The sequence below is a fragment of the Nothobranchius furzeri genome, chromosome 2 (genome assembly GCF_043380555.1).
Source record: "Nothobranchius furzeri strain GRZ-AD chromosome 2, NfurGRZ-RIMD1, whole genome shotgun sequence".
Lineage (NCBI taxonomy): Eukaryota > Metazoa > Chordata > Actinopteri > Cyprinodontiformes > Nothobranchiidae > Nothobranchius > Nothobranchius furzeri.
In genome coordinates, this window is record NC_091742.1 from 51692062 (window position 1) to 51764150 (window position 72089).

The following is a 72089-nucleotide window of genomic DNA, read 5'->3' on the forward strand; positions in this document are numbered from 1 at the left end:
ACATTAGCCTATGACGTGGGGGATCATGGACATCTGGACGCTCAACAATACGCCATTGATGATGCGGCGTGGGGGGTCTAGGCCATCTGGACGATCAACAATACACATGTCCATTTGATTAATGATACGGAAGGGGGGGGCATGGATTGAACAATACACCTGTCCATTTGATTAATGATAGGAAAGGGGGGCAAGGTCAAGGGTCAAAATGAACAATAGGACTGAAAGGTCAAAAAGGTCAAAGAACAATAGACCTGTCAAAATGTTTGACGAAAGGTATCTTATTATGTCTCTCTATCCATTTTTAGTCACACTATACACTTAGTTCTTAAATAAGCCTAGTTTAATTGTTAGTAATAAAATCCTTAACTTCTAAACTTGACTCTCTTTATTCTGTTGTCTCTGAGTGAATACGTAACGGCTACATAATCTCTGCATTAAAAAGATCCGATCTTCTGGTTTAAATAACCCCCGATCCGTGAGGCGGATTTCATATTTCCTATGGAATCCCACGCCTTATGGTTCATTAAATAAATTGTAAGAACCTCTCAATTTTCCCTTACATAAGGTTGATGGAACAAGTTTATTTATCCCCCTTACTCATCTGTAACTGTATCCCTGTTGTGGATAATCAAGCTGAAGATTATGAAAAAGAAAATGATCAAAAAGAATATCATTTCCATATGTTTTATTTTTGTTTGATTTGGTTGTTTTAACCCTTTGATGCATAATGGTCACTACAGTGGACAGGTACTCACAATAGTTTATTTTTATTTTTTATTTTTATTTTTTGCTATTAAGCACAGCTGTTGAAGACTTTATTGCATGTGAGCCCCTCCATTTGGACTTCAGTAAGTCCAGCCAACACATTTCATGTTCAGAATGCACGCTGTCCACTGAGGTGGACATGTAGTAAATTATTTGTAAATTATTAAATGTTACAAAAAATATTTGCTGAAATTTGTTTCATTCACACCTAAAGATGAATGAAAAAAATTGTTACAAAAATCATGGTAGAAGATTTCATAATTCATGCATCAAAGGGTTCAGATTGTTTTGGTTGATAATAATGTAAAATGTAAAAGCTTTTGATTAACATTAAAACCTTGAGTATGTGTGATATCCAAAGCAAAAATGTAAACCAGAAAACTTTATATAGTAAAAAATGTAAAATAGTAAGTGATTGAAAGTAAAATGCTAATACCAAATCCTGGAAGACTGACGTCTTTTGATTGAACAGCTGGAAAGCTGCAAGAGAAATCTGGTTAGTTTTAAAATCCCTTCTTTCCCTTTCGTATCTAGAACTCCAGTGAGTTTTGTTGTTTTGGGATCGGTGAGAACTCCTATTACAGGAGAACCTGTGTTAGTAGGTCAGTGACCACAGTCGTGGATTCCATAGGTACCAGTGTGGACCTAGATCCCTCTGTATTGGGTAGAAGACCCTCCGGCCACTGGGAGGCGCTAAACGCAAACCAAATCTGCAAAGTTTCAGGATGAGAAACAATGGAGCCAATTGTGGCATTTTTTTCTTAAACAGAGACGTGATTATAAACATGAAACTTGAGTCACGTTTTCACATCAAGTGAACAAGCTCTGTGACCCTGAAAACAGTTTAGGACAAACTTATTAGCCTTCCTACGGAAACATGTGTTTTATAGGTGCTGTTGTGCAGGGCAAAGCATTTTAAAGGTGTGGTTTACTCTGTAAATTATTACTAGGGGTGGGACTTTAACGCGTCAATTATGATTCATTAATTAGAAAAAAATGGCGCATTTAATTTCATCACAGCTTTCATTTCAAGCAAGGCAGAACCTTTATCATTGCACGATTTCCTCATAGGCCGAATATCACTGACGCACACAACAATGCAGTGCTCTGTTGATGGCTACTAAAACACAATAAAAACAGAAAGAAACTGCCTTGCTTGGACCGATGCAGTATTTGGAAAACACGTCAGCCTCTTCTCCCAACTTGTTATAAAACACTTCCTGAAAACTATGGAGTCTGTGTCACGGACGTTTTTCAGAGATCGTCTCTGATCTCTGCTGCTGCCTCGTGGCACTGGAAACTTTACACAAGTGGAGGTAAGCTACATTTTTAACATTTATGGAACATTTGTGATGTGCTGAAAGCTCCAGACAGAATAATTTTACCCTAACAGTAGTTTATGAAAGTAGTCAGCCAAACGAGAGGCGCCTGGCTGCAGCTGGGAAGATGCTCTGTGTCCTCACTACTCTGTAAACAGTCACAAACAACGTGTCTTAAAGTAAAAGAAACACTCTAAAATCTACAGATGAGTAAGGGGGATAAATAAACTTATTCCATCAACCTTATCAAACTTTTACTCATCTCTTATCTGCTTGGAGTGAATTTACTATATTTGTAACTTTTCATTCATTAAAAGATACAAAGATATTTGAACCCAAAAAGAGAACATGGTCTCTGGTTCTTTACTTTTAACCTAGATAAGTCTCTAGGTCTACTCATAAACCAAACTCTGTTCTCATAACGGGAGTTTTGGTCTAGGATAACAAAACTTCCCCCCTTCTAGAGACCCCGACCCCGGACGAGTTACGAGTGAAAGCAGCATTGCCTGGAGCTGGTGTGACCCGTCTACAGGGCTTTGCATCCGTATCCCTGGTTACCCTCACCTCGGCCACAGACGAGTGGATACCTTTAATCGTAGAGGGAGATTAATAACCTCTCTAAAAGTTAACCTACTTCTTTCACCACAGTTTCTGCTCGTTAAACAACAACAGACAGCTACAGCTTATAAACTTGACTCTCCCATATTCCAGTTAGAGCTGACAAAGCTCCTCAGATTAAAAGCCAAACTTCTTCAAGGAACCAAAGAAGTCTAGTTGCCTTCATTTGAACCCCTTTGGAGTACCATGACCTGGATGACTGACATCCTTCAACATCAAATTGAAACATTAGCTTCTATTTTGGGTTAACGTATGAAAGTCTGCTCTGCAGCAGCCTCTTCATCAGCTCACCACAACTCATGTTAATGCAGAAGCATTTGTTATTCCAGTCCCTGTGGCAGCGGATTGCGGATTCAGCCAGAACATAAAACAGCAAAATGTCTGTCTGAGGCAAAGTGAACCTCACGGCTGTAGATATTTCAGTTTTTCTGGAGACATATGATTACGCACAAGCAGATGACCAGTTCAGGTTTTCCTGGAGCAGAAGGATGGTGAGAGAGCGTTCTGGCCTCAAGTGGAAGTATTACATTGCATTGTTTACCAGGGCACTTTAAATATCCATGACAGTTAAATTAAAACAGAAATGTAATGGTGTTGAATGTTAATTATTATTATTTAAAAATAAAAGTAACGGAAAGAAGCTTATCATGACGTATTCTTAACCCTGCGATCAGAACGATGATGATGCTCTAGCTTATATATATATATATATATATATATATATATATATATATATATATATATATGTGTGTGTGTGTGTGTGTGTGTGTGTGTGTGTGTGTGTATCAGAAATACTGTTAATTTAAATTTACTTCTGTTTCATTTCATTGTATGATGGCCTGTGTAAGGAAAAATAATGTTTAATCACCTATGTGACAATCATATATTCATTTTTATGGTTAATCATCAGTATGCTTTGTGAAAATAAGGTTTGATCACACATGTATTTATATGCTTAGAATTAATCACCTGTATGTTAATCCCCATATTTATCATTTCAATGTTTGGGTGTTACTCACGTCCCTTTGAACTGAATGATGCATATACCAAATGGATGACTCACCTGTGACTGGTGCAGCCTAGCACTGAGTTAGACCTATATCTGATTTATGCAGGCTGATACTGTTAGAAGTTTCAGCTTGTGCTGAAGGAGATTCTCAACAGGCGAAGGCCAGGTGCAGACTAGACCATCTAAAAGCTGTTCAAAGGGAAAAAGCCAGGGCGTAGGTCATTGCAGCCTTAGCAAAGGAAGATAGGGTAGGAAGCAGATGGGGCATTGTGTCTCCCATCTTATCTGGAGGAGGGAGTGAAAGCAGAGAGGGATGTCTGTTACCAAGGCAACAGGTGATGGCCTTCAATAAAGTTAGGGAGGGGTCAGCATGAAACTTTGCAGCATGAGACGAAGAATCAAAAGGAGTACATCTTGTAAAATCTTCAGATTTGTCACAGGGGCTGGGGTGGCAGAATCTCTCCTAATGCATGTGGAAAATAAAGTGTGATGATTGCAACATAAGGCAACTTGTGGCTTACTTCTTGCCCCACGCCCCTGGTTGTAACTGCCTTCTATAATTTTGTACATAACTGTAACAGAAATGTTGTGATTGTATCTTTTACTGCCTCTTGGCCAGGGCTCCCTCAAAAATGAGAACTTTAATCTCAATGGAACCTTCCTGGTTAAATAAAGAATATAAAAATAAGTAAATAAAATGTATTTGGATAATGAAACGTCAAAAAGGAAATTTATTTTACTTGTTTGTCAGTGCATTTGAAGAAACAACTTAAAATGTTATTTATTTAACCAGATGAGTCGATAGAGAACTCATTCTCGTTTACAACAACGATGTGGCCAAGAGGCAGCAGCAACAGACACATAATTAGCTTTAAATCAAAGAAAAACAGATGAGATTAAAACAAACAAGATTAAAATAAGAATAAGGTAAATAACAAAATTATTATAACAGGTGTAAAACTAACTTGCCTTTACTTTAAGTAATTGTTTGAGGAAGATATCACATGTTATGTGTTTATTAGTCCCATTCTGATCACACAGGTGTGTTTTATTCTGCTCCAGCAGGTGGCGCCAGTGCACCTTCACGCTAGTCACCGACCACCGGAAGAAGCAGAAACAGGAAGCTGCTAGCAGAGCTAGCTTGTTGTTGTTCTGGTGTGTGGAGAGAATATTTGAGGCTCTGCAGTAAAAAAAATGTCTTCACTTCAGTCTCTGGGAGAGTTGATCAGCTAAAGCGATTAACTGCTAGTGCTGCAGAACTCTTCTCACCAGGCTGTGGAACTTTCTTCTCCTCCTCAACAACTTGGTGGAGTTCTTTCCGGAACCAGAGAAGTTATTCTGCGGTCTTCGTGACAATCGGAGCTCCAGAATCAGGTTGTGGGTGTGAAAAGCTTTTCTCTATAGACTTCCTGTCCTCTGGATCTGCTGCTGTTCCGTTGGCCGCTCTGAGAAACGCGCTCGTTTTGCTGCTTTCATCAGATTGAAGAGGTTCCCTCTATCAGACTCGCTCATCTGAGTTGGTCATGATGCAGGATCGCTGCTCGCTCTCTGATCCATCCTGCTCACACTCTCCGGAAAAGCCCCGAATCTGAATGTAACTCTGGAGGAAAAAGCGGTTAGCTCTACTCCGTGAACTCTGGTGAGCAAAGGTCCTCTTTTCCAGACTGGATCTGTCCCCAGCTGATCAGAACCAAAGCGTTGGATCTTTAATCTCCTGCGTTGTTCTGAAGCAGCATCTTAATCGGCTCTCCTGCTTTGTTTCTATTGCAGCTGTTAGCTAAACACGGCTAAAGAAAACCTGCTACCACTTCAGGATCATCCATCAGCTGGGACTGATTCATCGTGTGTTCTTCACCACCTGGACCCGGACAGCATGGACACAGGTACTGGTGGATGCATGAATGTATTATCATTGCATGGTGGGACATTACAGTACCTCTCCCATGAGGTGTTATCTTTAAAAAAATGTCCATGGTGGTTTTCAGTCTGCTGCAGCAGCTCGGTCCGAACCTCTCTGGTTCTTTCTTCACAGAGGAGAGAAGCTCCAGAGCTTTTGAACTATTGAACTAACTTTGATTTTAACACAGCAGGACTTCCAAGACGGAGGCAGTGATTGAATTTTACCTTTTGTTTACTAAAATGATCATACAAATGGTAAAAGACAGCTCAATTAAACCTAAATAGAATTAAAAACCTGAATTAAAAAAAAAGAAATGTGCAAAACAATTAAAACACCTTGGTTAGTATGTCATTAAGTTTTTCTCTTGGCAAGATGGATCTAGTTTGTGAGTGGTTGAAATCACCCTGGTTGCTAGTTTGACGTCCACAATGAGATGAACTGTGTTTCGGGTCCTTATACTAAATGGGTTGTCTCTACCAGACTCGGTAGCTGACATGTCAGCAGGTTTGTCCTCACAACGTGGTGAAAAGAGAGCTGAGTCGGAAGGCGAAGCTCTTGATTTACCAGTTTGATGTTCCCACCCTCGTCTATGGTCACGAGCTTGGGTAGTGTCTGAAAGAACTAGATCGTGGAAACAATGTCCAAAATTAGTTTTCTCCGCAGGGTGTCTGGGCTCTCCCTTAGAGATAGGATGAGAAAATCCATCATCTAGGAGGGGCTTGTAGTAGATCTGTTGCTCCTCCACATCGAGAGGAGCCGTTGAGGTGGCTCAGGCATCTGAATATGATGCCTTGTGAGGTTTTCCGGGCGCGTTCACCCAGGACGATACCTAAAGGAAGACTCAGGACACGCTGGAGAGACTGTCTCAGCTGGCCAAGGAACGCCTTGGGAGACCCCCCTGTTGGAGCTGGCCCAAGTAGGTGGGGAGGGGGACATCTAGGCCTTCCTGCTTAGGCTGCTGCCCCCGCGGCCCAACCCCGGATAAGCGGCTGAACATGGACAGATGGATTGACATTCCATATTTTAACGAGGGACCCTGGGCCTGAACAGGTTGATCCCATCAACATATATACTGGACAATTCATGTCCGTAGGCTCCAATTATAAGTTTTTGTGCCAAAATGGGAGGTGGCCACCACCGCCATTTTGACCGTGTCACAGGTTCCGTCAAGCCCAGACAATTCCAAAAAAGGGAAAAGAGGTGGAGCTGAAGGTGGGTCTGTAAGGCTGGGATCAAATGACAACACCCGTCGAACTTGAGCGATGTAGCTACAAACTAACCCAAAGGTAACGTGGAGGTGGGAGCTAAGCTAACAGAGGTAGCTACCTAGCTACAACTGAAGTTACCTGTGCACAACACCGGAGCTTCTGAGTCAGAGAGACGCCGAGCTGACTGCTGCGGGGAGGGGACCATACCGATAGTCGGAACCCAGCTCCACCAACAAGTTATATTTCAACCCATTTTCTAAAGTGCAGCATTATGATAAATGCACTGGGTTTTACCCTATTACATTTACATTTCATGGTTAAACAGTACATGTTAAAATCTAAGCTCAGCTCGGCAGTGACCTTAAATACATAAATATAATTTTACTTACAGAAAAAAATGAAGTGGAGACTCCTTGGATGCTCTATTAGTGCAATTAATGCCACAGCAAGTCATTTTGTCCAACAATTGCACAAAAAATATCCAAAAAGAATACACAAACACTACAACTAATGGTCTAAGTTGAGAGACTGAAAATGGCAGAACAGTTTTCAGGCGAGGCTGAGGCCTTTCCCCGGAGCTAGCTCTGTGGTCACGTGGGTCTGATGCTCATTAATTATACAGAATTTTAGGCTTTTAATACACTTAAACAGAAGAGTGATAAAAACATTCACCCCCCTCAGAGTTGTCAGGAGTGTAAACTAGATCATTTAAACCAAAAACATGTTTTGGTACCAGGCTGTAAACATGTTTATTTCTGCTGTGAAATTGGTATTTTTAACATGGGAGTCAATGAGGATTTGCTCGCATCTGACACCAGCCCCCAGTGGATGAGGGTGGATCTGCAATTTATTTCACTTCCGCATTGGACTCAATTTCATTCCAGTATTATGGGGGCTTGGTCGATCCACAAAGTAAACCATTGAGTGTTTATAACAGTCAAGTAAAGGAACAAATACAAATAAAAGTGCTAAAATAACAGCATGAATGTGTTGTGCACAGTGATGAATATCAGAAAGTCTAATTTTGTTTTCATTTAATTTTTTTGAGTTAAATTTCAAATCTACACTTTGTGTTTGTGCTACGCTGAGAATTCCTCTTAATCTTCAAACTGTGTTTTCTATTTTTGTATACATTTGCAGGGGTGGACCGTTAAAGTGCCCGAGCGCCAATGGCGCTAAATTTTCTCGTCGGGCGGTAAATACTTGACGACTTACCGCCCGGGTGGCACCCAAGCCTTGTTTGTCATTTACACACCGGCTTTCACCTACATCATGGCCCCGCCCTGTATGAAGCCGCCTTTTTCGTTTCACGCGCGTGAACCTGCGTGCCTCTAGCCACGTACTGCACTTGTACGATTCGTGCACGTAGTGCACGATTCTAGTTATAGTCACGTGAACTATTAAAGACGAAGTGGAACCACGCTAGAAACACACAAGCACGCAGGAAGATCGCGCCACCACAGGGATGGGATTTCTTGATGGAATCTCCGGCAAAACGCTTTAAAACTGTTGAGGAGAAGCGAGACAGTTCGAAACGGTATGAAGCAGAGAAGCGTGTGCGTAGGTGGAATGATTCTTGGCGGTTTAAAGAAGACGGGAGGCGCAGAGAATGGCCGTGTTCGAGTTGAGCAGCGCCTCGCCTGGAACACAGACGAGAGCAGACGGAAGCAGCTGGGGGAGTGGCTGAAAGCCGGCGTTTAATGCTGGGGACACACCGGCCGCGGAAGCGCCGAGAAGCAAATCGCTCACGAAATCCGGCCGCTGCTCGCTGCTCCTCAGTTCAGATCAGACGCTCCCCAGTCGAGGCGCGCCTCGGCTCAGCTGTAGTTTTTCTTTTAACTACTTGGTGTCCTCCATTTCCCCTCTGCCTTTTCTCAGCTCTTTTCCTCTACGTGTGTGTGTGTGTGTGTGTGTGTGTGTGTGTGTGTGTGTGTGTGAGAACCTATGGTATGAACCAGTTGTTTCTGCCAGTTGAATCTCTTGGAACCCGCTCCAATTCTGCAGCTGTATCCTAGCAGTTTCTTCCGAAATGGGTACGTAAATAACCACGTTTTTCGGGGGGCGTACAGCTCCTTGTGTTTCTCAACTTCCATAATTAATTTAAAGTCATCCATCTTAATTTCTTGCCTCAGACTTTCTGCCTCTCTGCCCTGTTTGCTCCGGTAAAAAGACACCCAAAACCACACCCCCTTCACGTGGTCACACACGCACGCAAGTTCGATGTGTGTGTGTGTTCGTGTGGTTTTTCTGCAGTGTCTGATTACGAAAACATTTGACTACTGCGGAATTTTATTTTGAAATGCTTTATTTTGTTAAATTTCCCGGCCTTCCTCTTATGTCTAGGTTTGACTTCCTGCCAGAATTGACGCGATTCACCCGCGGCTCGCGAAAAAAAGAGCAGAAGCTGAAATGGTCGCTGCACGGCACGGGCTGGAGCGCCGGCGCGAGGCGATTCGCGACGCTTCAGCGGCCCATGTGGTCTATAGAATAGCTTAACAAGGGCGCCGAATGAAGGCGGTCCCATTTTCGCGGCGCTTCTGCGGCCTGTGTATCCCCGGCGTAAGTAGGACAGATTTCCCTACATGTGTAGCTCGGGGGTGACGATGGCTGAAGATATCACGTTAACATTCACACTTGTTCAATTTTCAGTTTTAATTCTGGTGCCTGTTAGCAGCTGAAACACATCCTCACGTGCTTGTGGATATCATATATTCTATATGAAAACATGACTAATAATAAGTAAAGGTTAGCAGCTGTAGCTTCAGTGTGCTTATAGGAAATGTGACAAAAGAAAACAAAACACATTTCTCTTTATGGCCTATATAGTTGTCATCATCAACATAACATGATTTACAGAATACATGTGACCAACAAACATTTCATGTTCTACCACCGGATGTTTGGATCAAAATATGAACCAATCAGATCTTAGATCAGGTGAGAGCCAGGCATTTCCCGTCATCCCCTAGGTTTTGCAGCCGGTAGAGAGCAACTGCAGCGCCTTGCTCCAAAATCTGCGGCCGCCTTGATCTCACGAGGTTATCGTTGCCTACGTATGCATGACGTTAGAGCAAGTCGGCGTCAAGTCGGACACAAATCTAACCGGCATGCGCTGCTCGCCAATCACTGCTGGTCTAATCTGCGCAGAACTGGCTCATCTCGAACACAGCCAATGGCTCGAGTACAGCAAAGCGGAGTTGGTGATGTACTGCGTTGTATGCCGTAAGTATGTGACGACAAAATCGAGTTTTGTTGAGGCAACAAACAAATTCAAACTTGAATACATTATTATGTTTGTGAATGTGTACAAAATAAAGGTTTATTACATTTAAAACGGTTCAGTTGTTATTTTGACTCGTTTTGGCAGCTGACCAGCGGGGCCGGTAGATTCTTGGCGGGGCCGGTAAATGTTCAGAGTTACCGGCCCGGCTGGCCGGTTGGTTTTGAAGTTAATGTCCACCCCTGATTTGTAAGTCTATGTCTGTCTATTTTTGTCAATAACATAACCTGAACCTAGGGCTGGGCGATATGGCAAAAATAGAATATCACGATTTTTCCAATATTTTATCACGATTTCGATTTTATCACGATTTTTTATCCATGAATAGCATAACGTCAATTGCGTATTAAAGAAGAGAAACATTGAATAAATAAACATGTATTCATATTAGGGATAATCAACACAGTGCTAACACACTTATATTTTAAACTCACACCAGAGATGATAAAAGCCCTGAGAGAAACAATTACAACAATCAGTTTTTCACGTTTTTCAAGTAACTTAACATAAATTTAAATCGTAAACATATTTAAAGTGCAAACATGTAAATTGCAAACGTATTGTGCAAACATTAACTTGTTCAAAATACTATGTAGCTCCCAGTTGCTCATGTAGTGGATAGTTAAGCTCAAATACGGCTCTGACTTGCGGCTGGACCAGAGATCGCTTGTGGTAGCAAATAACTGCGCATTCTGAATATTTTCTGCAACTCACTTTGCATTCAGCGTACATGCGTGGAATGGCGATGTTCGAAAAATACTTGCGGCTGGAAAACTCGTAGCGCGGATCCAATGTTTTTATCATGTTCTTAAATCCCACTCCTACTGTTCGCATGGGACACAAATCTTTAACCAAGTGGTACGTCACTGCATCTGTCACGCTGTTCCATCGTCTGCTGTCTCTGTCGTAAGGAGTGAGTTTTGTGAGTATTTGTTAGCGTTTGCTGCCAGCTGGCTCTCATTGTATTGTTTGGGATGCCTTCTTTTCAAGTGATTAAACAAGTTTGTGGTGTTGCCATCACTTGCCTTGACGCTCTGCTTGCAAACTTTGCAAATGACGTTTCGCTGCTCTTTGTCATCTGGTGAAAAACCAAACTAGTTCCATATAACGGGCGAGGCGTTCTTCTTCGGAACGAAAACCTTGTTGTCGCTCTCAGCCGTGGCCGAAGCCATGTTTGTTCACACAGAGGTGAAAACAAGCGGGGCACTAATATATTACTATGACTCACTCTGATTGGTTAAGGGCCAAACAAAGGCGTGTCATTCGCCTGAGGTAAGTTCCCTTTTCATTCAGAGGCAGAAATTCAACAGCAGAGCTGTGAATCGTGATAAAAAGGTCAGATGTGTATGTAACCCTGGTCCCACATAGCTATGGTAAAGCTAGAGTATATAGTACAATGAGACTGGGCCTAGGTTCGTAGTGCTATAAATAATGGTATCTGATACCCTCTAAAATTAGTTAATAAGGACCACCACACTGTATTTTACCCAAATTCAAATCTCTCACTGGGTATTTATTTAAACAACAAAGAAACAAATAAATTAAACACTTACTTTTATAAAATGAAATGAATTGAATTTAAATAAACAAACAAAACCACTGTAAAGGTGACGGCATGGGTTATAATAAAAGATTTTCAAAACAAAATATAGCTTTCTTAGGTGCCTAATGTTATTTCGGTTACAACCGTTCACACCTTTAAACGAAAATGAATTTCAACCTTTGTAAATACCTTTGATGACAAATACACACTTACTCAATTTAATCAAACTTGTAACAGTGGGCCCACACACACACACACAGCCCTTTACCCTATCCAAACTACACCTATAGCACAGTGCTTGTTGCAGGCCTGATTCGAAGCTCGGGTGCGGTGAGGCCTAAAACTGATGGCCGCTTCACCCAAACGGAGCAATAAACAAAATACGTGCACGTTAGTTCCAGTTAGTACTCACAAGTCCAATGAGTCCGTTAGTGGGCAAATCAGAAACGGGCCGTTAGGAGCTTGTTCAACCGTAGCGATGACAAATCAGGGGCCAGAAAACAGCAGGGTCCATCCAGGCAGAAACCTCTCTCTCCCTTGACTTTCAGAGCGTCCTTCGGCTTCTCTTGCAGATCACAAATAAGTCACATCAGGACCACGGGTATTCGACCTCAATGATATACTTAGATGCAAAAATCCACACCACGTTCGCATTACCACATCTCTCTCTTTGGACTTAACGTCTGTGCCCGCTCTGCCAATTCACACAAACTTCACTACTAGTCCCACCCCCATAACAGAGAAGAGTGACATTGACTGGCTCGTCAGCACAACAACCAATGGCAATACAACATTAAGATGACTGACAACTTAAACATATTGCTTCTGCACAGTAAATGAACTCTAAATCATGAAAACCTTTTATTTCTTGGACTCTAACTGTAAATGAAATACATGGGTACCCAAGCATACGATTTTTAAACCTTTTATCAACTATTTATATTTTACCCCCCCCCCCTTTTTTTATTATTATTTTATATAACCGTAAACTTTTTTTCTTTATACTGCAAACCCGAATAATTGCAGACAGTGCTACACCCTCCCCCTTCTAACCGTGTAGATGTCCTCATCACACCTCTGACTTCTCTTTAGCTTTACATGTAGATGGTCTTCATTCTTCCTAAGAATTCTCTTTGATGTCTTGGAACGTCCCTTTGGTTCACTGATGTCTGGAGGGTTTAATTTTAGTTGAATGACCATACCATGATGCATGATGGTAACAGGCTCACAAGATGGGTGATCTGGCTTTTCATAGGTCAATCTCATTGGTGGTTTTGGTTTTCTCAGGGATTTTCAGCGTGTGGAAAACTGTTCACTCCCATTTCTTTTGCTTCTATGAGAACTGCCACTTCGTGTTCTGTTTGAAACAGGTGAACTTGTTTCCTGTTCCTCTTCTTGCTCTCCCATAGACTCGTTTGTCTCTTGAGCATCATATTCCAGCATAGGTGTATCCTCTCCTGATGAGTTTTCACTCTCACTTTCTCCTACTGGTTGGTTTTCTGCTACTTCAAAATGTTCCTCCTCAGCACTGTCCTCCTCCTCCGAAGTCTGATGTGGCGTGGCCAGTTGTCTCCTGACCTCTTGCATACTAAAACTTTGCGGATTATGGACAGTTTCAAAATTTTCGTCTGATGATGTTGTGTCACTTTCTTCCACTGAATCAGGCGGTTTAACTGCTTGTCGACTTTCTGGGCACGATGTGCTCTGGTTACAGGTCTTCTAAGGTGCCCTGTGTCATCCACTGGATTAGGCATCCTGACCATATAACCAATGGGCAACAGGTGGTCTCTATGGAGAGTTTTGGCTATACTTGGACCATGTTCTGGTTTTACCTTATAAACGGGCAGGTTAGGTAACTTCTCTACTACCACATATGGTGTCGACTTCCAACGATTCTGCAGTTTATGCATGCCTTTTATTCCAACATTCTGAATGAGAACTATGTCTCCCTTCTCCAAAGGCAGATCTCTCACACGTTGGTCATAGTGTGCCTTGTTCTTCAGATGGTTTTTTGTAGCTGCATCTGATGCAAGTTTGTATGCGTCCTGCAACTCTTTCCTCATCCGTGAAACATACTGTTGGTAAGAGGACTCACTTTCACCATTAGGCGAGATTCCAAAGCAGACATCCATGGGCAGTCTAGCTTCTCTCCCGAACATGAGATAATAAGGTCAGTATCCCGTGGCATCATTCCTTGTACAATTGTACGCATGTACCAGGTAGGAGATATGCTGGCTCCAGCACTGTTTCTTTACAGTGTCCATGGTACCAAGCATTGCTAGAAGGGTTCTGTTGAATCTCTCCGGTTTCGCATCACCTTGCGGGTGGTAGGGAGAAGTTTGTGACTTCCGAATCCCCAACATGGACAACAGCTCCTTGATCAGTCGACTCTCAAAATCTCTGCCCTGATCAGAGTGTATTCGTGCAGGTAGACCGTAGTGCACGAAGTACTTCTCCCACAGGACTCTTGCAACAGTACTGGCTCTTTGATCTTTGGTAGGAAATGCTTGTGCATAACGGGTATAGTGATCGGTCACAACTAACACTTTTGCAATACCCGTAGAATCAGGCTCTATCTGTAAGAAATCAATGCAGACCAAATCTAGAGGGCCATTGCTGGTTATCTGATTCAAGAGCGAGACACGCTGAGGGAGTGTCTTCCTGGTGATACACCTCCCACAAGTGCGAATGTACTGCTCAATCTCAGCTGCCATACGAGGCCAGTAAAACCTCTCTTTAATCAGTTCTGTTGTTCGCTCTACTCCCATGTGCCCACACTCATCATACAGAGACCTTAACACCATAGACCTGTATCTTGCTGGCAAGACTAGCTGCAGGCTGTGTTGTCCACACATTTTTTCTTTTACTCTGTAGAGTAATCCATCTCTCAACTCCAATTTGCGAATTTCACGGAGGAGCATCACAATCTCTGGCGAGTCAGTTTTAGAGCGAGCAAACCCTTTATTGCTCTTGATTGCTCTCTTCACCGGCCCAATTGTAGGGTCCATATCTTGTGATGTTTGAATGTCTTTTGGACTCAGCTGATCGAGGATGTTTACGCTGAGATTCACAGGAAATGCATAGGCTTCTGGTACTGCAGAGGCCGGCGCACCAAGTTGATCCACCAATCTGTCAGTTACAACTGCTCCTTCCCTAATGCAGGCCCGTTTACAGAGAGCTTTAATGTCAGCAGGCGGGATGGAAGTCCATTCTCCAAATTCTTCTTTGGCATACTGTCGGGACAGCAAGTCAGCATCAATGTTGTGGCACCCAGGGCGGTACTGTATGGTGAAGTCATACGTGGCGAGGGCAGCGAGCCATCGATGCCCTACAGCACTGAGCTTAGCCGAAGTCGATACATACGTTAAGGGGTTATTGTCAGTCCTGACAATAAATTTTACACCATACAAGTAGTCGTGAAATTTATCCACTACAGCCCACTTTAATGCCAAGAATTCCAGTTGATGAACTGGATAGTTACGTTCTGAGTCTTTGAGCTTTCGACTTGCGAAAGCCACCGGCCATAGGCCCTCAGGGTGTTCTTGGTTCAAGACAGCGCCTAAACCATTCATGCTGGCGTCCACATGCAATATGTATGTCTTGGTGGGATCAGCGAACACTAATACGGGAGCATTGATCAGACCTTCACGGATCTGTTCAAAGGCAACTTGGCAGTCTGGAGTCCATCGTTCAGCAAACGGCTCAGATGCTTTAAAATAGTTTTGGTTTGGGTCTACGCTCTTCTTGGTTTTAGGGTCCTTCCAAGTGGGTGCATAACCCTTGGTGAGCTCTGACAAAGGACGGATAATGGCGGAGTAGTTGGCAATGAACCTCCGATAGTAACTACAAAATCCGAGGAAAGACTTGAGAGGTTTCAAGTGAGTGGGCACTTTCCAGTGTTTCACCACCTCAACCTTCTCTGGATCGGTGGCTATTCCATTGGTGGATACAATGTGACCCACATACTTAACTTGAGGACGACAGAATTGGCATTTGTCAATGGATACTTTCAAACCAACCTCCTCTAGTCTGTCCAACACCTTAAAGAGACGTTGGTCATGCTCTTCAAGCGTTCTACCAAAACAATGATGTCGTCCAAGTACACAAGGGCTTCTAGAAGATTCATGTCCCCAACAGCCTTTTCCATTAAGCGTTGGAACGTTGCAGGTGCTCCAGTGATCCCTTGTGGCATGCGCTCAAATTGATAGAAGCCCAGGGGGCAAATAAATGCCGTCTTTTCCTTGTCCTCCTCAGCCATTTCTATCTGATAGTAGCCACTATGCAGATCTAGTACTGAGAACCATTGGCTGCCTGACAAGGAGTCCAAGGCATCATCAATGCGTGGCATTGTATACTGATCAGGTGTAGTGCGGTTGTTCAGTGTTCTGTAATGGATACAGATTTGTATCGCCCCGTTCTTTTTCCGCACCACAACAATTGGGGAAGCATATGGGCTACGGGCTTCTGTTATAATTCCAGCAGCCAACAGCTGCTGTATGTGTCGCCTCACATCATCAATGTCGGCTGGGGCTAGTCTCCTTGACCTCTCCCGGAAAGGTCTAGGGTCATGTAGACGAATGTGGTGTTCCACCCCTTTAGCCAAACCAACGTCCCACTCATGCATTGAGAAGACATTTCTCCTCTCAGCTAACTTTTGCTGAAGTCTACTCTTCCACTCCTCGGGGATAGGGGAGTCCCCAAAATCGAAGAGGTTTGGATCTATTTCCTCAGTGGCAAGGTCAGAGGGTTGGACTGGGGTGACTGTATCCACGGCAAACATTCAGCGATGACAGATCCCACTGGTATGGAGACTGTCTTTGTGGACTCATTTTGGAGTAACACATCCAAGCTATTGCTGTCTATACCAGCATCTGAGAGCACACCTGGCTGTACCAGCACGCCGGCAGGGAGTAACTGGGTAAAGGGTGCATCGATCAAGATAAGGTCTTTGGAGGGAGCACTGTGCCTATCTACTTTGCAAGTGGCATAGCAATTTGCTCCTGGGGCGATAGTAAGTGGGCGGGGCCCTTTCCATTTTATCTGTCCCAGCACATCATTTTAGTGCCAACCAACACAGGGGTTTGTTGCTGTTTTTTCGGGTCAGGACAAATCAATGCAAGCACTTCTACTCGCCCGGCGACACCAGTGATTTCTTTGGTAAATTCCATCTCTACAACAACATAACCTTTGTAGGGATACTCTGTGTCAGCTAGTCCCCAGTGTCCCAAGTGAGAGAGAGGTTTTATGGGGACATCTGCCAAGTGTTGGTTATACCAGCTTTCAAAGACAATAGTCACGTTAGGCCCACTATCGATAACAGTATCACAGGCCACATCATTGACTTTGACTTTGTGAATAAATGATGGGCCTACGAGACCCTCAGGCAGGCCTGTGTCAGTTTCTTGGACTTCAACCTTGTTGGTTCGAGCAAGGCATTGCTCTTCTCCTGTGGGATTTGGGTCCTCCTTGTTAAGACCAACTACTCCTCGTATTAATCGTATAAGTTTTCTTATGACTTTCTGGGGGTTCTCAGGTGCATTGCACCTGGTAGCTATGTGACCATTTTCTCCACACTTGTAGCAGAAATAGTCATCACTCTCTCTAGAAGATGATGCTTTAAAAGAATCAGGCCTGGGGCAAGAAACTGCTTTGTGTACACGAGACTGAGTTGAGTGTTGTTGTGGGGGGTCACTTGTAGACTTCACTGCCATCACACTCATTTTATTTTCTAGTGCTTTCACTTGCTTTCTGAGTGACTGTATTTCACTCTGCGAATCACTTTTCTGTTTTGGCTTCTCTGTTGGGGGTTTTAAACTGCACTCAGACTGTGGTTGAACCCCTGCAGGGTTTCTTTCCTCCAACTGTGCTCTCAACTCCCGAATCTGAGCTTGCAGTTCACTCTGAGTGACCGCTTCAAACTCTTTTTCCTTTTCCACCTGAACTGTGCGAACCCTTTGGTGACACTTAGATGGGGTGTGGCTTTGTTTGGCTACTTGGCAGCCTTCCTCTTCCATCACCTCTCTTAACAAGTTCAGGAATAAGGGAGGACTATCCAATCGCTCCCTTATTTTCAACTGAAGCAACATAAGCTCAGAAGTGGATCCTTTGACTAACTGCTCTAACCGAGCTTTGTTAGCAGCGCTAACTGGTAAACCACCTCCCTGGACTACTTTAACAAGAGACCTCTCTGCTCTTCGCAGAAACTCAGGCAGGCGCTCACCAGGCTGTTGGTGAAGCGCTCTGAATGACAGGTAGAGCTCCTCTGCAGACTCTACTCTGCCGAAAATGGTCTCTATGGCCTCTATGTAATCCTGGGAACTAGTATCAGGTTGAGTCAGACGCACGGCCTGAATGATCTCCAAGGCCGGCCCTTTGAGACTTTCCAGTATGCGTCGACGTTTTTCTTTATCTGGGCACTCACCATCTACTAGAAGTGTGGCGTGCTCCAACCAGATATCTAAGGCTTCTTCCCCAGCTGGGGTGGGACTGACCCCGGAAAATGTCCTTAGACGTCTATATGGATGGCTTTCAGGCTGTTTGTTTGTTCTGACCATTAACTCACCTACGGCACGGATGATGGCTTCAGAATTACCATCCACTTTTGTGGGTGGGTAGCCCTTGGATATCTTCTAAGGTTTTCCCTTCCTTCTGCAGAAAAGTGAGTAACTTTCCCTCAAAGTCATCTGGCTGAGGTTCGATGTAGTACACTGCTTTCCAGCCACTTCCACCACTTATCGGCATTATCTCAGGGGGGGATTTTCATGGGGTTTATCTCCTCACGACACTCGCACAACACAATTAATGATTGTAGTTGAGAGTTAAACATTTTTCCCTTAACTACTACTTTTCCGAAAGCTTTGATAGTCCCTGCTGTTTCTTCTATTTCATCTCTTGAAACTCCTTCTGGTACCCCATACAATAATAGGGCATGTTTCAAATCTATTGATTCCCCTTTGCACCAGTTGACCAACTCAAGTTGTAATGGTCTGCTCATTTGGTGTGTCATTATTGCTATCTGGTTTTTATTTTATTTTATTTATTTTTTTGTTGCACGTTTTACTACAGTAGCTTTTTAACAGTTGTGGGGTCAACCTATGTTTCTCCTTGGTCCAAAACTAAATTTAGTTTCCTTTAGTTGAGAATCCCAGCGGTGCCTCCATTTATGTAACCCTGGTCCCACATAGCTATGGTAAAGCTAGAGTATATAGTACAATGAGACTGGGCCTAGGTTCGTAGTGCTATAAATAATGGTATCCGATACCCTCTAAAATTAGTTAATAAGGACCACCACACTGTATTTTACCCAAATTCAAATCTCTCACTGGGTATTTATTTAAACACAGAAACAAATAAATTAAACACTTACTTTTATAAAATGAAATGAATTGAATTTAAATAAACAAACAAAACGACTGTAAAGGTGACGGCATGGGTTATAATAAAAGATTTTCAAAACAAAATATAGCTTTCTTAGGTGTCTAATGTTATTTCGGTTACAACCGTTCACACCTTTAAACGAAAATGAATTTCAACCTTTGTAGATACCTTTGATGACAAATACACACTTACTCAATTTAATCAAACTTGTAACAGTGGGCCTACACTCACACACACACAGCCCTTTACCCTATCCAAACTACACCTATAGCACAGTGCTTGTTGCAGGCCTGATTCGAAGCTCGGGTGCGGTGAGGCCTAAAACTGATGGCCGCTTCACTCAAACGGAGCAATAAACAAAATACGTGCACGTTAGTTCCAGTTAGTGCTCACGAGTCCAATGAGTCCGTTAGTGGGCAAATCAGAAACGGGCCGGTAGGAGCTTGTTCAACCGTAGCGATGACAAATCAGGGGCCAGAAAACAGCAGGGTCCATCCAGGCAGAAACCTCTCTCTCCCTCGACTTTCAGAGCGTCCTTCGGCTTCTCTTGCAGATCACAAATACGTCATATCAGGACCACGGGTAGTCGACCTCAATGATATACTTAGATGCAAAAATCCACACCACGTTCGCATTACCACATCTCTCTCTTTGGACTTAACGTCTGTGCCCGCTCTGCCAATTCACACAAACTTCACTACTAGTCCCGCCCCCATAACAGAGAAGAGTGACATTGACTGGCTCGTCAGCACAACAACCAATGGCAATACAACATTAAGATGACTGACAACTTAGGTTACACTTAAACATATTGCTTCTGCACAGTAAATGAACTCTAAATCATGAAAACCTTTTATTTCTTGGACTCTAACTGTAAATGAAATACATGGGTACCCAAGCATAAGGTTTTTAAACCTTTTATCAACTATTTATATCCCCCCCCCCCCCCTTTTTTATTATTATTTTTCATAACCGTAAACCTTTTTTCTTTATACTGCAAACCTGAATAATTGCAGACAGGGCTACATGTAGATCGTAAAACCGTCTAAAATCGTCATATCGCCCATTCCTACCTGAACCTCAGAGTAACATGGGCTTTTGTTGGTCTGGAACTAGTAAGCCTACATTTTTTATTCACCTCCCAAGAAAAAGTCTCTCAATTCAAGAGATTTCCTGTAATTTGGGCTCGTGAGCTACTTAATGAAAGTACAGAAGAGCTGCCGCCATACAATGTGTTCAAGTCCATGTGTGAATATGCTTACCGTATTTTCACGACCATAAGGCGCACCTAAAAGTCTTAAATTTTCTCCAAAATGTACGCCGCGCCCTATGGTGCGGTGCGCCTATTGTGTTGTGAGACGCGAACGTAGTAGAAGACAAGGGGCGTGGCGTGAACGTGCGGACGTGAGCGAAGACAGACCTGTGGATCTGCCACATCGTCATCAACATCCTCGCTATTTGCCTCAGACTCCGGCTGTGAGTCTCTGTCCACTTCCTCTGCTTCTAGTTCAGAAAACAGCCGTACTATCTGAACTGCCTGGTAGGGATGGGTACCGAATTCGGTACTTTTTAAGGTACTGACTGAATTCCACAGTACCGACCGAGCACCGATTCACTTCAATTGAAACAGTGCCTCGTTTCGGTACCCGTCCTTCACAACGAGAACTTGCCTAGACAACTGCGCATGCGCAAGAGCGTTATGTCATCGGTCGCTGCGAGCCAGTTGTAAACACAGCAGCATGGTAGAAAGAACGAAAGCTAAAGCTTGGGTCCACTTCACTAAATGTGATGGGTAACTGCGTGATGATGAAACCAGCGAAAACGATCTAAGTGAGACATCCTCATCTTAATCTGCTCCGGTAGGTAAATAAAATGTTTAAGATAACATTAGCTTGATTTGTTAGCTTCCGTTTCACTAATGGTGTGTTCGCGTTCTCCTCGGAACTCCAAAATTCCGACTAGAAGAACATGAACGCGCTCTAAAGTTTGGCTTCACTTTACTAAATGCGACGGGTGATTGGGTGAAGATGAAACCAGTGACAATGATTTAAGTGTGAGGCATCATCGTTTAAATCTGCTCCAGCAGTTAAATAAACTGTTTAAGATAACGTTAGCTTGATAAATTAGCTTCCATTGCCACCATTGTTATCATCTAATGGTGCGTTCGCTTTCTCCTCGGAAATGCTAACTTCCCAGTAGGAAAAATCAATTGAAAAAGGACGGTAAAAGGAATGAAGATACACAGTAAATTTAGTTCACAGTAAAGGTGTTTGCTTCAGTTTAATTATCAGCTTATAAAACTACAAGGACGATGTTAAAATACAAAGAGTTGTATGTTATTTATCGTGATATTTATCAAATATGGTTATATATTGAGAAAGATATATATTTAATTATAAAAGAGAATTAAAAATATTAAACACTCAAAAGTATCAAAAATTGGTACCGTTAAGTACCGGTATCGATTTGTAGGTACCAGGAATTAGTACCGGATCGATTCAAATGTCAAAGGTACACATCCCTACTGCCTGGTGGACATTTATCCATCTCATCATCCTTTATATAAGCCTAATAAAAGCCTACTAAACTGCAGAGACAATACATCTGTCCGGATCGCTCCAAAATAGGAAGTTTACCGTCAATATCTGTCTAATTGTTTGTTGTTACTCCGTTCGCGCCACTCCTTTCCCCGCGAAGCGGCTCCTTTTTGCGCACATCTCGTTACTCGTGCAGCCTTGCTCTCTCTCTCAGCTACATAATGATACTTTTTATCAGTTGAATATGTGAGACTTCCACCAACAGCAAAAGGATCTCATGTTTTTGTGGGGGGGGGGGGGGGGGGGGGGGGGTTATGTTCACAAGCACATTCCCTCTCACGGATTACTAAACTGCTGTTTTGACAACTTATCAGATTGTCTAAAAATAGGTCGTTTTTTAGTTTAGTACAACTCCGCTTTTACGTTGCCTATTAACAAAATTTAAAAACTGGGATGTAGTTTATAATCTCCTTTTTAAAGCTGAATTGAAACCGAAACTCAGGGAGGCGGAGTCTTGCTGCTACAGCCTCCCAAATCAGACCTGTTCAAAAGACGCGGATACGCGTCCATGGACCCCAGAGGGTTGATAAAACACAATTCAAATCACACTATTTTCTTAGGCCTATTAATAACACACATATGATTTTGTTCATGTGGAAAGTTTATATGGTTAAATCCACCAACTACCGGTAAACACATCCTGAACTTCAACACAGCGCGTCAGCTCTTGAAGCGGCGTTGCGAGCAGCTGCGACCCAAAAAGTACCAGAACCGCTCACGGCGCATGCGCAATCATGCATCAACACTGCTCGCCCGCTATTTCCCTAATAACACACGCTGTTCGTTTTTATTTCTACACGTTTTTTTTACTCAAAAGATTGTCAAGAAAGCGTGTTTGTCGTGTTCATGTCAAATTAAACTGATCGCAAAACACAGATTTACTTTCTTTGTTTCATTTTCCTCATCCAACCCCCATAAATCCCTGTGTGTCCTCCTGCAGCACTTCCGGTGTACGCCCGGCTTTAGTAGGAGGGAGACCCGCGATTATCGCTTTGTCGCGCATGTCTCATTGAAAATGAATGGAGGAGAGGCGAAGTTGCCTCCCGTGTGTCGAGCCCATTAGAAGAGCACGAGCCGTCAGCGCACGCAATGAGGATGTGCACGCGCGCTCTAAACCAGGTCTAAACCAGGACTAGACCAGTAAAGTGAAGCATGCTTTTGGCTGTTTATAATTTTCACAATGTCTGGTTTGCACTGATATGTTCCGAGTCCCGAGCCCGCACAGATGTTTTACCGGTATGTTTTACAGTGCCTGCGCCCTATAATCCGGTGCGCCTTTTGTATGTGTTAAATACCAAAAAGACACCCGTAACTGAAGCTGCGCCCTATAACATGATGCGCCCTATGGTCGTGAAAATACGGTATGTTAGTTGATTTCTCTGTATTTCAATACATCTGTTGGATAAAAGCTGAATATCAAGATGAGTTCCCCTCATCCATATATGTTTAGATGTTTTTAGGAAAAGTACTGACCCAGATACGTTGGAATGTTTTCAGAACCTCCTTTCTGCTCGAGGTGTTTTTCCATTAGTTGAAGCCAAACTAGTCAGACGGGGAGTTTCACGCTGTTTGTTTTCTGAGGCCAAGGAGGGTGTTTGTGGAATTTGTGGGTGTGTATGTTCAAATAAAAGCTCTTCACAAGCTTTGGCTCTGTGTGAGAGGAAACATGGCTTCTGACTTCAGTGTGTGTCTGTGCCTTTCCCTCACCCGTTGCAAAGGAAGCTTTGTAATGTATTTTAAGGTTTGTTACAATTGACCAAATTATCTGTATGTGCTTTGACTTTCTTTAAGGTAATAGACGAGAGGTAATATGGGAGAGAGACGATGGAAAACTCCGGAGGGGGTTTGGGCCTTCTCTCTCTCCTCTGTTTCTAATTGTGTAAGGTGTGTTATTTCAGGTAAAGGACCATGGTGCATATAAAATACCCAACAACATCCAATATTATAAAAAAGTACAAGGAAGATGGTGAGATTCTGAAAATCAACCTAAACAAAATATTTTGTTTATTAGCTAATCAGATACTTTCAGATAATGAATAACAAATCTACTTTCTGTGAATGATGAACCTGTTGGCAACAATAAATGCTTTGCTCCATTTATTGTTGCCAACATTAAAGCAGGGTTGGAGGTTTAACCTTTTTCTCTGCCTCTGGATCAGCGGGTCTGACGGATGAGCAACACAGAGCAGAGAGAGAGATTTAAAAATCCTGTTTTATTCCTAAACGGGACAATCAGCTGAAACTGTTGAGGGAAATTTGTTTAAACTAAATCACAGGAGATGTCCAGACTTTGGAAGCCTGTTAATCGTGTTAATAAGCGAAGGGCATTTAATTTGCTTTAATGACATATTTACACAGATAGAACTTTAGTCGCCCACAATATTTTATTGAGGATGTTTTTCTGAAACCAGGTCTGCATGACCAACGTCACCTCGTCTTTAGAAGCAGCTGCAGCCGCTGATATCAGAAACGGGGATCCGCGCTGCAACCTGAACAATTAATCCATTCCACATATTTCCAGTAGAAAACATTTGCCGAAAGATTTGTGCAATAATCAGATTTTATTTTACTTCCACAAAATGCTGATTTTACATTCGATATTACAAGAACCGGGGAAGGCTTGCCATCAAATTAGAAATCCGTCCCCTGTTAAGTACAAGTCAGGCTGGGCGGCTCACTGGCTGCTTCCAGGCCAGCGACTTTGAAGAGCTACCGATAGCTCACGACTAACATGTTGGAGACCCCTGCAATAACACAACTCTCATATGTGTGAATTTAAAGTTACAGCAGTCGGTAATTCACGTTATGTGTTTCTGTTTCCTACAGATGTTCAACAGATGGTGCAGGTTAAAGAAGATCCTGAAGAACAGAGTGCTGGTGTGGACCAGCAGGACCCAGAACACCTCCACATAAAGGAGGAAAAGGAGGAGCTCTGGACCAGTCTTAAGGGAGAGCATCTCCATTTGATGGAGGAGACTGATTCTGCCAGGTTTCATTTCAGTGCTGTTTCTATAAAGCGTGAGGGTGATGAAGAGAAACGTCTGTTTTCACAGCTTCATCAGCAGCAAATAGAAGACAGAGATGTTCCAACCAGCAGCTCAGCTGACCAGATGACAGCAGAAACTGATGGAGGAGCAGGAACTAGCAGGAACCCAGATCTGAACCCTCATGAACAAACATCTGATTCTTCAGAGACTGAAGTTAATGGAGATGATGATATGAATCTAGACTCTGGGATGTCAGACTCTGGGTCTGAAACTGGAGACGAAGACTATGACTGGAATGAGAAAAGGTCTTCTGAGTCAGATGTTAAGACTGTCAACATATCCTTTAGCTGTCTTGAGTGCAGTGAACGATTTCATGACAAGCAGTCTCTCCAGAATCATGTGAGAGTAACCAGTCATTCAGCAATAAGGTCTTCCAGCTTTTTGGTTAATAAGAAATCTGTTAGACTTAAGCAACCTGTAGACTCATATAGGAAAGTCCAGAAAGAACTAAAATCATTAAGTTGTGGTGACTGTGGAAAAATATTTGGGAGAAAATCAAATTTAAACGATCACATGAGAATCCACACAGGACAGAAACCTTTTGTCTGTGAGCTCTGTGGAAAAAGATTTACCCAAAAGCCGCCTTTAGACAATCACACAAGAGTCCACTCAGGACAGAAACCTTTTGTCTGTGAGCTCTGTGGAAAAAGATTTACCCAAAAGTCGACTTTAAACAATCACATGAGAGTCCACACAGGACACAAACCTTTTGTCTGTGAGCACTGTGGACAAAGATTTACCCAAAAGCCAAATTTAAACGATCACATGAGAATCCACACAGGACATAAACCTTTTGTCTGTGAGCTCTGTGGACAAAGATTTAACCATAAGTCAACATTAACTGATCACATGAGAATCCACACAGGACAGAAACCTTTTGTCTGTGAGCTCTGTGGAAAAAGATTTACTCAAAAGTCGACTTTAAACACTCACATGAGAATCCACACAGGACAGAAACCTTTTGTCTGTGAGCTCTGTGGACAAAGATTTACCCAAAAGTCAAATTTAAACGATCACATGAGAATCCACACAGGACATAAACCTTTTGTCTGTGAGCTCTGTGGACAAAGATTTACCCAAAAGTCAGGTTTAAACAGCCACATGACAGTCCATACAGGAGAGAAACCGTTTGCTTGCGAGTTCTGTGGACAAAGCTTTACCGAAAAGTCTGGTTTAAACCGTCACATGACAGTCCACTCAGGACATAAACCTTTTGCCTGTGAGCTCTGTGGAAAAAGATTTGCCCAAAAGTTTAATTTACACACTCACATGAGAGTCCACACAGGAGATAAACCTTTTGCTTGTGAGTTCTGTGGAGAAAGATATGGACAAAAGAAAACTTTATTCAAGCATATGAGTGTCCACACAGGATAGAAACCTTCTGTTTGTGAGCTATTTGGACATATTTAAAGTGACAGTGTGTACTTTCCCTGGCAATGGGGGCAGTACATACCTAAATGATTGCAAGCAAGCAGTATTTTTGTGTTCGAGTAAGACGTCACTAATGTATGGCTATTGGGGTCAAAAACCTCTGCACTTTTCAAACATGTACTTCGTCAGATCTCTGCTGCTGGGGTGGGGGTTGGTTGTTTGTGCTCCCGACTGACCCACGTTCAGTTGTGTCAAGTATTTTAGACTTCTGTGTTTTTACACTGCTTTTAACTCATTCACTGCCAGCCGTTTCCTGATCAGAAAAGCCCTTCGCTGCCAGCATTTTTCAGCATTTTCACTGTCTTTAAGAGTCACAGAATGTTGCGTGGTAGGATGATGCCAACACCAAAACTAACAAAACAAAGAGTAGACTCACCTCTAAAATCAGGAAGAATCTGCGCGTTTCAAGCGTTATCCGTTTTTTCATAATCCGTTGTTGAATTGGGATCGGCAGAAGCTTTTCCGGTTCGAGCCTCACTTTTTTACAGCAACGGCCCAAAACGATCTTCTAACACATGGATTTTCTGCTTCCTGATCACATGATGTGACGTACACAGATGAAGATAGGCTTTAGAGCTGGGTTGTTTGTTCTCACGGTGCGGGGGCTCATTCTGACGCCCACACAGTAAAAAAATTTGCAGTTAATGAGTTAAATATTATGGTGGTAGGGTTAGGGTCAGGGTTGAGGGGGTTACAGACAGAGTGACTTCTTACTAGGCTTCCAGCAACAAAATGGGGTTTAATACAACATTTAGTTGACTTAAAAGTGCACTTAAAAGCACAACTTCTCTTCTTTTAGTAAAAGCAATGTTTGGGATCCTTAGCACAAAAGGCAGCTGGTTCTGACGGCATATCGAAACGTGTGCTGAGGGACTGCGCACAACAACTGGCTGGGGTTGTCACAAAGATCTTCAACTTGTCATTGTCCCTGGCTTCTGCACTGAAAAAACAAACTTGTAGGATTTACTTAATTCAATTATGGAAAGTGGTTGCACACAATTGTTTTGCTTTAGTTGCAAGTCAAACATTTAAGTAGAATTAACATACGTTTTTCATTTTAAACAAACATGTATATTATGTGTTAACACAAATTGATAGAAACATGTTGTCATTAAGTAATTTGAGCTCTTCAAACATTTCAATTCAACATGATTATTTTACTTTGTTCCAAAACTCTTGTTTCACTTTGTTCCAACACTATTGTTTCACTTTGTTCCAACACTATTGTTTCACTTTGTTCCAAAACTCTTGTTTCACTTTGTTCCAAAACTCTTGTTTCACTTTGTTCCAACACTACTGTTTCACTTTGTTAGAACTCTATTCCGTAACTTACTCTGATACTAATGGGTCACTTTTATTACTACGTCTTCTTCATATTCAATTTTCATAATATATTATAAAGTCAAATACTAATTTTTTTCTACTTCAACTCAAGTCACATCATGGAAATGAAAATAAAATTTAAAAAAAAGTAACCATCATCGAAGTGAACAAAAACATTATGCTTTGTCAAGACTTAACAATACAAAGAAACTACTCAAGTCATTTCAAATGCAGAAATGTTTTGTTCCATTAAAATACATATTTACTGAAATGGTAAATGTGTTTCTATTCTATCTTAATGATACTACCAATTTTCTCTCAATCAAAAAGAAATTGTTGAATGTCAAAACCTTTATTTGAGTGCAATAGTATAAACAGTTATACAGCAAGTATAAAACATTTTAACATATTGTACTAACATCTCAGTCCAAAAACAGCAGCATCATAACTGCATTAAACTTAACTTTTTCTTTACCACTGCCTCAATAATACACTTCAGTTAACAGTTCTTTAGCTCTTCACTTAGGGAAAAACAAAGAACAAAAAACAAACTAAAATTACTGAATGATGCATATTCAAAATATGTGTACATGTAACAGAAAAAAACTGCTCACAATCCACTTAACAGTGAAGCAAACTTAATAGCAGTAAAATCTCAATGTAAACAACATCTAAAAGTTGAGAGCAAAACTGAAATTTAAATGCCTTCCCATGGAGCCAACCACCTCATTTGCACAACAATGAGCTTTTCTTACATGCTTAATTTTGTCTTGAGGTTTTGCGCTTTTCTGGATAGTTGAGTGGCATGCAACTCCATTACCACCTTCTGAAGCACCTCAAAAGTGTAGCGGAGCTGTGATGGGTAAGTCATGTTCAAACTGTAAAAAAGTCCAAAGAGCATGGCTGTTGCAAGTGCCACATTGTCCAGATCCTGGAGAATGACCATACCCTCAATGATGATTCCAACATCTGAAATGCCATTGTCTGGTGCATCTCTGTTGATGTAGATGCCCACTGTGGTTTTCTCAATAGCAATCATTGCAGTGGCCTCAGTCAGGTCCTGGTGAAAAAGAGAACATTTTAAGTTTTTGTTTTTTTCCAACCATATTTATATATAATGTTTGCAGTTTCACTTTTAGTTACACATGTGTAATCGGAAGGTTGCAGGTTTGATCCTGGCTCCGGACAGAGAATTCAGCTGTTGTGTCCTTGGGCAAGACACTTAACCCACGTTGCCTGCTGGTGGTGGTCAGAGGGACCGGTGGCACCAGTGCTCGGCAGCCTTGCCTTTGTCAGTGCGCCCCAGGGCAGCTGTGGCTACATCGTAGCTCATCACCACCAGTGTGTGAAAGTGTGTGTGAATGGATGAATGATACACTTTAGAGTCCTTACACTGAAAGGAGGTATACAAGTGTGGGTCATTTATCATTTGCGGGCAGAATAGCAGTTAAAGAGTGCCCTGCAATTCTGCTTTAACCATCAACATGGGGGGGTTACAAGGACACTTGGCGCGCCACTGCAAAATACATATAGCAGAAACCCTGAAGAGTCTACAAGATTTCATTTTGGTTTTCTTGGAAAGATATTTGGCCCACAACAGACCCGGTTATGTGTTTTTGCTTCTGTTAGTTGAAAAATATGAGAGAGGCCCCTTAAGAAAATAATTGTGAATTAAATTACAGTTGCAATATTGAAGAAAAAAATAAAATTCACTATTGGATAACTTTCCAGAATCGTTCGGCCCTAGCTGGGATCAAACCTGCAACCTTCCGATTACTGGACAACCCGCTGAATCTGTTGAGCTACTGCTGCCCATAAAAGGACACACTTTGTTAGAAACTATTAAACCAAAAATGATTAAAAATAAAAGACCCTGTCTTTCCAAAACAATAGATGCAATGACCTATCCAGTGACAACAACCAAGACTGCACTTCAGTAATGCAGGATTTGCCCCAGAAAATGAGTTAAGCCTGGCGGATTCGGCCGTCAGAGAAGGGGGTGGGTGTTGTGCGCTCCGTCCCGCAGCGCTCCTCCGTGAGTAGGGGATTGCACTTTCCGCTGCTGTTTCTCACCAGTATCAGCTGATGGAGGGCTCTAGTTTTGTTGCGCCGTTCATGTCAGCGGACACTGTAGGGTCGGGGAAGGAGGGCGGGGCATGACGCTTAGCCTGTCGGGCCCGCCAGGCTAATTAAGCGCTGGGGGAAACCCTGGTAATGATAATAAATACAGTTGTACATTTCTTAACCTTGATATATTGAGCCTGGAAAAATAGAGTTCATTTTTATCTATCGTACGATTAATTGATTTGATTATCGTCCCAGCCCTGTGACACATGTAACATTTTATTTCCAATATCAGCACAGACATCACCTTTTCCAAACATAAGGAGGGCAAATGGTTTACTGAGTTAAATTGATGCATTTTGAATTTTTGCTAATCCACAATCAACTCAAAACACTCACCACAAATTCCTGCACCAAGTCATCCGGATTCTCATTAAGATAGATGCAGAGACCTTTGATGAGGGACTCCCTTCGAACATCAGTGTCATCCTTAAGGATTATAACACAGAAAATAGATTTTGGTAAATAGTCTGTATTTATATAGCATCTTCTAGAGTCCAAGATCCTCCAAGGCACTACGCTACAAAAGTTTAGCACACACAGACGCGCACGTGCACACACACACACACACACACACAGAGCGATTAGTCACAATGTAGCTGCAACAGCTGTTGGACAATTATCATATAAAAATGATAAAACAATGCATTCAGTAGAATTAGTCCACACACACAAAAAAATTTCATTACACTGGATGTTTTACTAAATGCATGCAATGCATCTACAAAAGTTCTTACCGTCATTGTGGCAGTTATGCATTTAAGCTTTTTGCCCTGCTCCCCAGATCGCTTTGCAAACACTCTCAGCAAACTTTCAGACAGAAGGTCCAGCTGTGACAGAAATCGTGACTGTAGAGGCATGGTTGTGATGCGCTTAAACTCTGCATTTATCTGAAGGACACAATGTTTAGTTAGTAGCACAGCCCACAGAATTTAAAAGACATTTGTAACATTAAAACCACAATTGCCTGCCATATGATTGCATTTACTGTGCATAGTTTGTCATTAGTAGTCTGCGATCAAACATTTTGGAGACACATCCCAAAAAAGGTGAAACATTACCATTCAGGGTTTCCCCCAGGGCTTTACAAACCTGGCAGGCTGTCAGGCTTTGCTTTGAGCCCCACACGACGAATGGTACAGAAAACGACCTGTGTACTACACGGTCTGCCGTGCTTAAGCCTAATTTATACTTCTCCGTCCGCGTCTGGACGGACGCACGCAACGCCATCATCAGTCTTTTCTAGGGCTCCCCAGCTGGCTCGCAAGGACGGACGGAGTCGAGCTCTTTCTAAACACCTGTACATTGAGTCAGAGAACACAAGCTTGTGATTGATCTAGACGTTGTTGTTGTCAACAGCGCCGCCATTGCACCCTCAAAAACAGAGAGCTGAGGATATTTAGCAGCAGACACGGAGCAGATTGAAGAAATCCTCTCGGAAAAATTATATAAATATGAAAGTTTTATTCTCCCGTGTCTGGAAGATTGAAAAGATGCGCAGCAAGCAGGTTTTTTTTGTGGACGGAAATGACGGGAAACATGGGTTTAGAGGTGGAGAGCGCATGAAGAGGTGGAGGAGGATGAGTGACAAATCTGTCCGTGTCAAAAAGTCTCTTAAATACATAAAAAAACAATATAAACACACTATCTTACACCCTCTGTTGCCTTGGCGGGGAATTGCTTTGCAACACTCCCCAGGAGACAGAGAAGTATGAGGGCAAATTGTCTTTGTCCATGCGTGCATGTCTCTCCCTCCTGGAGCTGACAGAGAAGTATAAATTAGGCTTTAGAAAGTTTTCTGGGGGAAACCCTGCCATTATACATTAATGCGTTTGACAATGCTAGTCAAGGCTTTTTTCAATTACCTCTGCTGCCTCAAAAAGAGCTGGCCATCTCTCTTGTACCTCACTGATCATTGGAGCATCATAGATCACTTCTTGTCTTCTTAAGGCAAATGTTCTGCTCATCTTTTCTCTAATCATTTCTCTGTTGTTGCGCTTCTTTACATCAGAAAGCAGTTCAATCCTCAGCTTCTCAAGGGAATTCTCACTATCTCCGAGTGGAAAAGAGGGGCAGTAATCTACTTCACCCCTCTTTGGTTTCTTGACGTCAAAAGCAGGGGAACATTTCCCAGATGGTTTATTTTTCAAAGAATTGACACACACTTCAGGACATCCTACTTTCCGAAGCTGAGTGCGGTAGTTTGACAATTTGTATTTTAGGCTCATCTTCCATCCTGCATAGCCACTGGGTGAGCCTCTTTCTTTTAAACATGGATGCTTCAGGATGAGTGCCTCTGCAACTTGGTCAAACTTTTCATCTGTGAGATAGACTGTGTGCTTGACTATCTCCTGGATCAATCCTTCCAGTATGTCAGACTTCAGCTTTGGATCAGGGATCAATAGCATCCCATTTTCTCTGAAAGCTACATGGGCCTTCCCAAGCTTAACTTCAGCATCATATGTGAAACGAGGAACACAGAACAAATCTGGCCATGAAGATCGTGATGACATAGACTCTGGAGATGACAGAATCACTGTGCTGTCACCTGAACTGGACAAGGTGTAATCAGGAGCACTAGTTGATGGAAATGAAAAGCTGTCTTCAGCTTGGTCTTGAGGTTGGCAAGATGTGTAAACAACTTTTATTGTTGTCTTGTTTTCTATTTCTTCCATAGAGGTTAAGTTCACAAACTCGTTTCCAAAAAGCACATCCATGAATTGTAGTCTGAATGGTTCAGTTATTTTACACTGAGTCTTTACTTCAGTCTCCAGTTCAGCAACAGTTGAAGGCAGACCAGCAGCAATCCTGACCCTCTGACTGCTGTCCGGTCCAAGGATGACTCTAAGAATGGCTTGAGTTGTCATGGTCGTACTTCACACTCTGTTGCAAAAGAATAAGAAAATGGAATTATGATCTGTTTAAAAAAAACTTCTTAATCCCCAAAATGTGATCTTATACAACAATATAGTTGAAAATCTGATAACTAAACTCGGAAAAATACATGTTAATATCAACTTGTCAAAGGTGTACCAGTCTTCAATACCACAATAAAAAACGGTTCTGTAAAGGGTTTCACATGCACGTTAGTATGTGACAGCAGACGTAAGGGTAATATTTTTAAACTGTTTCCCCCAAAAATCCTTTCATTCCTTTCACCAAAGTTATGAGCTAATAAAGTGTCAAGCCCGTCACCATTTCTCAAACACACAAGATTAAACCCAGCGATAATGTTTAGAGACGAAGGAGATCACAGGACAGATTTACCTTTAACTTGCTGCTGGAGCACTTAAATTTATAATATAGAATGTTTGTTTTCACAAGAAGTGTGCTATAGGCTCAAACAGAATCGAAAGAGTACTCCCAGGGTTTTCATACATTGTTTTAGAACGTATGTAACATGTTTTTATTGAATTTCATATCATTTACTTGAAATACTTTAACACACATTGCTACAGTGATCACAGAAGCAGTAGAAAATGAAGACTGAGATGAATGGAAGAGTATTTAAAAAGATGAGCAGAGGAGGGAATATACCATATAAGGAATAAACCATGAGGATGGAGAGATAAAGGAAAGAGAAAAGAACAGATTGAACAAGAACAGAAGACAACTGGAGACTGAAAAAAAGAAATGGAACATACTGAAAAACAGGGAATAAAATATGTAAAAAATATGAGATGAGGATCAAATTAAAGCTGCAAAAGGGGATAAATAGAGCCCACAGTCATGTGTTTAAAAAATAATTCCAAACCATGTTAACGTCCAGATTTTTTAAAACAATAGCTTTAGTTTGAATTATGTAAAAATAAACCCTGGGCCCACTTTTTAAAACTGTATGCACCCATTGGCCCAGTTATTTTAAATATCTTACCCAACAACACAGATTGCTCTCTTCAAGGTCACCATCCGCACACCTTTAACAACATAGGCAGCCAGGGGATACTCATCAAGCAGTTCAGAGACTTCCACAAGATTGAATTCTCGTGCCGGAGATGGTGTCAGCTGAAAGGCTCCATAATGCTCACAATACCATCCACACAGCAATTTCAACACAAAAAATAGTCTTTGCTGGAGAATGCATATTTGATGGATTTCCCCAAATTCAGGCAAGCCACCAACAGATCCATATGCCACTATCATACCTGGTCTGTACTGCATTCCCTTGCTGAAAACATTTTTTGCTATGTGTATTTCAGATATGTCAGGATTTCTCAGTTTAACAGCCTGAGCTAGCTCGTCCTTCAAAATATGTAATGGGACAGTGGATACATCTGACACATCCAACAGTGGTTTATCAATTTCTGAAGAGGACAGGTGGTAACCAATCATAAACTGATGTTTTACAGCTAAAGTCAGTGGAATGTTTTTAAAGCAACTGGTGTGCTTTGCCACTTTTTTAAAGAAACTGTGCTTAGCTTCAAACCTGATGGTCCAAAGTCCCACGAGAGGCCCAAAAAACTGTATCAGTTCTGGGTAATGCTCTATGTAGTGGTGTTTGGGCAGCAGTTTTTTGTTGGGAAACACTTCTTTAAACCTCTGTCTATGGTCTGAAATTTTGCTCTCAAGGTAAGCAATAGACTCGTCAGTGTGAACTGGCAACCACTAGCTCAACAATCTTTTTTAGGTCCAACAACACCTGCCATACTGGCTCATTTTCCGGAATCTTGGGGCCAATAAGAAATGGGAGCAATCTTAACAAGCACCAATTTTCATGAGCATTACCCCCTATGGTGTTTCTGCTTGAAAGGTTTTGTGGTAAAGTGTGAGGCTTGTTGGTTTTGTCTGTCCACTTGTATGGAAAGTTAAGAATGGAACAGTTTATATCATCCAAGGTGATATACTTCTTTGAAATCAGTAATGTGAGGCAATGTGCAATTTCAACAGGCACTATGCCTTCAAATAGGTCGTGAGCAATGTCAGGAGGGTAGCCACTGACAAAATGAAAATGAGAAAGTGTGTTGGTCACAGGACAACCTCTTTTAACTCCAAAGGAGCTGCTACCACTACCTAGGGCTGCTTTGACATGGGCTTCATGCACTTCCTTATTTCGGAGGCTGAAAGTCCCTGACCTAACCTCATGCAACTGAATGTCTGAAGCTGGTGCTGTACAAAAACGACAAATGAAGTGGCCTGTAAAGTTCTCAACAAAGCCTGCTAATCCATGTGCTCCCAAATTGTCAGCAACAACAGTCTGCACTGTACCCTTCACAAATTTTCCCAGTTGTGGAATAAAAATGCCATCAACTTCCAAAGTTCTTAGGTCACGTAATAGGGGCCGTAAAACCTTATCATAACCAAATGACTTTACATTGTTTGTTGGGCACAAAATGGCCAAGAGGATTGAGGTTAAATTGGAATGAGACCATGGGGGTAGGTTATTCAGAATCCAATAGACAGCACAAAGTTTGTGAGTTTTGCGGGAAGTGCCCAAAGGGTTACAGACCTCAAAATCATCAACATACAAAGTAATAGATAAACTTAGGTCTTCACCTGACAACAACCCGTTTTTCTTGTAATGCAGGCCATCTTTATAAGACTTGTACAAAATTTCTTTTCCGGCCTCTGTGTCTCTGTGCGTTTCGTGATCAGTAACAATCTTGTCCACAATATCCTTCCTACTCAGGAGCACTCCAAGGGATTTTAGGATCGGGATATACTGCAATGTTTTGTTCTCTTTTGGATCTAATATATATTCAACTGGTTCCACAACATTAAAGTTAGCCTTGTAATATTGCTTTCGTTGATGTGTAGAACTCAAAGTGCCACCCTTCTCAATGGCCTTATTTAGAGGACTTGCAGAGCACAGAGAGGAAATTATCTCCTCTATTACACTTCTGTCAACTTGGAGCGCGTACTTCTGAAAAATGTCCACTAGAACACTTTCAGTATATGGTTTTGAGAGACAATCGGTTAAGTGGTGAAGTTCTACCAAAAAATCATTGATTGCTTTGCTTGGTACAATGGAAAAATTTTCTAATTTTAACAAAGATGCAGCTAAAGTCCACGTAATTCTATCTGGGGGGTCATTTGGAGCATCAGTACTGCTATCTTGTGGATCATGGTCATCAATGTCACTGTCCAAATTAATAGCAGCAGATTCTGGACAAACAATTGTGGCTGATACTACTATTCCAGGTTTAAAATCTTTTAGTGAATAAGATCTGTGTCTCCTGCTCTTGTGGGATTTAAAGGATCCTAAAATGTTTGAATGAAAATTGCAATCCAAAAACATACAAGTTACAACCTCATTTTTCTTTAAGTGTGCATTGATGTGAGTCCAGTAATCCCTATCAGACACAAGATCCTTGCAAGGACACAAATGGCAGGTAAATGTACACCCCCCTAATTGATTACTAGGCTTTGTTGCGTGAAATCTATTTAAATGAATATAGAGTGCATTCCACGTTCGAAAAATGCACGGACAGTTTGTGTGCACACACGGAATACGACTTCTATTTCCGTAAAGCCTATGTCTTACTCTGTAATGCTTTAGAGTATGGGACCTACTTGAAAAAACTGAGGGGCAGATCTTGCATTGCCACATTTACTCTCTCACTGGAAAGTTCCAAGACCCATTCACTGTGAAAATGAAGAAAACAAAAAAAGAAGGTCTATTAAGAACAAAATTGTGTTTCATATTTCAAGAGTGCAATTTAAAACTATATATAAAACACTGCAACCCCAGGAAACTGCAGTTTTAAAAACAAACAAACAAAAATAAATAAATAGTACAGCTCTCCACTTTAACCAAAAAATTAAACATTTTTTATGCATTTTTCTTTCCATTATACTCACCTTGATGATATATTTTTAAAGCATTAAATATGTTTATTATACATGAGGTTTAGTTAAACTCGTATCTAATGTAGATCAAATTTCTATATTTTGCTCACAAACACACTTGGTGCATCAAACTGGTAGCCCTTCATATGACGTGGTACACACTGACCAGCAAGTTGGGTGGGCAAAATATATTCTGATAGTAATAAATTGCAGAAAATGTTGTACAATTTTCTTCCCTAATTTGTAATTCTAAAGTGAATGAATAAAAAAATATCTTTAGCAATAGATTTAAAAATGTAATGACTAAGATTATACTCATTTACTTTCAAAAACAAAATGTATTATTGCTTGTGCGAACTTATGTTTTGTAGTCCATTTGAGAACTACAAATGGTGACGTGAGATGACGTCAGACACCAGCAGTGGAAAGAACGTGGCGGACAGTGTTTTTATGGCTGTGTCTCAATTCAGGGTCTGCATCCTTCGTCGGCCAGTTACGTCACTAGGCCTGTCCCAATTCGACGACTTCTTCAAATGCAGTCGACGAATCCGGCCTTCTTTTCACCTGTATGAAGGATGGGTCCGGTGTATCCGTCAGTGGTTTACATTTCCAAAGATGCCTTGCGGGCCGGACGGCAGAACTTTTAAAAACAATGGCGGACAGTGAAGCGGGAGCTGTCAGAGAGGATTGCGCATATAAATGTCAGTATAAACTTGAAAACTGTTAGGTTAAGGGCTTTTTGTGATACATGAACGTTATTTTAGTTAGAAATGTTACAGTAAAAGTGCTTGTATTGCGGTCTCGGCTCGTATGTTCAGCCGCTAGGTGTCGTACTTCTCCCGCTACGTTTTCCCCGATTTTAATAGAAGTTTGTATTTTAGGGACAAAAGAGAAAACCACAGACTTTATTAAGCTTAGGGCGGAGATGGACCACATGTTCACTGGAGCAAAGTATTCGGCGGCTGTGGCATGGAGGTACAATAACATCTCATATTTTAAAAACTGTTGTTTGAGTTTAGTTTTTTCTGCGAAAACATGAAAGGAATAACCCGTTGTCCTCTTTTCTCTTCCTGTTTTTTTGCTTACATGTTTGTTAAGACTATTCTGGAGAAAATGGGCATCCAGGAGAAGGTGACAGCGATGACCAGCTTCTGGAGCTGATCAGGGAGGACATGAGGCCGCAGAGGGAGGCAGAGCAGCAGAGGGCACAGGAGAGAAGGGAGAATTTTGACAGGCTTTTTACTTTGCTAGAAAAAATGGTTAAGAACGATTAAACATGTACATATGAAAGAAATATCTAAATAAAATCTGTATTCAACTCTTGAATTTTATTTTTGTTTACAAATGTGAAATGTTTAATATTACAGGGTATCCCCTGAGTCTTGAAAAGTCTTAAAAGGTGATAAATCGGTTTTGGTCAAATTAAGACCCTTAGAAAGATATTAAAAACTATTATCACATCTTTGCTCTGCTTGTCGAAAGTATTTTCTCTGTATTAGCTCTCCAACAGTCAAGGAAATGATTAAAAGGCAAAACTTCGAGCTCCATCGCTTAAAGTTCCTTTTCCTTTCTGCTCAGCGCTTCCACGGTTGCTTGGCGACGGAACGTTCGCCGAGGGAGTGGCGGGAATTAATGAAGGCTAGGCCTGTCCAAATTCACAGCCGTTAACATCAGGTCTACTCTGCTGACGGAGGACCCAGCCCATGTCGGCCGAGTAGGCTGGGTCCTTCTAAGGATGCAGGCCCTGAATTGAGACACAGCGTGTAAGTGAAAGGAGGCTTTTAGTTAAAAAAGGTTCACAGTCAGACATGTGGACTTGATTTGATAACGCTGCCCTCTCGCACCACACTTCTAGCAGCAAAATGGCAAGCTTGTGGGAGCCGGTCACGTCTGCATGCTAAAATTCGACCAGGCTCCCGCTAGCTTGTCAATTGTCCGAGTAAACTAATCACATGTATCGTTTAAAATATTTAAACACTTGTAGCGGTAACTTATTTAAGCCCCAAAACTCGCCGCTTCAATTGCATATCAGCACAAAATTGATGCTCACCCACCAAGGTCCCAATGCAGAGGTGCCGACAGAAATGAAGGTTAAAAAAAATGCTGCCGCTACCGGCTGCTACCAGCCAAAGGACCCCATAGCTACACAACAAGGTGCCTGATTGAAAGTCGAACCCCGTAGTAAAAATATTAAACTTCAGCAAATTTTAGAGATGATTTAACGTTTTGTGCTTACCACAAAATGTTGAAGCCACAATTTGTCAGCTGACTCCAGGTTGAACATGAAAAGATGTCTCTCAATCTGCAGAAAAAAAGAGAGGGGGAGGGGTAAACTTATGGCGCAGATGCCAGTAACTGAAACTATTTATTAGATAAATATTAACATAACAGTACGGTTAACACACAATGTGACTGAACTGTAATTTGGTAAAACCAATTTCCATAGAAAATATTATAATATGAGCGCCGTAGTTTAACTAAATGATGTGGACTGAACCAATGTCTAAACGAAATGGCGCAAATTACTTGATAGACAAAACAACATGATCAAACATGTTCACAACACTAAATTAACGTTAACAAGACATGGCGATGACTCTACAAACATTTAACTGAGGTTTCAACACTTACCACACACAGCGGCAAGCAACTCCACACACAGACGGTTCTACTGGAAGTGAGATGGACGGTTACCCTTCGCTTTCTACCAGAAATTCAAAGCGCGCAATTTGAGATCACGTGCGGTATCGCGAGATTTAACTGCTTCACTATTGATTCGTTTTACTTCAAGGTGAAGGAAACAATTTCATGTACCCGCTCTGCACATCATGTAGTTTATACACTATGCATTTACATTTAACTATAACACATGAAGCAATCATGTTTTAAAAAAGCAATATGCTTACATAAATCCAAGAGATGCCCATTTTCATTTTTTCAGTGTGTCCCACACTGTCTGAAATCCTCCACCATAGTCCCCTTACCCAAAAAAATCACCTGTAACCTGTTTGAATGACTATCGGCCTGTAGCACTCACTCAGTCCTGATGAAGTGCTTTGAAAGACGGGTCCAGAGTCAAATCATGTCCTTCATCCCTCCCATCTTTGATACTCATCAATTTGCATACCGAGCTAACAGGTCTACTGAGGATGCTGTAGCTGTTGCTCTTCATGCTATTCTGACCCACTTGGGGTATCATGGGAACTACCGTAAATCCTCTAATACAGGCCGGTATTCAATTAGAGGCCGGGTCTCCAATTTTGGCCGGTGTCAGAGTCAGCGGAGGTAAATAATGGCCGGTCTCTTATTGTGGCCGGATTGGAATGTGGTAACAAGCAAGTACGAGCGTCCCAGCGGCAGGGTTATAGTTCCCAAATCAACCAGCAGGAGGCAGTAAGGGTTCACGCAAACCTTTATTAGGCTTTTTCTTCAACGCTTTGTAACAGCTACAGACATGATCCTCTATCACGCTCCTACCACACAGAGTCACGGTGTCAGTTAACCATGCTAATTCAACCCGCTCCACAGAACACACATCACCTTCCCTGTGGCTTACATAACACTCACACAACACGTAAATCAGCACATAGGAACTAGCAGAACGATAGGAAACACATATAACACAATACCCAGAATGCACCTGGCTTACAACCCCAGCCAGGTCATTACACTGCAGAACACTCTGGAGAGCAGCAGAAGGGGGTGTATGAACTACAGTAATCCTTCGTTTATCGCGGTAGATGCGTTCCAGACCTGGCCGCGATAGGTGAAAATCCGCGAAGTAGGGACTCCCAGCATGCCCCTCGCGGGGATTCCCTCCACGTCGCACCTACGTCACAAACCGCGGCTATAAACCAAACGGAAGTCGCCTTTCCAGCTCACCACTCAGTCATCGTTTCTTCAGATTCATGATCAGAGTTTCCAACCTACCAATCAATCCAACGAACTATCAGCTCATAGTAAGTTATCTTACTTACTTCTGGAAAGCCCGGCATTTCCGTGTCACTTCGTTGACACTCGAACGCTCGGGGGTTTCCTAGAGCAGCCGGCGTTTCACCGACGCTTATCACTTCCGCGTCTGTGAAACCACGCTCCCTATTGAATTATCGTATGATCACATTCTCTGTGATCAGCAACGCGCTGTGCCAGACCGTAGCTACTGACACGCGATCGTTCATGTCGGTTCATTTCCTTTAATGTTTTCTGTCTTTTATTTGCGCCTGATGTGTATCGCTGCTGTGGAGCGGGGCGCATCAACTTGTCCTCCGACTCACAGATCCATGATGCGGCCGGCAAGCAGGGAGCGCTCAGCTGTTTTCGCGGTCGGTAGATCTGCCTCCTGAGCACGGCCAAAGTAACAATCAGGTGTCGCCACCTCAAAAACTAATTTAACACGCGATCGTTCATGTCAGTTCATTTCCTTTAATGTTTTCTGTCTTTTATTTGCGCCTGATGCGTTTCGCTGCATGCTGTGGAGCGGGGCGCTGCGGGCATCACCTTGTCCTCCGACGCACTGATCACTGATACGGCCGCCAAACAGCAAGCGCTCCGCTGTTTTTGCGGTCGGTAGATGTTTTAGAACTGCAGTTCAAAGGTAACTCATGAGGTGAATATATATGAACCCAGGTAGCAGTTTTTCTTTAGGATTGAGAGGAGATGCAAGAAGATAATAAACAGACAGGACAGAAAAATAGTCAAATAAAAACAAGTTAGTTTTTGTACCTGCTGTTGCAACAAACAGACACCATTGAAGGTAATCAGAAGTGAGGAACAGAAAATGAAATAATTATTTTAATGTTTAGAGCAGCAGGAACTCCGAGAGGCTGCAGGTGCATCAGTGAGTTTGCGGCCGCTGCGCAGGGGGAGGGGGGAGAGGGCTGAGGCAGAAACTACCGTTGTTAAAAGAAATGTGTTTAACTTTGAAAATGTGGGCGCAATTTTAATTGTCAAAAACTCCAGCGAACCATTAGTTCATTTTGCTCAAATAGAAATAGAGGCCTGCCTCTAATACTGGCCCTCCTTCCAATAAAGGCCTGGAGCTTGATGAGCTTGAGTCAAATACAGGCCCGGGCCTGTATTAGAGGATTTCCGGTATGCACGCCTCCTCTTTGTTGATTTCAGCAGTGCCTTCAACACTATCCCCCCTGACAGACAGGTGTGCAAACTGTCAGACCTGGGACTCCCATACCCCACCTGTCTTTGGATAAAGGACTTCCTGACAGATCGTAAACACAGGGTCTGGGTGGGCCCCCACATTTCCTCAGCTATCACCGTTAGCGCTGGCTACCCCCAGGGCTGTGTTCCGAGCCCCCTGCTCCTTACTTTGTACACCCACGACTGTGCACCCATTCATAACAGCAACATCATTGTGAAATTCGCAGATGACACCACTGTGGTGGGGCTCATATTGGGAGGGAGAAGAGTCTATGGAACCAGGATTGGGACAATATTCAGCGTAACTTTTACCAAGTTTTGTAACTTCGAACATGTTTCATCACATGTAACTTTGGATTCGTAACTTGTAACTTTGGATTCATAACTTGTAACTTTAGTTTCCTAACTTGTAATTCTCAATTCGTACTTGTATTTCTTGTTTTGTAACAGGAACATTGTATTTTGCACATGTATTTTTTATTTTGTAAAATCAAACTTTTATTTTGTACATTTACTACTCATTTTGTAACATCAAACATTCATTCAGAAACATGAAACTTTCATTTTGTAACTAGCAGACTTCCAAATTGAAAAAATCAAGGTACAAGTTTGAAATCAAAACTCTCAAAACACACATTTCATTCTACAGGTACAAACCAAATCTACAGTGTTACGAATCTCTTTGTCTCGATTCTAGCGTCAGTGGGAGGAACTTGGGTGGAACCAATGAGAGCACGAGTCTTAGCTACCAATCACGTTTCTCGAATTCCTGTCCAATCATTGGGAGAGGAGGGCAGGGTTCTGTGAGAGCTGTAGAGTTACGACACTCTTTGAACTCGCGGTCACGTCGTTCACGGAGCTCCCAAACATCCCACAGCGCCGTTTGAATGGTGTATGGTGGGACTAATCACAAAAAATTTATATAATCACATTTCCCTTGGCGATTTGTGGTAATTATTGAATAATATTATATGTTATATTATATATTATGTCCTAAGTCCCAGGGGCGGCGTTAGGCCCGACTACTTGGGTTGAAGCCCCGGATGTTCTATGAAAAGCCCCGGATCTAAATCGCGGAAGTAACATGCAGTACCAAAGTCCAACAGAGAGGGAGCAGCTGGCAGTAGTTTGTATATAGCCTGCCTGAGCCTCCACCACTGCAGAAGAAGCCCTTCAGCAGCCGGCTTCTTCTACACACTCTGCCTGAAACCCATGAGTGAAGACGGACATAAGGACGTTTTTTAGACAAAAAGTACTGCGACAGAACCCCAGCTTGGATGAGACTGGTGTTGACTCAGGTTTGTGAGTCTTATTTCAAAATATTTGTTGTGCTGCTGGTTTGCCTAAAGTTAGCTTACTATCAGGTAAAGTTGTTGGAGAAAGAAAGGGAATATTTACTATCATCTCACACTAAACACTAACAGGAACAATACTCTGCCCTGAAAATGCTTAATATGTAGCTTCAGATTAAAAATTATGTGAAACAAGACATATACGATGTTGACTAGTGCGTGTCACGTGTGTGTGTGTGCGCGTGTGTCTGTTAAGCCCCGGATATTATTCAGTCCTAAATCCGCCCCTGCTAACTCCTCCACAAAGTAGCCTATTTACATTTCTCCGAGCATTTGTAGGAAGACAAACACCCGTGACTGTTCTACATTACAGGAACACGACAGTCCTAACACCCTGTAGAACACATTTAGACCACATACATTACTATAATATATTATCGCAATACATTTGATGTAGTAATGCAACACACTGCTCTAATATAAGCATATTTAATAACTTTAAGTCCTACAAGAAGCCCTAAACTCGAGTTGTAATATCCATTTTAAAGTGTTTATTGAAAGCTAGAATTCTGCTCCAGCTTACCTTGAAGAAAATATGTAGCTGTTTATGCTTTGAATGATGATCTGTTATGTTCAGTAGAATATATTTTACAGTCATTACTTTATATTTTTATGTGAAGACAGTACATGCATCTATAACCCAGTTTATCTGGCTTCTATAGCAACTAATAAAAAAGAAAATTTCAATAAAACTATGGTTCATCACAGTAGATAAAAAAGTGCTAACTGTGAAAAAATGAACACCAAACTTGTACAACATGTATAAAAGCATTTTTAATAAAGCATTTGACCAACATTGTTTAGTCATTATAAATGCACAAATAAGCTGAATCAATAAATTTGAGCAATGTACTCAAGACCTAATGAAACTCTTGAATAACTTTATTTTGGTTATTATTAAAATAAAATGTGTCCGTGGGTTAAAATTTGAAATGACTAATTTTAGGGTTGGATAAAATTTTGAAATGTAATTATACATCTCTATATTTATGGTTTATTTCAATATTTCTATATGTACAAAAATAGTATTTTAATAATCCCTTTATAGGTTGATTATCTTACATGGCTGGCTGCGCTGCATATAGCAATCGGTCTGAGGGAGGAATCAGAATTATGGCTTCCCCAAAGATACAAAGAGAAGAAAATGGTTGGCTCAAGTCAGCAGGAGCAAAAAGCTGTGTGCAGTGAGTTTAATGTGCACCCTATAATGTTTTCTATCAAGGCTCTACATGTTCTGCTCTCAACTGCACAAGGCTGCAATTAAACTGTTAAATGTGGCAGGAAATAAACTAATACACCACTCTACAGGCACATTTTGAGGAGGGACAGTTTACTAAGCTTAGGCAAGGCAAGGTGAGACTCAGGGCTGATGCTGTGTTTGTTCATCGCCCTGAACCAAGGAGGAGGAAGGACCCCGCAGTGAGAAGTACAGAAGAACCACTGCATGTTGATCCACTGACCAGTGACCACACATGTTGTACTCAAGTAAACTGTGGTACAAATCTTTTGAAATATTAAGACATTTTTATTTATTTTATTTTAAAATGATTCTTTATTCTAACAGTGCCATTATAATTTCAGAGAATGGGGAAAGCAGCAGCAGTAGTGAGGCAAATGAGATGAGGGAAAGTGAGGGGGGACATGAGATGGTATCAGGAGAGAGGGACATCCCAGGAAGCCATGAGGAGCCGGCGTCAGGGCCAGGAGGAGAAAGGAACAGGCTATGCAACCAGGGAACCCAGCTGGAAAACCTAAGGGAGGAAACAGAAAGTCAAAAAGGCATGAAAAACACAAGAGGCATTAAATGGAGTAAACAGACAATCAAAAAGGCCGTACAGCTCTGTTTTTCAGTGGGTTCAACAGGCTACAGGTTTCTTCAGGACATGAGTATCCCTCTGCCTGATGTTAGAACACTGCAAAGACAAATGCAGCCCATTAACTGGAACCAGGTGTGTTAGGAGAGGTGTGTGACATGCTCAGTTTGAAGGTTAAAAATCTGACAGAGATGGAAAGAGAGTGTGTGCTTACTGTGGATGAGATGGCAATCACTCCAGGCGTGCATCACTCCATCACAGACCCAACTGGGATTTGCCACCACCGTTGTTTCTGGTCAGCTCTTCACTCAGCCACTGTGAAAACATGAAGATGGACACACAACACAGTTAAACCTTTAATGGTTACATAAGATTTTTGTTTTAGTAACTCTTTTACATTTATTTATTGATAATTGTGTTATTGTTAATTCTTATTTCTTGTCATTCCTTAATAACAAAATTGCAAATGCTAATATTATAAAGCAAGTGGAAATGAGCAGTTTTACGGAAAATGTCTAATTTTTAAAAGTTATTGTTTGACTACTGTTCTTGAATTATCTTAATTCTATTCTTATTACTTGAGTTCACAAAACAGAACAACATATCTTCTTACGTTCGTAATCCTGTTTGCTTCAGCAGTTCGTTGCGGTCAGTGTTATTAACTGAAAAATATTAAATAATTACTACTATTGGCGACTGTCAAGCCTTTGAGTCGCCGAGCAGCTGAATAGGGGAATAATGTTGACGCGCCCGCTGTTCCACTCTGTAACGTGAGGAAATATTGGTTTTCTATCACAAAGGTGGTGCTGGACGCAGCTAGGTCAAAGCTGGGTCATTGAGAACTTTCACCCACAGATTAAGTCCTGAACGCCAGCGAGTCTGGGAGGAAACCATAACATCAGCCACCTGCGGTCTACCAGAAGATGTGTTTACATGAGTTGTACCCAGACCAAGTCAAAACATAAAGTTTAAACTTCTTTTTCTTGATTTTAATGTTAAAATAACCATTATCATTTTGCTCATTATAAATGTGTTTAATCAAATGAATGGCTATTATGCTTTGGGGTAATTATAATGGATTAATGAATCCATTCTTAAATAGTGTTGAGAATGTTTGGTACTGACCTTCACACTCAAGCACACAAACATTCACACACACCCACACACACCTTCCCACAGTAAACTCCAGACACATTTGATGACGCACATGTTTTGCTTTGAGAAGAGAAAGGTTTTTGGTAAGTTTGAGTCTTATGATCAGTTCGTGTTGGGCAACGAGAGAGGAAGGACTTGTGAACAACCGCTAACGGGGAACGGAGCCCATGGGCTCAATCCCATCCCCCCCCCCCCCCCCCCCCCCCATCTCTCACGCTGTTTCTGCCACGCCAGGCAGAATAGCTGAATCGCAACTTCTAACGCAGACTCATTACCGAGTCTTTTGATTTCTGAGTGAATTAACTTAAGAAAGCGCGTCGACAAAACGCTTTACCATAAACGTGTACCGAGGGCAACTCTGGACCGGGTCGCAGCGCATCTTTGTCTTCTCTGCCAGCCAAGGTGCCCTGGATGAAACATCCTAAGGTGACGTCCCGGGTCCAACAGAGGGTCCGATTTTCGGTGAGGCAGAACACGACAGATAGCGTTTTGATGCATCTTTTCCAACTGAACCTAAGTCTATTCAAACCATCACTTTTCACTCAGACACCTGTTTCTTCCTGAAGCAAAATCAGATGCACACACGCATCCATCTCACCTCATATCACTCTCACAACTCACAACATTCTCAATCTTCATAAATTCACCAGAAGCTCTATTTGAGCATTAACAGCATATCAACTGTTAAAAAGATTGTCCCACAAAGTTACCAATGTTGATTGTATTTCCTGTTTGTCAATTTCAAAATCATTAGTTTAATTTGAAGAATTAAAACTTTTAAACGTCAAACTGGTTTCCTCATTGAACTGAAACACAGACACTCAGATATTATCGGCAGTTTATGGATGAAAACAACCTTTGAGTCTTCTGAACAATATAAAATTTGGTTATTGATTTATTAAAATTAATATTCCGAATTAATACGTAGCATGGTTCCTCTTTCATAAAAGAGCATAAAACCACAACGCTACAACTCCGAAGTCAAAGTTCCAGGTTAAAAAACTCCTTTATTTGTTATCAAAGCCTTAAAATCCGTTGAAAACAGTGATAAATAAAAGAAACATTCTAAGCTTGAGCGGTCAGCAAAAAAGTTGACTTCCCCCATCACCCACTCATTCTCCCATTTGAAAATATATATCTCTCATATAAGCTCTTTCATATATTATTATAAGCTCTTTTATATGAACAAATATGTATCTCTCACTTATGCTCCTTATATATTATCAAAAATACATTATTATATGCCTTTTCATGGAATCTTGTTATAATATCGAAAACCTCTCTGTGCCTTTTCTGCTCAAGCTGAACAGCTGCATAAGGGAGTGAAAGTGCTCCTTCCTTCAGTTCCTCAATACAAGAACAACTGTCTTTGTTAGCAAAGGATGTTGCAGGATGTGTCCTGGTCATCTCAAGGTTGCATGTTCTTGGGATGAATTGGTCTTTCATTAACAAGGCCATTTGCTCTTTCTTATCAAAACTGATGATGATGTGCGTCTGCAGGTGCAGATGGCAGAATTACGTGTGTGTATGGCAAACTGCGTATGTCACATTCCTGTACTTCTCAATAAAAATCAGCCGTTTCAGCAGAACAGGGAGAGTCTGTCCGAAGCAACTGTCAGGAGCAGATCGCGGGACCTGCTGGAAGTTGCAAGGCTCTCCCCCTCATGAGCGGTGAAAACAGTGACTGGACTTCTGATCATTTGTCTCCACATTCTGCCAACTCAAAAGGTGTTTAACTCCATCTTCTCCGTACCTGTGCTTGGTCTAACAGAAGAAAGACCAACAAATTTGGCGTCACGAACAGGATTTTTTCTTTTTGAAGAAAAAGGAGTTTTTGGAGGACAATTTGACCAACCGACCCAGTGAACGATCTTGGCACAGAACACAGCGGTGGCAAACAAGGTGAGCAGAACCTTATTTCTAAAAACTGCTCATTGGATTTATCCAAAGCCTTTGTGTCCAGAATCATAGTAGCTGTTGTCCTAAAATAATTGTTGGAGAAGAGAGTGGAGACAAGTGCAGAAGTAATAAGAGATTTTTTTTTGTAATGGTTTAATGGTAAAATAAGATAAGGATTTTACAATGGTTTAATGATAAAGATAAGTAAATAGAACAGAAAAGGGGTTGGTGGCCCAGGGTTATTAGAAAAGCCCTAAAATCCATTTTCCAGGTCGTGGCTGACCACACTATTTGCTGACGAGTGAATAGAAAATATAACGAGGTTATATTAAGCTAGGGTAGGGCCTTAGGGGTGGGAACCCTAAAATACTGCAGGTCAGGGACCTGGTTCGGGTTAAGGCCCTGGGAGGCTAAAGAGAGCTCCCTAAATTTTAAAGCACAGGTCGAGGACCTGGTTCGGGTTAAGGGCATGGGAGGCTAGAGAGAGAGCTCCCTAAATTCTAAAGGTCAAGGACCTTTGCATGAAATGCGAAAAAATGTTCTAATGTACAAGGTCTGGGACCTTTTATGAGACAAGAAAAGTTGGGTTTGAGGCCCTAGGAGGTAAAAAGAGATCTCCTAAAATTCTAACAAAATTTTTGGACCTTTAAAGGTACCAAGTAACTGATAAAAGTAAAAAAAAAAAAAAAAAAAAAGCACAGCTGTAGAGAAGCTTCACTGTGTGTGTAAGCTGAGTTCAGCCTGTGCGTGTGTGAGGCGCAGCAAGAGGCTGCTTACGGCTCTGGATTGAAAGTGCAGCACTAGGAGAGTGCAGAATGCAGAGCCGAGTTTTGGGAGCTCCGTGTGTGTGTGTGTGTGAACAGCGCTGGATGAGGTGTGTGTGAAGGCCTGATGCGGTACCAGAAAATAAATAAATAAGATAAATAAGAGCTTTAAAAAGTTGCAACTCGTATATGTAAATTACACTGCAGTGCTAAAATTAATGTTTGGAGCTACGCAAAATTCAAATTCTGCAACCCTGTTCTGATCAGTCTTTGAACAGAACACCATAAGTTAATAAATAAAAGGTTTTTAAAGTAACATATGTATGCTGGGACGTAATTTTGGGGGGGGACGGGTGGGACATGTCCCCCCCACTTTTTCAAAAGGCAGTTTTGGTCCCCTGCACTTTTTTCCGTCCAAAAACAATATTACGCTCCATTAAATGGATTTGGTTGAGCACTAGGACCGAAACAGAAACCGGTTTCCTATTAGACCCGCCCAAAAGCTAATCTATTGGCTCTGCTGATACTTGCTAACGTATTATTGGCTGTTGCTGCTGTCACTCCAAATTGTAAACAGTCAGAACGTGCTCACGTTGTTTTGCTAGTTTGGAGCCGCTAGGGAACACCGGTACTGAGTCACATCGTCAACTAGACGCTGTGTAATATCAGAGCTCAGCTCAGCTTCCATTACATAACATTTGAATAAGTGTTCATTTGTGAGTCTTTGGTAGTTAGGCACAGCCAGGAGGCAGCATGTCAAGAAAACGAAAAGTGGATATAAGAGACTTCTTTCAAAGTCAAAACGTAAGTTGGAACATGTGACACCCCTGCATTAAGCTCAGACTCACCTCCTCCTTCACAAACATACTCAAAACTAACTTTTACAAACGCATCTCCTCCACATAACTGACTCCTCGGACACAATTTATTCGTATTATTATAATTATTTTTTATTATTATTACTATTATCATCATAATTATTATTACTACTACTAGTAGTAGTAGAAGTGTAACTTCAAAACTTTTATCATTTAACTTTATTGTAAACTTATCTATTGCAATGTATATGTTCACATTAAAAAGCTCTGAAAAATGAACAGTATCATCATCATCAACAGATTTTTTTAAGCTTAATGTCAAAGATGTACACTTTTCATTAGATTTATCTTATTTTTTCCATTTATTTTTTGTGTGTTGAAATGCAACAACTGTTTAAACACTTTTAAGGGAAAAAAACATATTTAATATGTTTTTATACACTCAAATGTTAGGGTGATGATAATGTGTAAAACATTAGTTCAGCATGTCCTCTAACACAGCAAATGAACAAACGGCCAGATCTCAGGAGGGACCGTTTATGTATAAATAATTTTTATACTTTTGACTAGGCCTGGGAAAGTAACACATTTTGCTGGACGATATTTTGTCCAACAAATTGTTGATGATAAACGATATTGTCAACATTATCTAGACCAAAATAACCACTAATATAATGTTAATATATCATAATAATGCAAGTACACCCTTTAAAATGCAACAAATAAACCTTCATTTAACATTGAAATGTCCAGAACCAGAACTTCTAAATGAATAAAAATAACAAACAAAAATTAAATAAAAAAGGAATCTCACTCCCTGTTAGAAAATGTTGCACCAAAAACAATAAAAAAAGACCCAAAACAATAAATACAATGGCCTATCCATTGTCAACAGCCAAAACTGCACTTCAATAATGATAATAGATAAAAATAATAATAGAGTTGTACATTTTTTAACTTTGATATATATATATATATATATATATATATATATATATATATTGAGGATGGAAAAATTATTGAGATGGGCACGTGACGTGTCAAGGGGTCTTTACATAACACCCCCCACCCAAAATCCGCACAAGCCTGCTGTGTCCCCCCCACTTCTGAAATCAAAATTTCGTCCCTGTATGTATATGTATGTGTGTATGTATGTATATGTGTATACATATATATATACATATGTAGTTTAGAAGCGTGATAATCATTTGTGTGCGGGGCAGCATGTGAGTGACCCCGATCTGGGGGTTAAGTGGCCTGGAGATGAAAAAAAGGGAAAAAAACAACAAGAAACGCAAGTAAGGTTGTAAATGACAGCTTTATTTTAGAAATATATAGATATACATATACATAAAGTCAGATAGCTGCTAAACAGTAAAATCAAAACAGATCTGCAGAAAATAAATATATAAACTGTTTCTCAGAGCGCACTCAAAAAATTGCAGTTGGATTTGCTCTAATGTTACATAAGTCCTGCTTAAAAGCATACTAAGCATTAAATTCTGAAAATAACCAGTGCAGTGTTAAATAAATTCTGTGCTTAAAATATTATATATATATAGAGAGAGAGAGAATAAATAAGTGACGGACTGACTTACTTTAAAAAAAAAAAAAGACTGTGACAAACAAAGAATGTCGCCTGTGCCTTGTGAATGAGTGGAAGTGTGTCTTCTTGCATGAGAAGTAAATGCTGCTTTCGCTGGATCTTCTCCTGAATGACGCAGTTTTTAATAGAGGGAGCAGCTGCTTGAGAAACAGGGTGCGGTCCATGTTTTTGCTAGACGGTTATTTAGTTCAAGAAACTGTGGAAACAATAGAAAAAGAATTTATGGATAGTGTGATGACAAGAAAATCCTTTAAAATACAAAAGTTGTATGGTTGTGGTTATAAAAGAAGTATTTTGTCTGATTATGGGCCGTGAAGTCAGCTGGACTCTCTCGTTCTCTCTGTTTTTCTGTGTAACATGCAGTTTTAAGCAATTTGTGACTTTAGAAAGGATATTTTTCGGTGTTTTGGACGTACCTTAAGGCTTCTGGTTAGGGTATTCAGGAGATCCTTCCTCTCGGACAGATCTAGTGAGAATGACTGGAGTTTCAGCCTGGGGACCTGACTCCACCCACTTTTACACACAAGAATCCCATAGTCTAAAAATAGCACAGGGTGCTGCAAAAAGCAGCTCTGAACCTCTCAGGATCATCTTTATGAAAACCATAAAATTAACAAATAATCAGTCAGGAAATAAAATATTTGTTAAATCTTGCTATAAAACAAAATCCAATAATTGTCTTGCCTCAACTTTAAGAACCATTAACGTTAATGGCTGGATTTTGAGACGCTGAATAATGAAAAAACAGATAAACTAAGTATTATTTCCTGTAACCTGGCTAGAAACTGTACCAGGATGTTTTGAGTTAAAACTGGTAGTTATTTTCCCAAAATAAAATAGATAAATAAAAAATGAAAGGAGGGATCTTGCATTTGGGATAGATTGTGCCTAATGTTTAAAACCTGTGTAGATCTGATTTGATGATTCAGAACAAATTGTGCATAGGAAGTAGTTCAGATTTACCTTTGAGTCAATGAAGTCGACTAATTATTAGAAACCATCGTTGATTTTGATTTGTAAAAGAGAAAGTTCTGTCATTTCAACCCAATCAACATATTTAAGGAAAACGTTTGCTGTGCATTGTGGCGGGCATGAACTTTACTGGGTGGGCCTGTCACAACCAGCTGCAAAGAATGTTTGGCTCTGACTTCTATACAAAGAGAACCTGGAAGCCCTCACCAAAAGCTGTGACTTATAACATCAAGACGGGGAGCACTACAAGATGGACAAAGAGGCAGAAACTTATTTGCCCTGCTGCTGATGAAACAAAGTACAAAGGGGAGGAGCATGTGTGCTAACATGTGAACTTCAATCAATGACGGTGGTCATCCTGGACTTACAAAGAGAGGCTCAAAAGAGACTGTTTCCTATGGTTACACCCAGTAAAAGAGTGCTTGCTGCAGTCAGGTAATGAACAAGGCTTTTTGGCAACAACCAGTTGAATTGATGAAATGTCAGAATTGTGGAAAATTTACTAAACTACTGTAGTACATAGTTAACTGAGAAGGTTAGCCTAAAAAAAAGGATAATAATAATAACAATAAATAAATAAATGATAGGATTAGTAACCTGGATTTCAGCCCAACTCACCATTGGACGTCAATATAATCTTTATTGTCTTAGGATACTCAGCTGCAGCGGACATGCAGTAAAGCCTCATTTTCTTTTCAAAAAGGAATTCATCAGCGTCATCACTTATCTTCATTAGTTAAGGAAACGGTGTCTATTTATAAGTCTAGGAGAACGCTTTTGGCTTCAACAGTTCTCTCCTTCGAGCAAACATGCGCAAATTTCCAGACAGTTTATAGTAACGTTCCATCCCATTCCATTCATTGCATAAAAATAAACATTAAATGAATAATTTGGCATTCAGATGACTAAATGATTCATGGAACATCTCATCCGAGACAACAGTGTTGTTTCAGCTCCGTTGAGTTTCCCAACAGATCTAGCCAAACCTAGCTGATCCTATATTTTCCTATCAGTTGTAAGTTCTAACGTAGAAAATAATGTTACAAAATATTGAATAATTGTACCTCTCATTCGATAAAAATTATGTTCACATTTTTTATCTTGTGAAATCTTTAACATAACATTTTTAATTGGTCTTTTTGACGACAATTGGCTAAAAAGTCTTTAAGTTTATCATCACAGGATGGCATGATAAATAAATAAATAAAATAATATAAATAAATAAATAAAAATAAGAGAGAAAAAGCAAAATTAATTAAACGAAACGTAATAGTAATAAAACGTTGAACTGATCTAAATCTGTCGTAGAGTCAGTGCCACTGGAAAAAGGAAGAGGGTAGGGGAGTATTTCTTAGCACAAATCACGTTATTGATTTAGCAATGCAGCTTAATTTCAGACGCTATAAGGATGATACTAACTTGTGTTATAGATGGAGAAGTAGCACAGAAACACACTTCTAGATGAGGAGATAAGGAAAAACTGCTGATTACCAATACTATGCACAAACAAACCTGTAACTGCAGTCTCGTTATTTATGAATTAATCTTAAGTAGTGAATTAATTCTTAGGATTTCTTGTGCTAGTGAGGTTCTTAAAAAAAAGAAAGAAGGTAAGAAAGACAGGTAGTTTAGGTAAGGGACATTGGAAAACCTGAAACTATTTTGTGGAATTGATAGTAAAGTGGTTGTCCTAATTTCTAATTGGAGAGATCACACCGCAACATGAGTTTAGAACGGCAGTTATGGGAAGTGTTGTTGGATTAATTTGATCACATGCTTTAGGTCTTATTTTTTTTTTCCACTGATTTAGCGTTAGGTTAAGTATTTCACACTTTCGCTTGAGTCTGACATTTGCTTGGTGTGTGAGGGCACAGAGACGTGTATGGACCGTGTGTTTGACTGTGTTTGTTTTGTTTGTTTGTTCATTTATTTATATGGGTATGGCTGAGCCTTGAGAAACATCAACAAAGACATTGGACTATTCTGAGTAAATTACCCAATTCAAATTCAAATTCAGGATCCTGAAACAATTTGGTTGTAACCTCTAATTGATGAAGGACATCTTAAGAATTCATTGTACAAGGCTTCCTCTCCAGTGTTGCCGGAACTGTTATAAAACCCATGCATGGTTGTATATTTTAGTTTGATCATTTATACTCATTGAATTATTGTTGTTTGCTTTATGTTTTAATTTCTTTGTAATTTTTTTCTCTGTGACACAGGTGGAGATGCTGGTGGCAAAGTGGATCCCACTCATTTCTTTCTCCCACACACATTCTTACTCTCTCTTTCTCTCTTTGTATGTGCATGTGTATGTGTTTGTGTGTCCGTGTGTGTCCATGTCGTGATGTCACTGTACCTTTAATTGCGCTTGCTGTTTGTAACTGTATGTGTCTGATGTTGAAGGTTTCAGAGGCTAGGGTCAGTAAGAGTTAGGACATTTTTGTGCATAACCATTAATCCCTAGGCGATCGGTTTGGGGGACGTCTGGTCCGGCCGGAATGCGAGTCTTCCTGGTGTTGCATGGTGACCAAGGGAGAGGATGGAAAAAGATGAAGATTGGACTTTCATGAACTCACGTCGATACCTGAGACGAGGACTAAAGGACAGTGTTGCTTCTCATCTTACTGGGACTAGATTGACTAACATAAGAAGAAGTTTGCTGAGTCTTATGACGATTCTTGTCTTGAATGCTGCTAGGAACCGTCCCTGATAAATTACAATGGGGTTTCTGCTGGAGGAGGTGAAGAGGATAACCAATGACAAAAAAGGAAAAGATATCACCGCAATGTATCATCGTTTTATAGGCCTTCTGACGACCGCAACACCAATAGAGGAATTGTTCACAATGGAAAGATGAGTAAAATGCAACTACTCTACACCCTAGACTGGTTTCCATACCTGCATTCACACCATTACAGTCACACCTGCAGATGACAGGACTTTACTAGCAGAATAACCATACAATGCCTGTGTTACTTAGCTGATGTTTGTTTACTTTTGTTCCAGTTTTACAACTTTAAACTAGTTCCTGGTTAGTGCTAGTATTGTTTTAATTGTCCAAGGGAGGTTACTGCAAATGGGGTCATAGATTTAAAATGTATGTAACACCGTTGTGTGGACCAGAAGGGCCGGATATATCTGAGATTATAAAAAAAATCCTAACAGAATATAGCATGTGTGTATTCCTGGTAAACTGCCAATAATGAGCCCAGAACTAACATGTTTCCGGATAGTGCTTAGAGAACGTTAATGACAAAGTTATAGATCGTAATGCTGTAGATTATTTCCTCGTATGCTGGGGATTCAGAACTACGGATGATAGGCGACTCAACGTGTGAGTTTACCATATAATCTTAGGTTTCACAACATTTTGTTCCCATTTGTGTCAAAATTATCTGACTTATCAATGTGATAACATAACCATGACTGTTACCACTCCATTTCAGGTGAGGCAGGTCTTCTGGTGGGTGCTGGATGTCATGTTTTGACTAGTGTTTTGTTACTTTTATGGGATAGCATGAGTTCATTTTGTGAGTGTGTGGATGTTGCATGAAGGGTTTTGAATGTGGTTTCGAAGGTTGAGGAACAGAATAGGTGGTTCTGGCTGAGTTTAGGTCAAATGGGCTGGATGACTTTTAATATGGTTTTAAAGACTTATTTCTGGTCGTTTTACCGAGCGGCCATTTACATTACTCCTGGTTATCAGGACAATCAGGTGAGTTTTGCTTGTACCATTAACCCATAAATGCTTGAGTAAATCATTGTGTGCCGTAATGGCGAACTAGCTCTTTAATTTAGGATAAGTAGCTTGGTTAGATAGGGGGTCTGAATGTGGGGCTGGGTGCTTTGTCTATGGGTCTAATATTTAGGAAATTTTTTGTGGTAATAGGTTTATAGGCAATTGGCGTGCTAATTCAAGTTTTTCTTGTTGACATGTTGCGTTTTGCTCGCCGTGGGGAGGATGGCGTCGGCACCACCACGCTGTGTGCAGATGAACAAAGGGAGGACTGGGCCAAGGACTTCTGCCTTTGCTTTGCTGACTAATAAAGGACACTTGCCCACATAAAGCCCTCCTCAAGCAAAAGACCCCAACGACGACGTGGATGCTGAACTTGTTTTTCCGTTTTATTCTTTTAAATGAAATCTTCAACCGGATTTATTACTGTTTCATTATGTCTTCGCTAAAGCTAATTGTTCATTATTCATCATATATGTCACCTGTTTATCTTTATGTGCTTTTGTTGTTTTTGTTGTTTTTCTTTTGACCATTGATGTGGATATTTGTCCTCAAGCTAGGCATGCCCACTCTGTGCCAAATGGCGTTTGTCCCAAAATGGGAGGACATGGGGGAATTTTCCCTATTAACGTACGATAATTAGGGTTTTTCGCCCTCATACGGGTGTGCATGCGATATGTTCATGACGTGATATGTTCAGTTAATGCTAAAGTCATGTTTCATGTATTGTTTCACAGTTTCTCATAGTCACAGCTGTGCATTCATCTGTTTATTTTTTTTAAATTTCTAGATCATTACATGTTAGAGCTGATGTATCATTCTGGAACTTTATCCTGTGTTTTGAGATGGGTTCTTTGTAGTGGTATTTGGTGTTTTTTAATTTCTTTTTACCATTTATTGATCTAATCTTTGTTGAACTCTTAAAAGAGTTCAAAAGGGGGATTGAAAATATATATCTCTCATATAAGCTCTTTCATATATTATTATAAGCTCTTTTATATGAACAAATATGTATCTCTCACTTATGCTCCATATATATTATCATAAATACATTTTTATATGCCTTTTCATGGAATCTTGTTATAATATCGAAAACCTCTCTGTGCCTTTTCTGCTCAAGCTGAACAGCTGCATAAGGGAGTGAAAGTGCTCCTTCCTTCAGTTCCTCAATACAAGAACAACTGTCTTTGTTAGCAAAGGATGTTGCAGGATGTGTCCTGGTCATCTCAAGGTTGCATGTTCTTGGGATGAATTGGTCTTTCATTAACAAGGCCATTTGCTCTTTCTTATCAAAACTGATGATGATGTGCGTCTGCAGGTGCAGATGGCAGAATTACGTGTGTGTATGGCAAACTGCGTATGTCACATTCCTGCTGGAAAGTTGCAAGGCTCTCCCCCTCATGAGCGGTGAAAACAGTGACTGGACTTCTGATCATTTGACTCCACATTCTGCCAACTCAAAAGGTGTTTAACTCCATCTTCTCCGTACCTGTGCTTGGTCTAACAGAAGAAAGACCAACACATTCCATCACCTGCACAGGTGAGAGCAATCACTATTATTATTACCGACACCATGTGACCCAAGGCAACGCCTATCCACAACAATTACTTGTCTTCACAATCACATTTTCTTTATTATTGGTCTCTCCATTTGTGCTTCCATTTCTGATGTTCGTGTTGATACAGCAACCAGCAACGTATTGTACAAATATTCCCAAATAAACTTAATAATGTAAAAAGTTTATAACCTATTTCAAACTGTGGGGAATATTTTTAAAATGTAGAATCAAACAAGCTGAAATAAACCTGTCGGCAGCTCGTCAAGCTTGTCTAAATCCTCCTGCTCACAACCCCTGACCCGCCTGAAGCAAATAAACTTTCAGACAACTGTAACAAAATACCTGTTCTTACTGAGCTATAACCCGCAGCTAATGGGCTTCCATCGCGTTCATTCACTGCGTAGCTGATACTGTATCGATAAGCTAATTTTAGCTATTTTGCGGGTTTGTTTTTTCCTCATTTCAAAGACTGAAGGACGCGACTCAGCATCCGTTACATAAACACAGCTGCACACAGTTAGCTCATTAAAGGTTATCCAGCTAAAACTGGGAACATAAAATATCGTCGTTGGCTTATTTTGGTACGAAGCGGTTAGCTAACGCTTCACATTGCAACAAAATGATGACATTTTGTCAACTTACCGGAGAAAATCCTTCCGAAACACCGAAAATGAACTGCAGTCAATGCAGCAGCGGGGCTGTTTGGAACTATTCGAAGCTACGTGAACCACGTAACTCCCGCATTCCGTGTCGTAACTCTCTCTACAGCTCTGACAGAACCCTTCCCTCCTCTCCCAATGATTGGGCAGGAATTCGAGAAACGTGATTGGTAGCTAAGACTCGTGCTCTCATTGGTTCCACCCAAGTTCCTCACACTGACGCTAGAATCGAGACAAAAAGATTCGTAACACTGTATATTTGAGGTTTGTACCTGTAGAATGAAATGTGTGTTTTGAGTTTTGATTTCAAACTTGTACCTTGATTTTTTTCAATTTGGAAGTCTGCTAGTTACAAAACAAAAGTTTCATGTTTCTGAATGAATGTTTGATGTTACAAAATGAGTACTAAATGTACAAAATAAAAGTTTGATTTTACAAAATAAAAAAAACATGTACAAAACACAATGTTCCTGTTACCAAACAAGAAATACAAGTACAAATTGAGAATTACAAGTTAGAAAACTAAAGTTACAAGTTACGAATCCAAAGTTACATGTGATGAAACATGTTCGACGTTACAAAACTTGGTACAAGTTACGCTGAATATTGTCCCAATCCTAGTTCCATAAGCCCGCCCCTCCCTACACACAAAACTGCAGCCGGGAGCTCTGCTCAGTCCGTGTCCGGTTCATCCACGCACACACACACAGACCGTAACGGATCTCTCTGTGCTTGCTTCACTCTTCACGTTTCTTCAGTACTCCCTATGTTTTCTTCAGTTTGCTTCTTTTTAAAGTTACTTTAAAGTTATTTTTTTCGTAACGTACGTGGTGCATTTGACAAGACAGAGCTGAATATGGCTCGTGCTGCGTCAGTCACTGCTTCCGCTCCAGTCGGGGTTCTTTTTCCCCTCTCTCTCTCCTCTTCCTGAGGAGGATCCACTCCCTCTTTCCTATTCACTCTCTCTCTCTTTGTTTACATTTTTAATCACAATTGTCTATTTTTTGCTCATTTTAAATATAATTAATTCATTTTCTAAATTCTTTTTTCTATTTTACATGTTTTGTTTTTGTGAAGCGCCCTGTGATTTTTATCTTGAGAGGCGCTATAGAAAAGATCTTTTCTTCTCTCTCTCTCTCTCTCTTAATTCATGCACTTAAATATTACTGTTCTGATTTTATTGAAAACTTGTTCTGTAATAGTTTCTTTACTATTGTGATCAAAACATTTAATCTCAACTCTGAGGCTGCTCTGTAAATAGTTTTCAAATAAACAATACACATAGCAACTTCTGATCAGACTTAGAATAACGTATTGATGTAAACCACATCAATACGTTTTTCACTTTGCATGGTTGCAAATCGCCATCAAATAATTTAACATAAAGCTGTCCTCTTCCTTCCCTTCTTTTTTTTCTTTTTTTTGGGGGGTTAAAATTGATCAGATGCCTTCAGAAAAGCACTTTCGCTAGCAGGTAAAGGCACAAACTCCCCATACTGCCACAAGATGGAGACAGTGTATAGGTTTAGGTGACAGCTCCATCTCTATCAGTCAGGTTATGTTTATTGTCACTTTTTCAACATAGACAGAAGTGAGATATCCTTCTCCACACTTCCTTTTGTTGAACTGAAGAATAGAATAGCAGAATACATTTTGATGCGTGTTTGTGTGAGCAATCAGGGCAGAAACTTGTACCGTCTGGATGTTCTTTGGTCTTCTACCAGAGGGTAGAAAGAGATTGGCAAGAGGAGAGATACACTAGTCTTTGTATATGTCTACCAGGGCGGGCAGTGGTGTGCCAGTCATCCTCTCTGCAGCTCTCACTACTCTCTGCATGTTTTGTTGTCCTCAGCTGAAACATGTCAAGGACAAACGGGTTCAGATAATGGATGGATGGATGGATGAATGGATGGATGGATAAACTGTGTTAATATGTGTTAAGATAAATAACAGTCCAGGCATTATTGTGTAAATGCAGCGTTTGCCTAAGGCTAAAATTGCTTCAGTGCCAACGACCTGCATAGAACTGATGTCAGTCTTTGAACTCCAAACTAACAGTCAAAAGGGAAAACCCGGAATTTTCTTTAGGGAATTGCGTAGCATTCAAGCTTGCCAGCTGTCAGATCTTTCTTTAGCTTTCTGTTGACTCCTGATTAAAACGTAGCTAAGCTAAAATAAATCGAGTTTAATTAAATTAAATTAAGCTAGGTTAAACAACAAAGCTAAACTTAATTTAACGTAAACTTACATTAGTTAGAAACTAAGCTTAGCTAAATTGATATAACCTAAGTTTTAAAAAGTAAGCTAAGCTTAACAAAACTTAACTAAGCTAAGTGTAACTAGGTAAAACTGAAATTAGGCTAAGGGAAAATCGACTGGCAGATTTCCAACAACTTCTTTCTAAAACAAAGAACATATTTAAATTGGGACCAAAAAAAGCATTCACACACAAATAAGCACATCTTTTTCAAAGTCTCTCAATTAGAGAATTTTACATCTACAAACATAAATATGAGCTCTATTAAAAAAAATCCAGATGAACTGTGTTAAATTTGAGTTGATCAAACTAGAAATTATATGAAGAAAAGGCATCAGGCAGGTTTTGATCACAGTAACACCAGAAAACACAAGGAGGCAGTGTAAACACACCCAAGACCGTCTATCTATGGGTTACTGCAGTTCACTGTTCATGTGACATTAGACAAGTTGCCCATGTTGGTTTGATCACAAACAAAATAACTCTTTACCTTTAACTGGAAGCATGCTGCTTACAAACCTCGCAAGTTCAGTTTAAACAACAAAAAGGTCTAAACATTCTAGAATGGACCAATCACAAGCAAAACCCTCCAAACCACTCCTAATAAAAAGGTAAAGCTTTTCTTTCAGAATTGTTGGTAAAACATACAAAACATTCCCAATTAGTTTTAAATGTTGTTATGAGGTACATTCTTATTGATTGCATATTCTGCATAGAAAAAAAGGTCAATTTTAGGGAGAAAAAATGTACTAAGAAGGGCAAAAATCTAAAAAAGGATGTTTAGTTTTGTTACATTTATAAAACAAGTGAGGAAAAAACTAAAATTGTGATTTCAATAGTCAAGAGCATCCCAGAAAGGTCAATATGTTGTTTAAAATAGCTAATAAAAATGGTTTAACACTCCTGTATTCAGTAACTCCTTTTACACACTTTCACTATCACATGTTTTACACGAAATGTATGTTAAAAAATGTGATTATTTTTATAATAACTCAGTCAAGACTGTCTTGTACAATTATTTTATAACAGCACTATCAAGATTGTCTTTACCTTTCTCAGTGGCCTAGTGGTAGAGTGTCCGCCCTGAGGCCAGGAGATCAGGGTTCGATTCCTGGTTGTGTCATACCAAAGACTTTGAAAAATGGGACCCAATGCCTCCCTGCTTGACACTCAGCATTAAGGGGTTGGATTGGGGGGTTAAACCACCAAATAGTTCCCGAGCGCGGCTGTGTCTGCAGCTCACCGCTCCCCCAGGGGATGGGTCCAATGTGGAGAACAAATTTCGCACACACACCTGTGTGTGTGACAACTAATGGGACTTTAACTTTACTTCAGAAGTGCCAGTCATGTAACCAGTAAGTATGACTTATCTGGAAAGTATGTGACATTTATCTTTGCCTTCTTAAACAACATCACAGAGGAGCTACTTCCCTTTAAGTATTTATCAGAACTAAGAAGAGCTGTGTGGAATGAATAAATGTGGAAGGTGGGGACAGTTCATTAAATACATTGTGTATAAATGAATTCTGAATAGATAACTTCCAGGTGAAATCAAATACATACTGTTCCTCAGCTTCTGGGCGAGCCTTATTTTGTCTTTTGTCGGCCTCTCTTCCTTGTTCTACCATCTGGTGCCAAATACCATTACACCCTATTGTATGAGTGAATCATCTGGTGCACAAGCTCATGAATGTCTGAGTGCCATACTCAAGGACAGATAATTATATTAATGATAATCATTCATTTTTAATTATTTTTATTTCCTCTCTTCCCTCTGATTTTCCTCCTACCAATCCAACAAATATCACTGAAAGAACTTAACATCCAAGAGATTGATCAAGTCTCTTACATTCTTAAAGAAGTCTTGCTTGTTTTTTGGGAGTACTAAGATTTTGAAGCTTTGAGTCCTTTTTTTTCTTCATCACATGTGCTCTACAAGTAACACTGGGCCTACTGGATTACCTGGAACCTGGGATTCCTTTTGTCTACTAAGAATTTAAACAGATGATCAAGAAACATGGCGACTAAGAGGCTATCAGAAGATATTGAAGAAATTAAGAAGTCCTTTAACTTCATGTCGGAAGAATTGAGTAAGGTGGCAAAGCAGCAAACGGGACTAATGGAATTAATTGAAGAAGTAAGGCAACTTAAGACTGTGATTAAGGAAAAAGATAAGAGGATTGAAGAGCTGGAAAAAAGAGTTGAAGATCTGGAGCAGTATACAAGAATGGAAGATGTGGTGATTTCTGGTCTGAAGACAAATCACTACACCTATGCACGGAGTACAGCAGGTGACAAGGAGGGATAAGACGTACCTAGAGCTGAAAAGGATTTGCTTAAGCAGCAAGTTACTCAGTTTTTTAAAAACAAAGACATTCCCTTGGATAGCAAAAATATAGCAGCATGTCATACTATTTCACAAAAGCATAACAAGATGCCAATTATTATACTTCTTTTTTTTTTACAGTCTCAGAGTAAGACTGGGTTGGAACTGTTCAGGTTTACGCAGACAATCTTCACATAGAATTGACTTACAGATATAAAATTAATTCAGTAAAATATAAAGCATTTTATTTAAGTATCCATTCATTATTTTACAAGCACAGAGAGCCGCATCAGATGGATGGAAGAGCCGCGGGTTGCCGATCCCTGCTCTATTTCAAAATATCATTAAAATTCCAAAAGTGCTGAAAAGATTAAAAATGGGGCTTTCCGTGCATATACAATACATTACGGTAGCCACCGGGATTCCCTGTCTTGAGCGCACTGAATCACAACACAGATTCAGACGTGAGTTTGTCATCCAAAATGCTCCGTTTTATAACTTTTGAATGGCTGATCAGATTCAAATAATTCCAACGGTTCCTAAAAGTACATAAAAGCAGCTTTCCAACGATCTATAACATGAAGCAATCAGAGTTAGAGAAAATATCGCTACGAGGGGAAATCCTGCTATACAGCCCGATTGAAACGGAGCGCAGCGCTGCGGTGAAAGCGGATAACCTATAAAATTACATGTTGAGGACGCAAACTCAATACATCTCATTTATTGTGAGGTAATAATTTCTCCGAGTTTTGTGGTTGCGGGCGGGAGTAGACATGCACGCTGCAGGTGCGGGCGGGAGTGTAACACACACTTTGCGGTTGCAGGCTGTAATGGTCAGAAATTTAGGGGGAGCGGGCAGGAGCGGGATGAAGAAAACAGTCCCGCGCAGGGCTCTACTGCTGCGTTTAAGTGTTAAAATTTTTTTTAATGATTTCGATTAAAAATAAAGGCGCCCGGCCCGTGTCCGAGGTAATTGCACAGTTGTTGGCCCGAAGCCCGGCCCTCGGGCGTCGGGCCGACCCGACCCGAGGGCCTAGGGCTTCAGTGCAGGGCTCTAGTCAGACTGGGATCACTCACCAGAAATTTTGTGGCAATATCACAATAATTGAAGAAATGAGAGGCAAACGTATTTCCATGGCATGATGGCAAATTTCGCCATGATTCCAAAGCCACGCATTTTTTCGAAACCTGCCAGTACTGGAGACCAAGTGACCTCAACTTGTCTGCTGCTATTTGCCAGAGATTGCTGGTGATTGGGTAAAAGTAGTCCAATAGGGAGGTGTGAAAAAAAGAGTGGCGTGGCGACAGGTCAAAGTTTGAGGCTTAGCCATGCCCACACCTTTATACTTATTTAATATCCGACAGTTGAATTTTTTTCTATATGACTTAACAGTATATAGCAGAAGTTTGAAGGCAATTGGTGAAAAGGGCGATGGAGCATCACTCTCCAAACAACGTGTGCGAAAACCACTAAATCGAGTACTTGGACCAAAATGGCAGACTTCCTGTGCGACTATGCACTTGGCTCCAAGAGACTTTTTTGTAGGTCCTGAGACACCACATTAGTGTACCAAATTTCATAATCCTCAGTCAAAGCATGGCTTGGGGCTGACAGTTTTAATGGTCCTAGGGGGCGCTATTTCAGAAAATAGGCCACGCCCACCTGATTTGCACATCTCATTTTTTGGGAGGCCGGACTAGGATCACTCACAAGAAGTTTTGTGAGGATATCTTTAGAAGTGATTAAATGGGAGGCAAACGTAAGGCCACGGCGGTACGCCTGACTTCGCCGCGCCGCCACAGCCCCGCCTTCTACAGAAAACTCCCATAAAGCGCCGCCAAGCAACCCCCACATGTCTTGAGTTACCAGTTGCAAATTTGTGGTGATTAAGTGAAATGGGGCGATTTGGGACCTATCACGGTAAAAGTTGACCTTTTTGGTCCTGAGGGGGCAGGGCTTGTGTGATGTCATAATCCGACCATTCACTTTACTTTGTGGGTGGATGATGAATGACCACAGAAAATTTTGTAACTTTGTTCCATTCAGTTATGAAGTTATAGCAATTTAAATTTTTTTGGCGAGTAGTCAAACTTCGAGTCCTGGCCCCGCCCCTTCAGCATATACGAAAACTCAGAATCCTCGTCTTATTTTGTTCGCCTATCCCTTCTGAGCAATTTTCCACGGACCCTAAAAACTAGGGATGAGCCGGATACTCGTTTCAGACGAGTATCCGGTACGGATAACGCATTTTTGACGAATACGAGCAAGAAACGAGTAAAATGAGTCAATATCTGTAATCGTGCTGAAGGAAAATCTTCATTGGGTAACTGACTGTCTTCACGCTCTGTGATTGGCCAGTCACATAGAGCGCCCGCCCCTCCCTACTTACAAAACTCTCTAGCCGACCGGGAGCTCAGTCCGTCCGGCTCATCCACGCACACACACACACACACACACACACACAGTAACGGATCGCGCTGTGATGGCTTCACTGTTTCTCACGTTTCTTCAGTTTTCCCTAGGTTTTCTTCAGCTCGCCTCTTTTTCGGTTGAATATTTAAAGTTACTTTTTTCGTAACTGACATGGTGCATTTGACAAGACAGAGCTGACTTGCTGTTGTCACTACCTCCGCTCCGGTTTTTTATTTTTTTTAAACTCCCTCTCTCTCTCTCTCTCTCTCTCTCTCTCTCTCTCTCTCTCTCTCACACACACACACACACACACACACACACACACACACACACACACACACACACATTAATCAACATTTCTTTGTTTAACTTTGTGTGGGAAAATTCCAAGAACGTTAAGAAAAAATCAGTTTAATCAAATTAAAATAAAAAATATATATAGAAAGTTGTGTCTGGTTCTAGCATTTCATATTTCCTAGTTCCTACTGCATGAGTTCAGATGTATTAATCCATGCACTCAAATATTAATGTTCTGATTTTATTGAAAAACTTGATCTGTAATAGTTTCTTTACTATTGTGATCAAAAATATTTAATCTCAATTCTGAGGCTGCTCTGTAAATAGTTTTCAAATAAACAATACACATAGCAACTTCTGATCAATCCATATCAGTTTCAGACTTAAAATAATACATTGATGTAAACCACGTCCACTTCCGGTTAAACCACGCCCACTTCCGGGTTATGCCACGCCCATTCCGAGTACAGATACAGATACAGATAATTTAGTTGGTTGAACAGATACAGATACAGATAGTGGTGTACTCGCTCATCCCTACTAAAAACGGCCAAAACTGTCATGATCCTGTTCCTGCCGAAGACCTGTTGCCACAGCAACCACAGCCCGCACCTCATCAGCTCCATTCAATCCACCTGTTCTGTCATCAACCTAATTCACCACACCTGCTCTTCCTGCTATATAAGATCCATTCAGCTACCCAGTCATCGCCAGATTATTGAACGCTCTGCAAGTAAATTATCCAGCCTGATTACTCACCTTGTCTTCTGATCCCGACTCTGCTCCGTCCCCGACCTCGTCTCTTGGATTTACCCTGTTGGCTCCGACTCTGCTCCGTCCCCGACCTCGATTATTGGATTTATCCTCTGGCTCCAACTCTGCTCCTTCCCCAACCTCGATTATTGGATTTACCCTGTCTGCTCCGCTTCTGCTCTGATCCTCTGGCTCCGATCCTGCTCCGTCCCCGACTTCGCTTCTTGGATTTCCCCTACAGACTATTCTCTATTTCAGATCTCCTGGTAACGACCTCCTGCCTCTTGACCTAGCCTCTGCCTCTCTTCCCTTTTAATAAAACTCGTTAAACTGTCTTTCTGTGTTGGGTGTTTTTACAGATCCGCCAGTCAGCTCGTGACAGAATAATCTGGCCACAATGGATCCGAACCCAACATCAGAGTGGTGTGTTAGTGTGGAGACGGCAATAAACAAACTGGAGAGCAAGACTGAGGAAATGCTAAACTTGCTACGAGCTAACCAACAGAGATCGCAGCCAGCTGCTTCCGGTTTAACTCCAGACTCCGTCATCCTGCCCCGAAGTTCTCCTATTCATGAGCCACGTCTGGTTCCGCCTGATGTTTTCCGGGGTGAATCGAACTGCCGTGCGTTTCTTACACAATGTGAGATTCAGTTTGAGCTACAGCCCTCCTCTTTTCCCACGGAGCGATCTCGTGTGGCATACGTCATTTCCTTGTTGTCAGGACAAGCCAGAGTTTGGGGAACTGGAGAATGGGCAAGAAATTCTGGGATTTGTTACAATTACCATGATTTTGCTCATGAACTTATGAGGATTTTTGATCCATTATTACCTGGTCGTGAAGCCACCCGCAAACTCATGACGTTGAAACAGGATAACAGAAGGGTCACGGATTACATCATTGACTTTCATGCTATTTCTGCTACCAGTGACTGGAATGAGCACGCTCTGATGGACATGTTCTATCAAGGTATTTCTGACAGAATCAAAGACGAGATGGCCACCCGAGAATTTCCCAAGACCTTGGTAGAACTGGAGAACCTAGCTACAAGGATTGACCTTCGACTCATGGAATACAGGAGAGACAGAACAACCCAGAATTTTAATCAGCCTGCATCAACCCCTTACCGTCCTGCTCGACAGTCATCCTCAGGTGGATTGTCTAAGACTGGTTTTCCTTCCACTCCCATCAGGACTGAGGAACCCATGCAACTTGGCAGGTCATAATTATCACCAGAAGAGAAGACCAGAAGGAGGAATCTAAATCTGTGTCTGTATTGCAGCAACCCAGGGCACGTGGTTCGGAACTGCCCGTTAAAAGGACAGACCCAGTAGATATCCAGAGGCGTCTACTGGGTCACACTAATCCTAAGTACTCGTCCAGACCTCCAGTAACCGCCGTTTTTTCCTACGCAAACCAGGAGACTAAGCTCACAGTATTTATTGACTCTGGCGCAGACACGGAATTTATGGACTACAACACGGCCAAGGGATTGAAGCTTCAACCCGTGTCGGGGACTCAGGATATTCTGGCTATTGACGGCCACACTATGTATCTTGCCACCCAGGAGACAGAGCCTTTAAACATGAGGATTGAAGGTAACCACACAGAGACTTTAAAATTTCTGGTTATTAAATCTCCAAGCATTACCATCATTCTGGGCAACACCTGTTACAAAAACACAACCCACAAATTGACTGGTGCAATGGAAAGGTTCTTCAATGGTCTGCTCACTGTCATCATAACTGTTTAAACTATGCTTCTCCGCCTACTCAATCTGTTCAGGATCCCCAAGAAATCTTCCCTGACCTTTCCAAAAGACCCAAGACTTACCATGATCTGAAGGAGGTTTTCAGTAAACATCGTGCCACCTCTCTTCCACCTCACCGCCCATATGACTGTGCCATTGACCTGGTACTTTTCCTCCTAGGGGCCGATTGTTTTCACTCTCCATTCCCGAACAAACTGCCATGACCAAATATATTAAGGAGTCACTACAGGCAGGACTTATCCGACCATCCTCCTCCCCAGCCGGTGCTGGGTTTTTTTTTTGTGGAAAAGAAAAATGGATCCCTTAGGCCTTGTATCCACTATCGTGCCCTGAATGACATCACCATAAAAAAATCGCTATCCCTTACCACTCATAAAAACCCCTTTTGACTCTTCACGGAGCCCGAATATTTACAAAACTGGATCTATGCAATGCCTACCACTTGGTTCGCATATGTGAAGAAGATGAATGGAAGACTGCTTTTAACACCCCCACAGGACATTATGAGTATCTCGTAATGCCATTTGGACTAACTAATGCACCTGCTGTTTTTCAGGCCCTCATCATTGATGTTCTTAGAGACAAGGTGGGCAGTTGTGTGTTCGTCTATATCGATGACGTTTTGGTATTTTCTCCTGATCCAGAGACCCACCAGAAACACGTACATGCCGTGCTCCTCTGCCTCCTCCAGAATAACCTGTTTGTCAAAGCTGAAAAGTGTGAATTCCATTTTACCACTCTCTCTTTCCTTGGTTTCACTATCTCTCCCAATCAGATTGCGATGGATCCTGCCAAAATGTCTGCCGTTGTCAACTGGCCCGTTCCCACAACCCGTAAACAGCTCCAACGGTTCCTAGGATTCGCTAACTTCTATCGGAGATTCAAAAAGGGACACAGTAAGATCACTACACCTCTGCATGCCCTCACTTCCAGCAAGGTCAGTTTTCAATGGAATAAGTCAGCCCAAGACTCATTTAAAAAACTCAAGGACATGTTTACGTCTGCACCGTTCCTGCATTTACCCGATACCACAAGACAATTTATTGTTGAAGTAGATGCCTCTGCCTTTGGAGTTGGGGCTGTCCTCAGTCAGAGATCCAAGGACGATGAGGTACATCCATGTGCATTTTTCTCCAAGACTCTTTCATCCACAGAGCGCATTTATGATGTCGGAGACCGGGAGCTTTTGGCCATCAAACTTGCACTGGAAGAATGGCGGCATTGGCTGGAGGGGGCGGTTACACCATTCATTGTGTGGACCGATCATAAAAACTTGGAATACATCAAAACAGCAAAAAGACTCAACTCTCGACAAGCCAGGTGGGCCATATGGTTTACTCGATTCAACTTCACTCTGTCTTATCGCCCAGGAGAGAAGAATACAAAACCCGATGCCCTGTCTAGATCTATGGAACCCACAATAACAGACCAGGACCACGATTCTGACTCTCTGATCCACCCACAAAAAGTTTTTCTTGGAGCATCCAGACTGGAGCTGGAGAATCAACTCCGACAGGCCCACCAGCAATATCCTGTGCCTCCCCAGTGTCCTCCTGATCGCCTGTTCATTCCTGATGCCCTCCGTTCTCAGGTACTCACCTTCTGCCACAGTTCCCGTCTCTATTTCCATCCTGGCATCTCCAAAACACTGGCCCTCGTACGCAATCATTTCTGGTGGTCTACCCTGTCAAGAGATGTTAAAGAGTTTGTTTCAGCCTGTCCTACCTGTGCCAAAGCCAAGACCTCTCGCCAACCCACGGCTGGATTATTACGGCCGTTACCTATTCCCCGCCGTCCCTGGTCTCCCATCAGCATGGATTTCATCACGGGTCTTCCTCCTTCTGATGGTTTTAAGGTAATTTTCACTATTGTGGACCGATTCTCGAAAATGTCTCATCTGGTTCCTCTTAGGAAACTCCCCTCTGCTAAGGATATGGCAGACATCGTGGTGAGAGAGGTGTTTCGCCTTCATGGATTGCCCCTGGACGTCTTCTCTGATTGTGGCCCTCAGTTCATCTCTGGCTTTTGGAAGGAGTTCTGTGCCCATTTGGGCATCCGAGTGAGCCTCTCATCTGGTTTTCACCCCCAGACCGATGGTCAATCGGAGAGGATTAACCAGGAAGTGGAGACCAGACTCCGTACGCTCTGTGAGGACGATACAACCTCCTGGTCCTGTAACCTGCCTTGGGTGGAGCATGCCCTCAACACCCTTCCGTCAAGTTCCACAGGTGTGTCCTCTTTCTATGCCGTCTATGGTTTTCAACCTCCCGTGATCTCCCTGCAGGACCATGTGTCCAGGGTTCCATCGGCCCAGGTGGCCGCTCTCAGGTGTCATTGGGGATGGAGGATAGCCCGCAGGAACCTCTTCCGCTCCTCTGCAGTCTACTCCCGCTTGGCCAACCGTCATCGCATACCTGCTCCTACCTACAGTCTTGGGCAAAGAGTCTGGTTGTCCACTAAGGATGTTCCCCTCAGGGTGGATTGCCGCAAACTGGCTCCTCGATTCATTGGACCCTTCCCTGTGTCTAAGGTCATCAATCCTGCAGCAGTACGCCTCCGTCTCCCCAGGCGCTGGGGTCGGGGACTTCAGTACCTGGTGGATTGGGAGGGGTTTGGCCCTGAGGAGCGTTCCTGGGTTCTCGCCAGGGACATCCTCGATGGGTCCCACATCCTCGATGGGTCCCTCATCCGCGACTTCCACCGGACCCATCCTGACCAGCCTGGTGGACCGGCTGGTGCCGGTCCTTGGCGGGGGGGTGGGGGTGGGGGGGTGGGGGGGTACTGTCATGATCCTGTTCCTGCCGAAGACCTGTTGCCACAGCAACCACAGCCCGCACCTCAGCTCCATTCAGTCCACCTGTTCTGTCATCAACCTAATTCACCACACCTGCTCTTCCTGCTATATAAGATCCATTCAGCTGCCCAGTCATCGCCAGATTATTGAACGCTCTGCAAGCAAATTATCCAGCCTGATTACTCACCTTGTCTTCTGATCCCGACTCTGCTCCGTCCCCGACCTCGTCTCTTGGATTTACCCTGTTGGCTCCGACTCTGCTCCGTCCCCGACCTCGATTATTGGATTTATCCTCTGGCTCCGACTCTGCTCCGTCCCTGACCTCGATTATTGGATTTACCCTGTCTGCTCTGCTTCTGCTCTGATCCTCTGACTCCGATCCTGCTTCGTCCCTAACTTCGCTTCTTGGATTTCCCCTACGGACTATTCTCTATTTCAGATCTCCTGGTAACGACCTCCTGTCTCCTGAACTAGCCTCTGCATCTCTTCCCTTTCAATAAAACTTGTTACACTGTCATTCTGTGTTTTTATTTTTTATTTTTATTTTTATTTTTACCGTGTCCTGTCTGGCTGTGAAGCAAGCAGAAATAATGTCTGAATGCTGGTGACAAGCCTTACAGATTTATTCTCAGGTGGAGCATCAAAGCGTTTGCTTTTAATGTCACGCCTGATACTTAAAACTTTATTGTTATTGTTGTTGAATGCTTTGTAATTCCGACCAGACATGGAGACAGAGGTGAAAGAGAAAGGAAAAGTAAAGGTGGGGAGGGAGGGGGGGGGGGGGGTTCCACAAAAATAAACAATGAACAAGAGTCTGCTTCTAGACCTGCAGAAAGAGAAAAAAAAGCAAAAGGACACAAAAAAAGGGACACAACAACGATACAACAAGATCTAGCTATCACTGGGTCAACGTGATGAAAAAAAAATATAATCAACATTGCTTAACTGAAGAATCACGATAATAAATCACAGTGCATTAAGTGCCCACCATAGTCTTAAGACCTGTGTTTAACATGCCCAAGCCCATACTTTTGAGAGCACCATGTGAGCACCTGTGTGTGTACATGCGCTTGTTTATTTAAGGTTTCTCTATAGGAGCGTCCAACAGAGAGTGTGAGGGACCACAGATCCGCCCCCCAAAGATGCGCAGGAGACGGGGGGAGCTCCAAGTCCCAGAGATCCAGGCGCTGCCCCAGAACACAGGAACCCCAAGGAGACTGCAACCAGGAAGGCCCCCGCCCCCCTCGAGAGGCACAGAGGATCGCCCCGGGGGGCCACAACCAGCAGCCGGCAGAGTCCCGGGAGACATCAGCGGCAAGCCCGCAGCCTCCCACCCCCTAGCCGGCCGAGCCCGGGACCCAGCGACCCGGGACCCAGGGACGACCAACCCCGCCAGGGACCCAGCAGAGCCCAGGGACCCAGACCCCACCAGGCAGCCACCGGGATCTATCAGGCAGATGCCAAAATCTTAAACCCCCAGACCCGGTTGCCAAGAACACTCAGGCAGACCATGGCACCACCCCTTACACCAAGTGTGGCAGGGGGAGGGGGGAGAAAGATCTATATCATCAAGAGAAGTTCCAGGAGAGGGGAGGAGTCAAAGGCCCCACCTGACATATACAGTCATACACAAACACAGTCACACACTCCCTCCCTCA

General features: G+C 41.7%; 2 protein-coding genes across 4 annotated transcripts; one reads left to right on the top strand and one right to left on the bottom strand.

Annotated features, from left to right (window-relative positions):
- The first annotated feature begins 4749 nt into the window (after positions 1-4749).
- Positions 4750-46594, top strand: LOC107373292 (gastrula zinc finger protein XlCGF57.1-like). Of its 3 annotated transcripts, XR_011517077.1 has the most exons (4): positions 4750-5353; positions 5485-5597; positions 24446-37305; positions 37429-46594. XR_011517077.1 is itself a non-coding variant. In XM_054736112.2 (3 exons), exons 2-3 carry the CDS (start codon positions 5588-5590, stop codon positions 26038-26040), a joined length of 1605 nt encoding a protein of 534 aa, XP_054592087.2. In that variant the 5' UTR covers positions 4750-5353; positions 5485-5587; the 3' UTR covers positions 26041-46594. The 3 variants fall into 3 exon arrangements, 2 of the variants coding, with proteins under 2 accessions (XP_054592087.2, XP_070402482.1); XM_054736112.2 differs by having other exon boundaries at positions 24446-46594; XM_070546381.1 differs by having other exon boundaries at positions 4750-5095; positions 24446-46594.
- LOC139063707 (uncharacterized) lies at positions 30129-33508 on the bottom strand. The gene is made up of 3 exons (XM_070546392.1): positions 33419-33508; positions 31410-32427; positions 30129-30434 (listed from the first exon to the last, which is right to left on the bottom strand). Exons 2-3 carry the CDS (start codon positions 32409-32411, stop codon positions 30129-30131), a joined length of 1308 nt encoding a protein of 435 aa, XP_070402493.1. The 5' UTR covers positions 32412-32427; positions 33419-33508.
- Positions 46595-72089: the final 25495 nt, after the last annotated feature.

Bases quoted from the DNA above. Each gene is read 5' to 3' on its own strand.
- LOC139063707 (XM_070546392.1), bottom strand. From the start codon at position 32,411: ATGACAACTCAAGCCATTCTTAGAGTCATCCTTGGACCGGACAGCAGT. The intron at 30,435-31,409 runs GTAATTGAAAAA...TGTGTCCTTCAG, and splicing joins CTCTTTTTGAGGCAGCAGAG to ATAAATGCAGAGTTTAAGCG.